The 72,089-nt window shown below is 37.0% G+C and overlaps 1 protein-coding gene across 2 annotated transcripts; it reads right to left on the bottom strand.

The window, feature by feature from the left end:
• Positions 1–9,316: 9,316 nt before the first annotated feature.
• Positions 9,317–54,151, bottom strand: LGSN (lengsin, lens protein with glutamine synthetase domain). Of its 2 annotated transcripts, none has more exons than XM_033219908.1 (4): positions 53,909–54,151; positions 28,282–28,408; positions 18,995–19,161; positions 9,317–14,628 (listed from the first exon to the last, which is right to left on the bottom strand). In XM_033219908.1, the coding sequence occupies exons 1-4, from the start codon at positions 53,936–53,938 to the stop codon at positions 13,429–13,431; spliced, it is 1,524 nt and encodes a 507-aa protein (XP_033075799.1). In that variant the 5' UTR covers positions 53,939–54,151; the 3' UTR covers positions 9,317–13,428. The 2 variants fall into 2 exon arrangements, with proteins under 2 accessions (XP_033075799.1, XP_033075800.1); XM_033219909.1 differs by lacking the exon at positions 53,909–54,151 and having other exon boundaries at positions 13,827–14,008; positions 14,430–14,628; positions 28,282–28,366.
• Between the last annotated feature and the right edge of the window lie 17,938 nt (positions 54,152–72,089).

Below are 72,089 nucleotides of genomic sequence, written 5' to 3' on the forward strand. Positions count from 1 at the left end.
AGTTCTTTATGTACTTGGAAACTTCAGACTTCGAACTGTCTAAAAGATCTACATGTTTGTTTTATAAAGAAAATTGCTTTAAAATTGAATTTGGTACATACATTCCCTCCCCCTTTTAGAAAACTAAAACCACCTGAATTCACCCTACTTCAATTTAGTCTATAGAAAATTAATAATGCTCTACTAAAATGCAGGCATTTTCCATAATGGAGAAAACGTTTCAAGGTAAAACATCTTTATAGAAATTGTTTCCCCTTGAGATTGTGCCACTGCATTTCAGCCTGACAATGGACTGAGACTCTGTCTCAAAAAAAAAAAAAAAATTGTTTCCCATTAATTCTACATCCCACAACTGTTTTAATTAAAGAATACCATGGGGCCAGGTGTGGTGGCTCACACCTGTACTCCCAGCACTTTGGGAGGCCAAAGTGGACAAATCACTTGAGGTCAGGAGTTCAAAACCAGCATGGCCATCATGGTGAAACCCCATCTCTACTAAAGATACAAAAATTACCTGGGCATCGTGGCGGGCACCTGTAATCTCATCTACTCGGGAGGCAGAGGCAGAAGAATTGCTTGAACCCAGGAGGCAGAGGTTGCAGTGAACCAAGATCATGCCACTGCACTCCAGCCTAGGCAACAGAGTGAGACTCCATCTCAAAAAAAAAAAAAGAAAAAAGAAAAAAAAAGACCATGAAGTCAAGTAACTATCTCTGGAAAGAAAATAGATTTTACTATTCATGGATAGGATTTTTCAGTGTTTGACCAGCATACCATCCTCTTCCCTCTTGCAAGTTCCTTTTTCTTGCTGAATCTTTTTTTCCACCATCATCTTAGCTCCCCAAAACAGAAAGACTTCTCTTAGTTTTCAGTTTCTTCATGAGTTTGTGGTTCAGAAGATTTTCTTGTCGTTTTCAGATTTTACTTCTTCCCTCCAAGTGATTCCAACATTTGACATAATAGAGGTAACTACCTTTATTCTTCAGAAACTCATTAGATATTTTGAGGCAAGTCTTGCTAATGGGACTTCATTCTTACCAGAAATGGTCTGCCTTTAGCTTTATTGTCTAATGTGATGGCAACCATCTAGCTTTAAAATGAATAAAGACTCAGGTTTACCATACAATTCATAGAAGCTAAAAGGTGAATCCTATGGTGAATCTCCATTGATTTAAAGTAAAGTACAGAGAAGCTTACCATGTAATTCTGTTGTAAAATGCTATTGATTTACTGTATGATATAGAAGCTCATACTGTAGCTTTACTGTGAGACTCCTATACACTGTGCAGTATTATGAAACCAACTGAGTCACTTCATGGTGAAACTCTGATTTAATATGGATCCCTAAGGATTGTATTATGTCGCTGTATGGTAATAAAACTTGAAATTTTGTTAATTCATTGTGAATTTCTCAGTAGAAGCCCATCTGTAGCCTGAGGCATGGCTTTAGCCATGTCTTGGGCAACAGCAAGCACAGTCTTACTATATGGAAGTCGTTAAAAAGCAACCTCAGAACATCTTCTGGCTGAAGACATGTGCATTACTAATCTTCCTCTTGGTAAGAAAGATGAAAGATTTTACCCTCATCAGGAAATTATTAATAACAAAGTTCATAGCATAAATATGCCCAAACCTGAGGGGAAATAAAAGTGATCATCTTTAGTGTTAATTCACTTTAAGATTAGCTATACTTTATAAATACTTTGAGATGGCTAGTGACTATCTTCATTTGCCCACATTTTATTTTCTATTTAGAAAAGTCTATTATTTGAACTACAAAACTAAATAAGATAGCATAAAATAGATTATTATTTGAGGAGTGATATTTTAAATTTTCAGGAAAAAAAGTGTATTGTGGGAGGATTTTCAAATTTGAAAATTATATAAAAGAAGCCATAAAGTGTATAAAATTTTATTATATTTCTTGGTCTAAATACCATAGTTAATTTATAATATTTTTTCTAAGTTTATAGATTTTTTCATTGGGAAAGAGTTATTATTTATAGGATTATAAATCTGTTACTTATTAGAAAAGGCTTACTTTTCTTGAAATTTAATAAAATAAGCTATTTTCAGAAGAAACTCAGTATCAAACATCATTTTTTGTATATGTTGGGGTTTTGTCCTTTTTATAAATTATTCAAATCTGTCTTTTTCTTAACTCTGCATGTTTCTTCTCTAACTTGTAAATATGTACTTAGTAGTAAGAAAATGAGTGAATAGCCCTGTATTTCAGTCTATTGTTCAAGAAATACATTGTGATTTAGTGTGCTAGAAAGATTCTTTTGAACTTTATAGACAGACACAAATCTGTAAGATGTGTTCCAGAAAGTTTAATTTTTGAATGTTCTCATTTTCTTAAATGTATATAGAATTTAACTGTGAAGAATGATGTTTGAGGGACTGCTTGAATCTGATATATCATTATATTTTCTGTCAGTCAAAAACTAAATACTTCTGCAGTCTATTAAAAGTAATGAAGTAAATTTTTTTTAAAAAATCACACACACACACACAAAGTACTCCTTTAGCCTATCCAAAGCAATGAGAATTATTGAGAATGGAAAGAAGGAAACAAGTCAAGAGGTCAGAATATATCGAGATTAAAATCCTGAAACTAGTCCCACATTTGCTCCCTCCTCTCCCCGCCACCCACACAGCATGTCTGCCCCCAAGGGAACTCCTTCTTTTAAGCTGTAGCTCCCAACTAAAGAGGTCTTAAACCATATGGACATGGTAAGGAGAAATCCATGTCTTCTCTCTTGTCACAAAAGATTAAAAATTCTGAAGGTCTTTGGCAAATACTTAATTCCTGCTTCCTTCTCCAACTGGAATAGTTAAAAAAAAAAAAAGGAAAAAAAAGAAAAGAAAGAAAACAGAAACTTTTTTTAAAAAATTAAATGCATGCTTAACAAATATCAGGCACTATTTTAGTAGTTCTGCATGCAGTAACTGATTGACTCCTCACATTGACTTTCGACGTTTTATTGTGACCCTGATTTTACCAATGCAGAAGCTGAGCACAGAAGGTAAAAAACAAAACAAAACAAAACAAAAACCTACCGAAGACTCAAGAAATAGTAAGTGGTGGAGCTGAGCCTCCAACTCAGATAGTCTAATTCCAGAGACTACACCATGTAAGACTCCACACTCAACTTCCCCAATAAGCAGGGTGACTATACTTTTCCAGGTTGTACAGTTGTGTGTGTTTCTTTGTAGAGATTTCGATCAATTACAGGTAAATACATTATTTCCTTCTATCTCATTATACTCTGTGTGTGTGTGTGTGTGTGTGTGTGTGTGTGTGTGTGTATCTCATGTGAATAATGCATTTCAGAATTCTTTACAGTACTGTGGGCAAAATGCAATCTGTAAAATGTCCTTTCCTGCTGTAAGTACATATCCTGACATAGCTGTTTCTGTCCTATGAAAAACTGTGCTTATTATTAAAGAGAACAAAGGGGTGTTGTATAACTCCAACCAGTATCAAACAAAAAGCATGTGATCTCTTGACATTGCAAGAATTTTCCCTCCTGGGAATATCAGATAGCTCAAAAATGTTAAATGTGCTGCCAAAATTATATTCTTAAAAATATCCCAAACCAAATAAAACAGAAGCCATTCAATCAGCAACTATTCTCTATAGAATCTCTCTCCTTCCTAAAAGAAGTAAGTGATGAAGTGAAATGATATCATTTACACGTCAAGAAGCTTTTAACTGTCTTCGCTGCAAACTTGATTAATAGTCATCACATTGGACCTAACAGCCCAGCAGATAACATACTTTTTTAAGCATGTAAAAACCTTCCTTGAATATTAAGAAATATTCTAGGTGTTAGAACACCTGTTTGGCTTCTGTAGCAGTTTAGAATAGCAAATGTTAGCCCTAAGGGCACACGAAACTATAAGCATGGAAGTGGCATCTTGAAAGCAGCAAAAGGCTCTGTGGAATTTTTTGCCCTCAGATTCAGGGCTTATGGAAACCTCCATGAACTATTGGACAGGTCTTGATCTTGCAGGACAGTGCTCCTCAAACTTAAGCATTCAGAGAATATGCCTAGAGCACTTGTGAAAATACACATTTCTGAGCCTGTCAGTTTGCATTTCTAAAAAGCTTAGCGCTAATGCTCCTGCTACTACGAGGACTCCAGTTTAAGTTGCTTTGAACAATGCTATTTCAGGGCATCCTGAAACCAGTGTGATTCCTGAAACTGCCACACATTTTTCTCTATTCTTTTCTTTTTTCTCATACCAGTGAGACAGAAAAACAGCTCTGGCAACCATAAGGTTACTGTGCAGCACAGGGCTTCTCTAACTGGGAACATGAGTATGAAAATTGAGTATTTCTGAAATGGGGGATCCATTCTATCCCACCTTCTCCATGAGCTTCAACTGAGGCAGGTGACCTTGCCAATTGAATTCTTGGTTGTTGTTTCATTCTATGAAGAGAAGCCATAATGATTTGAAGTACATGTAGCATCCAATTCAAATGCTTTGCAGATTTCAGTCAAGATGTTTCTTTATTCTCCACTTGGCTTTAGGCTTCTGTTATTCCAACCCATAGCATAGTTTTCAGTTGAAGTGTTGAGTAATTAAATCATGCAATCACTCACTTAGTGTCACCTCTTAAGAGGGATGTCCAAAGAAGCTTAATATAATACATTTGTGAAGCTTCTTAGCAACAGGATCTGACTTTGTATGTAGTATTTTTATGTTAAAAAAAAAAAAAAGGAAAACAATTAGTGTAACAGACTTGTTATAGGTAAAAAGAACATCGTCATTTACTAGATGGGGGAATTGTGGCTCTAAAAATCAGATTTTTTTTTTAAGAACATGTGTCAAGAACATTGAGAGACAGACAGCGGGCTTGCTGTGTGCCACAGTATGTGGAATGAGGTGAAGCTGTAGCTGAAGCAAGCTGCCCAGTGGGCCTCCTAGGTCCATCATTGGATGAAGGACACAACTGAGACTAGAGCACCTACAGTGCCAGAAAGAGTTGAAGTAGCACTGAGATGGCAGAAGAGACGGATCTCGAGGATGCCCTCACTATGTGAAGAGAAGAGACTTCATGTCTCACCAGACCTCCTAGTCTGAAACAATAGGCTGCAGCACATGACTAATTACCAGGTGTGACAGGGGACTTTTTGTAGAGGGAGGCCAGTGAAGACTCTAAAAATAGTAAAGAACCAATATGTAGATTTCTAGGCCAACAGAGTGAGGAAGAGGTCATAAATTAAACACTGATGGGTTGACTTTGAAATACTGGTGGGGCATTCCAGTGGATGTACATTTTGAGAAACAAATTTGACAATCATTTGCTTATAAGTAAAAACTGAAAGTATAGGCTTTACCAGCACCATCATTGGGTTTTTATGCCATCCCACCAGGACTCCCTTTTTGCCTGACCCATCCGTATTATAATAGAGAGAACAGCCATATTCACACAATGTGCCATCTCCCTTCCAGGTCATAGTTCACTGGATGAGGAGTGAGTACACTGCCCAAACTGAACTAATGAATTTGGAGTTCAGACTAGAATAGACTAGCTTCAAACAGGTTGCTTGTTCAACATAAAAGACGTAAATTTGGGAAGTTGTTTCAGCAGCCATTTTCCATCATGTAGAGAAAGAAACAGAGAAAGCCAGTCTAAAGCAGAAGTGAAAGGATGATGTTGGCATGAGGAGAAACACAACAGAGGTGAGAACAGATAGAAAAGATGTCCTGGGTTATCTACAGTACTTCTGTTTCAGGTTAGATTCATTCCTAAAACCTAGATGCATTGAAGGTCTTAGGGTCCCTGAGGCATTCTTCTATCTCAACTGAAAAAATTCCTTATTTATTTAATCAAGTTCAATTTGATTTCCATTACTTTTAACCAAGAGTCTTAGCCAGACACAGTGGCTCTTGCCTGTAATCCCAGCACTTTGGGAGGCTGAGGCAGATGGATCACTTGAGGCCAGGAGTTCAAGACCAGACTGGCCAACATGGTGAATCCCTGTTTCTACTAAAAATACAAAAATTATCCAGGCATGGTGGTGCGTTCCCATCATCCCAGCTACTTGGTAGGCTGAGGCAGGAGACTCATTGAACCTGGGAGGCAGAGGTTGCAGTGAGCCAAGATCGTGCTACTGCACTCCAGCCTGGATGACAGAATGAGACTGTCTCAAAAATAAATAAATAAATAAATGTCTTAATCCATAGAAAAGAATATTAATAATAAATAGATGCTGTGGGGACAATTTTTAGAGGGAGGAAAGGACCAAGAATGGAAGGATCTTGAATAATAATCAACATCAAATTTCAGGCAGAAAAGAGGAATTCACAAGACATTGAAAAGCTGAGAAGTGGCCAGAGACAGAACATCTAGAACCTCTAGTGTCTTACAAGTCAACAGAAAACCATTTGACAAAGAGGTAGAGGTCAGCAACTTCAAATTCTGTTTACTAGTCATAAAACATGAATGAGAAATGTCCCCTGTATTTAACAAGAGGGAGGTTACTATTAACCTTGATGAGAACAGGTGGAGTGGATTGGTGGAGGTAGAAACCAAAATATTTAGGGGCAGTGCCAGGAAGCTATGGGGAGTAAATAGTAAGAGGAAGTAGAAAGAGCCAGGACATGTAACCTAGCAAATAAATTTGATTTTAAAGAGAAGGAGAGAAGTGAGAAGGGTACTTGGGGTTAATAGATTTTTTCCTTGTGTGTGTGAGCATGTGTGTGTGTGTGTGTGTGCATTATGCACCTTGCAACCATGTCAACATGTTTAAATTCTGATGGGAAAGAAACAGAGAGGGACATTACTGGAGATACAGTAGAGAGAGGCTATTAGTAGCATTAGTGCATGAGAAGGCTAGAGGGGTGGGATTCTGACAACAGTGAGAGGCACTATTTGCACTGAAAGTAGAGAGAAGGTAGAAAGGTGATAAGTCTGAGATAAGATGCCTGTTCTTTGTCAGGGAATTAAGGAAGTGTTGCCATGAGACATAGCCCTATTAGAGTTAGTTTTATCTGCCATTTCTTTTTTTCATAGTTTATTAAAGATTTCTTCTTTAGTTCTTTTCAGATCTATTTATTTCAAATCCATTGCAGAGTCATCCAAAATTTAAGACATTTAGATTAATTTTTGACATCACAGAATGCAGCTAATGTTTCTGCGGTTTTATATTTCTATGTCTCTTGAATATACCCTTAAATATTGGTAATATCATATCCTGCCAACAATCCTTTCCCCCCTCCCAATCTCTCAATATCAGAGATTGAGCCTGTATTTAATATCTATTAACCTAAATATATTCAAATGCAAGTCATGTGGTTGGGAATGCCTTTCTGCTGTTAGTATTTCTAATACATTTTTTCAATTTTCATTTATTCACAGTAACTAGATTTGAAATCCAGTTACTTTTATGTTTAATATTCAGCTTTGCACTGAATTCTGAGCCACCAACACTGACTGTTTAATGGTACATTGCTGCCCTCTAGCTTATGTTTGAAAAGTTTTCTATAATGTAACCATTTATCCAGTAATCTCTTGGATATGCCCAATAAATTGATATTCATTTGTATTTAATGAATCATATATTAGCAGTTTTATAAACATTAAATTTTTATAGTTATTATTTAAAGTGTTATTTTTCTTTCCAGGTAAAACTGATCTTATTAATCTTAGGGAACATCTTAAAAAGAAAAGAAAAGAAAAAGCTTTGTTATGTCATTGTGTAGCAGGTTCTCAGCCAATTTATTTTTCCCTTAATTTACACATTTCCCCTCCATGTAGGCTGGCTATTTTCAAAAATCAATGTGTTTTCTTATCTTTTATTTCTTAAGCAGCCAGAGAGAAGTATCAAATCCTTTATGCTCTCAATGAATGCTGAGTTCTTATCAAATAATATTTCTAAAAATGAAACAAAATAAATTGACACTATTTCAAATTCTAAGGATGGTCAGAAATTTCAGCCAGGTGTTTTTTGTGTTCAAAAAAATTATGAAACTACTTAAGGCTTGAATTACTATTATCTGACAAAAGTTCTGAAATAATGTTATGGCATCATACTTGTGATAAGATCTTCTGGTCTGGATAGAGATATCAAGCACATATCTACTACCTACTTCTGTTCATTTGAATGCCTAGAAGCCTTAAAATTAAAATGTAATGTTCAGCATAATTTTCAGCATCATACTCAGCTGAGACAGTGTAGTGAAGGGCATTTTGGTGTAGCACAGAGACCATGAGACTGAGAGTAGAAACCTGGATTTGATTCCTAGTTCTTTCAACACAACAATTTTTTAGGGTCTTAAATCTCTTCTTTTTAAAAATAATAAGTATACCTTTCTCATAAAATTGTAGACAGCATGAAATAAGGAAATGAATGAGAAAGTGCCCACATGATGTATGTTATGTACTAGGAGCTTAATAAACCTTTGTTTAATCCATATCTAGTATACACATTCAATTGCTCCTAGTCTTCTGATTAAGGGTAATTCTCTCCCTTCCTTTCTTCTTCTCCCTTATCAAAGTTTTCTTGCTCGTTGCATGTCTTTTTATATACTGTTTTTCAGTCAGGTTTCTTTTTAAAAATTCAAACTACTTTAAGAAAAAAAGAAATTTATTTATTTTTAATTAGATATTTAATAGAATCTGGGAGGTCCAGAAAATCAGGTTCAGAAGCTATGCTTGACTCTTTCAGAGACCTGACAGCCACTGGCATTGGACAATAGCAAAACCAATGCCCACCAACAATGTCACCCCAGGATGGTACCCATGGATGCCTGTCGCTGCTGACTCCTTCAAGCTCAGCAGAGTGGAGTCCCTGAGGGTTTTATGACTGCATCTGATTGGCAGAGTCCTTGTACCATGGCAGCAAGAGAAACTGGGAAGGTGAGGTTCTGACTTCTACTTGGGAGACAAGAGCCTAAAGAAGAGGGATTCCACAAATGTAAGAGAGCCATTGAAATGTTCCCCATGGCTAAAAAACATGACAGCTTCACCTTGCTCTCTCTTTTTCTGTTTTTGTTTTTTTTTGTTATTGTTGTTCTTGTTCTTTTGATCCCCATCAAGCTAATCAAATGGTGTTTACTCAGAAGTTTCTAGAAGCAGAAAACCTGAAGAAGTTCTTCTGATGGCAGAAATTGTAGGATCAATGAAAAAACACAAACTGTTGGTCTTCTCCACTGTCTCTATTCCTCCCTCTCTCAGGGTATATGAATTTGTGTGTTTTATACTGGACAAGCATAGTATTGTATTATGCTAATAACATATGCATTGATTGATTGATTGATTAAACATTAATTGAATTCCAGAAAATATGCAAGAAACAAGAAGTATTAATGCAAATGTAAGTAAGATCTGTTCCTTTTATTCTTAGAATTCACATCCTAATTAGGAAGTATCATGCAAACCCCTAATTTTAGGCAGCATGAGAAGATCTTTAATAGGGAAGGCACTGTGCACATAGGTAATGTTTAAAGATACAAATTCTAACCCCTGTAATAGAAAACCCAGGGTTAAAGGTATTGTCCAGTTATACCTATATCATAAACATATTGATAAGTATATTTTGTCAAACATGACTGGAGATATGTCAATAGACTGTTCTGTTATACTGATAAGCTCAGACTTCACTGTATGCTTTCCATTTTTATTCAGATTAAAGTTTTTTTTATCTTTCATTGCCTTCAAATAATCATTTCAAGCTTTGTTGTTATTCAGACACTGTAAAATGAAATTTTAGATTATAGAATGTCCTTGAAAATAGAAACTTGTTACTACAATACTAATGTTTTAGTTTCTAGTCTTAAAACATTATCACTTTTAATTTACATTTCTTATGTATACTCATTTAATAACCAACTTTAAATTTAGTAATCACATTTTCCCCCTAAGCTTTGATTAGAACAATTATAGTAAATGAAAATAAGAAAGTAATTTTTGTAAAGCTATTCATAAAAAACCCTTTTCGAACCATAAAGAAGCTTTCCAAATAGTTTTTTTCAGCATTAGGCCTCCAAAAAAAATTATTTCTGTTCTGCATAACATACCCAGATCCAAAACTCTTTCATTGTCTGCTCGTCTTTGTTTTGGTCTCCCCTAGTATAATGGCTCCCAGCAAAAGGCCTAGCACACAAACGGTGCTCAATAAGTGCTGCTGAATGAATGTCTGACCCTCTTAACTCAGACCAAGAAGGTAGAAGCATCAGCAGAAAGTCCCTTCAACAATAGAAAGCCTATGAACAGATGAAAGAAAGAAAAATAGGTAACTGATTTTCACATGTACCTACCCCAATTTGTCTTTGGCCCTGAACTCTGTTGGCCAATGCCTCTTTTGGGGTTGCCTTAAAGAACAAGAATATATATCAGCACACACCTGACTGAAGTCTTGGTGGAGACTGCCACACCAACTTACGTTATCAACTGATTTGTAATCTATGGCTGAATATTTTCTGTTGACTCACTACTGTACACTTAATTCTGAAGATAATATATATAATGTCTTCACATGGCATCCTGAGTACTGTGTTTTTAAGTTATGCTATTAATGTGAAAGGGGAAAAAAGGACTTCAAACACTGTGATTAACAGACTTTTTACAGCATCTTTTACTCATTATGGTAAAATGAAGTCAATGCATTAGACATGTTTCATTAAGGCCTATGGACTATAAAGGGATATGCCAGTTTATAGGGATAGGTTAGAGCCAATCCCATTTTTTGCATGTGTGGATCCCTTTGATTAACTCAGATTATCCTCTTTAGAAGTGGGATTATCCTCTTTAGAAGTGGGAATATTGAGGAAGTGGTCTTTCACTGGTTCTTATACCTTTATTCTTTCATCCCCAAATCCCTCAAATTCCCCACTCATATGCACGCATGTGCATACACACACACACACACACATTCAAAACACACATGCAAAAGAGAAAAATTTCACTGCAACTCACAAAGAATCAAAACCATTGTGGCTTAAAGAAGATAGAAGTTTGGTTCTCTCTCAGGTAAATATCTGGATGTAGGCAAGTCAAACTGCTCTACAAAGCAGAGGTTCCACATCATTACTGCACTCTGTGGAGCAAATCTGCCTTCCCAAGGACATTATCCTAGCCACATTATCTGTAGGCCAGTCAGCAGGAAGGGTGAAGGTAGCTAGAGAGAGAAAAGGCAGAGTACACAGCATCCGTCACTTAGAAAAATGTCCTAAGGTGTGGTAGGGCATGATGGCTCATGCTTGTAATCCTAGCACTTTGGGAGGCCAAGGTGGGCTGTTCACCTGAGTTCAGGAGTGCAAGACCAGACTGGCCAACACGGTGAAACCCCATCTCTACTAAAAGGCCAGGCATGGTAGCAGGCACCTGTGATCCCAGCCACTTGGGAGGCTGAGGCAGAAGAATTGCTTGAACCCAGGGGGCAGAGGTTGCAGTGAGCCAAGACCCACCATTGCACTTCAGCCTGGGTGACAAAGCGAGACTCCATCTCAAAAAAAAAAAAAAATACTAGAAAAGAAAAGAAAATGTCCTAAAGAACTTACATACAACACTTCTACTTTCACCTCTTTGCACTGAACCTAATAACATGACCACATCCAACCTTAATGAAGGCTCAGAAATATCATTTCATTTTTCATTGCTTTCAATGAACATAATGAGGTTTTATTACTGAGAACAGAGGGGGAAATGAATATAGGCAGACAACTAGAAAATTGGCATGAGAGTGTTCCTTATCCCTCACATGACGTAATGTGTGGGATTTCATTTTGGAGGTTTCAGGACAGATTCCCTTCCTTCCCCCACCTACCCTACACTATCTTTCTCTCTACCCCATATGCATCCATGAATTTTATTCTTTTCCTTTTTTTAAGACAGTGTCTCACTCTGTCACCCAAGCTGGAGTGCAGTGGTGTGATTGTGGCTCACTGCATCCTCAAACTCTGAGGCTCAAGTGATCCTACCTTCTCAGCCTCCCACGTAGCTGGGACTACAGGCACATGCCACCATGCCAGGGTTTTTTTTGTTTGTTTTTTGTTTTGTTTTGTTTTGTTTTGTTTTGAGAAATGGGTTCTCTATGTGGTCCAGGCTGGACTCAAACTCCTGGCCTCAAGCAATCCTCCCGCCTTGGCCTCCCAAAGTGCTGGGAACTTTCTTCGTATGTATCCAAACACATTTCTTTTGTGTGTGGAGAAAAGAAGGGAGTAATTAGTGAAGGACAGACTGACTTTCACTATTTAAGCTACTGAGTACTAAGAATTTTAATAAGAGGATCTGAGCCAAATTCTAATCCTCTTCTTATGTGTTTGCTATCTAAATTGAAACCACAGTCAGTTTTAATTGAACATAAAATCTGCTGTTTGATCCTAAGCAGTAGAACAACATTTTCATTTGCTAGTAAGTGGATTTTGGACTTCCTCCCAAAAGAAGCTAAATTTTAGTGATAGTTACAATATTATCTCATTCAAACAAAGGCCTGGAACATGTAATATTCTCTGGAGAGGTACCAACCTCTGTGAGCAGCAGATTTAGTACTTTGAATAACAAACTTAAACTCTAAACATAGCCCCGGCTAGCCAGGAAGTTGTTCTCACACTCCACAGAGCGCTAGAGGTTTCAGAGGGACATCTAGTTTCAAAGAATGAAGCAGAGTAGACAGAGCCCACCTACCCTCACACACAAACTTCTTTCTATCTATACTTTATGTATCAAACTTCTATATGAGGCATTGTTTAAAGAAAGGCTTTAACGACTTTTAAAATCTGACCTCGTTGTTCCCAGCTCCAATTCTATTCCTTAGGGATTTGTTTCTTGAGGACATTATAAACTTGAAATTCATAAGCTTTTCAGGAGCTAGTGGAAAAGGGTGAAAAGAGAAGTGACTTAGGGGAAAACTGCCTACCTTTCATTATATTTTGGCAAAAGTTTATTTAACTTGTTTAGAAAGACCATAATGATACACACAACCTAGAATCATAATATTATTTGATTAGCAAGACTATATTAGTATATTTGTCTCCCTGGAAGTCATAACCTATGTGTACCATTAAAATTTTTCCTCCATTTATTTTTTTCTTTTTTAGTCATTTAAATTTGCTTTCTAATGCTTAAGTCTTTTTTTTTTTTAATGTGCAAATATATTTATTGCCCCCCAAAATTGGATATTCCTATCCAGGTCAACATACACATAGGAAATGACTAACTGACAAGATCTGGTAAGTTTGCATATTATAGCTTCACCACGACTTTGTTGTTTGTTTCTGTTATCAGAATCTTCTCAGCAGTCCTACTTCATCTGTCAAATAATTCCATGGGAAAAAAAAAAAAAAAAACGTCAAAAGCATTCGTAGTCTTGTTATCGTTACTGTTGTTAATTACAAAAGTTAAGTCTTTGTTTTGGTAGATTAGCTTTAAGTAACAATTACATCTCTAAAGGAGTAGTTATGAGTTCCATTCTAAATAAAATACTCTAAGAATTTATTTCTCTCTGCAGCTATTTCTTCATTCTCCAACTCATATTTCTTCATGACAACAAAATATCGAATAAAGGTTTCTCCTAGAGCCTGCCTCAGACATTGATCTTCTTCCAGTGCCACAAGGGCATCTTCCAGTTTTAAAGGGATCTCAGAAGTTTCTGCTTGGTAAAAGTCTGTGCTTTCATCTGGACCAGCCAAGACCTCATTACTGCTATGAAGTCCATCTAAGCCAGCAGCAACAGTTGCAGCCAGCACCAAGTAAGGGTTTGCTGTTGCTGAGCCTAGCTTATTTTCTATCCGGGTGCCTTTCTCTCCATGACACTTGATATTAAATATACAGCTGTTGTCATTGTATCCCCACGTTGTAGGCACACTCTCCTTCAGGTCTTTACTGTCCTTAGAATAACGCTTTCGGCAGCTAACAGTAGGCGCCATCAGGCAGCTGAGTGCAGCAGAGTGCTTCAAGAGTCCTGCCAACCATTTTTTCCCAGTGATCGTCAGCTGCTCAGTTCCAGAAGTGCTGCAAAACATGTTCTTCTTCCTGTCGACATCCCAAAGACTATGAGACAAAATCCCTGAATTACAAAATCCAGTCTCAATGAAGAAGCTGGAAATGTAATTATATTTCCTTGCCACTTCTTTGACACCTGTTCTGAGGGTAAATGCATTATCAGCTGAGCTAATGCCAAATTCAGGCAGAAAACAGATTTCCATCTGACCAGGCCTGGTAGAGGAGGAAAAACTCTCGACATTTGCTCCAGTGTGATACAAGCCATCAACAAGTTCCTGCATGAAGGGCTGATCATGGTTATTTAAAAATGTTGAAGCAGGAAATGATATAGTCTTTGAATTTAAAAATTCGGGCACACCAAAAATGCAAAAATCACAGATGAAAGCAGAAAGCAGGGAAAAGCCAGAGGCCTGCAGCTGGCTCAGCTGTCTCTTTGCAATGTACCTTGGGGAAGTCAAAAGAGGCTCACCAGTCACAGTGAAGGTATCACATATCACTCTTGCAGTTCTATCAGCCCATGGCAAAACTCTAAAGGTTGATACTTCTGGCATTAGGACTATGTCACTATTAAAACATGTGGCTCTTATGCGATTCATTTCACTGTCCTTAGGATTCGGTATCACTTCAAGATAACCTCGGGGCATGCAAACTCCATGGCTCACTTTCTCCTAAAGAAGGAAAAAAAATGAAGAAATTAGATTTTGAAAACAAACAAAAGGGTTGGGGGAGAAAAAGTCTTGCAATGAAAAAAAAAAAAAAATATATATATATATACGTTTAACATTTGTTGGTTAACACTAACTTGGTATCAGATAAATGTCAAATATTTTAAAATAAAACCCCCAAACAATGCAATGTTTTAAGGCTTGAAGGCCTTAAATGCTCTTAGATCTCAAAATAGCAGTTATAAATAAAAGGTATAATGATAAAGAAAATCTGTTATAGCAAAAAATAAAGGTAAAGCCTTATGGAATTATTTGAAATTATCATCATCAAAAGTACTTCCTGAAGCACTTTTTATTTTATAGTACAGTTGTTAATTCTTCAGATAAGGCTTTATTTTTGCTTATTTTATTGTAACCCTGAGTTAACTGACCCTCAAAAGTCTACAGTAAACAATTCTCAATCCTTCTCAAATTGCAGACTATGGTCAATACTGTGGCACACAGCACATTTGTCCTAACACCAGGGGAGCCAGGACGCTGACAGCTGCATTCCTGTCTTTATTTACTTTTACAACCCATTTAAGAATTAAAAACCTCACTGTCTCAGAGTCCCAGAACCCTTGTCTGTGAATGTGGACCTGTAACTCCAAAGTTAGAGCTTCCAAAATGTTGTAACCTTCAAGTCAGCGTAAACTGGGTGTCAACAGATCTGCCTTCTCATCCTAGCTCTTTCATTAATTGCTTCTGTGAATTTTGGCAAGTCACTGGATTATGTGCCTCAGCTTCCACATTGGTAAAACACGTATTAGACTAGATGACTGCTAAGGTACTTTCTAGTCATTTATTTCTAGCTTTCAGTGAATTTGGTCATTTATTTAACTTTTGCTCTGTGCCAGGCAACAGGGAAGCGATAAGGTTATTAAGTTGAACAGACGCATAAAACAATTTGTGGAAATTATGTATTAGATATATCAACAAGGTTGAAGGTTACTTTAATAGATGAAGAAAAATCACTGAGTATAAAAGGTTGGTTCCCATGAAGTCAGTGAAGATCATGAGGCTAATAAAACAACCTAGCAATCTGTAAGCCAGATGCTTTCCTTTTCTTTCTTTCTCTTTTTTTCCCCTTATAAACAACAGAAACTTATTCCTCTTTAGTTCTGGAGACTGAGAAGTACAAGATAAAGGCAACAGCTGATATGGCATCTGGTGAGGGCTGCTTTCTGGTTCATATATGGCTTCTTCTTGTGTATCCTCACATAGTGAAAGGAAGCCAGACTACTTCTTATGTTACCTCCAGAACCCAAGAAGCATGGCTATCAAAGAGGGGCTGGTATTAACCAAAATAATTTACTGGTTCACTCTTCTGCATTTGCCCATGAACCACTGCCTCCTTCACTTTCCACCATCTCTACACACATTTTTGAATGCGATTTGACTGAACTGATTCAAGTCTACTTTCACCAATAATAAAGTTGAGTGAGCCAAACACTATTTGGTGCCCACCTAATTTTCCAACTCACTCATAGACCTGTATATGTAAACTTTATACACACACACACGCATACTGTGGGATATTTGAATACTATAGCATGGAATCCTTTAATTCATATTTTCACTATAAGCAATAATGTCATTTCCCTGCTTGTCAGTTTTTTAGTTTGAAATTCCATATATTAGTTCTTTACATAACTAAAATGAGAAATAATATATTTTATTCATGAGACTTCTATGAGTTCCTGCAATTTAAATCTGTATTTGTATTCACTTGGCTGTGAGTAGTAGAGAACAGCTGGTTGCCATTTCACTCCAATAGTCCTTCATGAACTCAAAAAATAGTAAACAGTCGCACTTTATTCTTTAGATTACTTAATCCGTATTTTTTTGAACACTTTTTTCTGGCACTGTAATTTGCTTTATTCTTTTCTTGGACATAGAGAATGCAAACTACTCTCTATTAGTTACAGGAAATATACGAATATACATGAATATATTCATCATAATATATTGTCTGAAGCAGGTTTATAGATATAAAGCACTGGAACAACTTCATCTTCAATATAGATCACTATGGACTCAATAAAATTTTTGCAGAATAACTTAAATCCTTATCACAAATGAAACTTGGACCATAGTAAAGGTTATCTTTTGAAATAAGCCAAGAATTAGCTACGAGTCTACAGCAATGTATTATGCTTTGGCTAGATCAAATATAGAAAGAGCCTACATTATTTGCATATAATTTAAATAAAAATCAACACTTTTGATAGAACAGAGATAATATAAGTTGGTTGTAAGGTTTAAACCTTAAACACCACACACAAATGCAATGTTTAGTTTACTTTGCACAAATGAATCTTTTTTTTTTTTTGAGATGGAATAAGGTACACACATACATACACGATGTTTAGGTTACTTTGCACAGATGAATCCGTTTTTTTCTTTCTTTTTTGGAGACGCAGTTTCACTCTTTTTGCCCAGGCTGGAGTGCAATGGCGTGATCTCGGCTTACTGCAACCTCTGCCTTCCAGGTTCAAGTGATTCTCCTGCCTCAGCCTCCCAAGTAACTGGATTACAGGCCCCTGTCATCAGGCCCAGCTAATTTTTGTATTTTTAGTAGAGACGGGGTTTCACCATGTTGGTCAGGCTGGTCTCAAACTCCTGACCTCAGGTGATCCGCCCACCTCAGCATCCCAAAGTGCTAGGATTACAGGCATGAGTCACCACACCCGGCCTCTTAAACCTATTTTTAATGTCTATTCACAGCAAATTTTCCAAAATAAATTATTTTGTCTTAAATTACAAATATTCATTGTGCTAATACTCGTTATTTATACCTTCACAAGTTTCAAAAATAAATTTAAAGTGGCTTCTTAAAAAAATATCGATACTCTATGATCATTAAATGAGAACAAAATAATAATAATGAGGTAATGAAATAGTGAAGTTAGTTATGAGGTAATGAAATAGTGAAGTTAGTTATTAGGAAACTGGGACTAAGAACAAATATAGCCATATATAATGAGTTATATTAAAATTATAATGTATAATGAGTTACATTAAAATTCTCATGATAGACAAACTTTTTTTCTAGCTAAACTCTAGAAAAAAAAGTGTTTTTTATATGTGGGATATTGAACAAAATAGTGAAAAATATTTTCAGTAACAGTTGGATAAAAAAAGTATGCAGAATTTTTCTCTTTATGTCAATTATATCAATCCTTAGCAAGTATGAGCAGCATACTGTTTTATTTTTGTAAAAGGATTCCACTGAGAAACTAGAGTAATGTCCTATATATGGACTTGTAGGTGCCATTAGTAAAATAAATGATTAAAATTTGATAAAAACTGAATAGCAAACAGTTTTATATTGAGGTCTCTGGCAAGTACTTAAAGTGCCTGTTACTTTTCCTTATGATTGGAAGAGATTCATTTGAATTATATTCTGGGCCTGTCCACAAGAAAATCCACATTTTTTATAAAAATTAACATATATTCTTGCCTGGATGAAGAGGAAACAATATCTGCAAGCAGCTCCAAATAATTCCTTAAGAAACAAGTTTGAATCTGTTAGAATTCTTTAAAAAGTGTTTTTGAAGATGTCCAGTTTTTCCCAACATGAAGCAAATTTAACAATTAGAATCTGATATTAATGTGATAAAAGTATAATATTTTAAAATAGTTAAACCTAGAGGATGCTTAACTTTCACACTTTCTTAAATAGTACCGACCTGATGTCCCTTGCTAAGAAATTTGATATTTAATTAACACAACAACTCAGTCATCAAAATAAACACATGACAAAAACTGATGCAAAAAATGAAGGAAGTCTCAAAACAACAAAAACACAATATTTGTTGATATCATCATTTTTAGGAATTTAATAATATTCATTAAGTCATCCAACAACAATGGACTAATTTATCAGAATTTGGAGCCAAAAAGAATATGTTTTTTATCTAGCAAATTATTTCTATTTAATCATTTTTTCCTTTTTATGTTTGCTCTTGGGTCTTCTGTTGCAATGTTCTTGTGTCAAATAAAATACAATCTTCATAATTGCAGTAAGGGAGAAAAAATAATTCTGTAGAGCAAAATGATTCAAGGCAGAAGGACTAAATTTACCAGTCTTAATTAGTTTTGTATTTCTATTGGGTAAAGAAATTGCTGTTTGAGAGCCTAGAGTACACATTTAGCTCCTTGGGGAGCAATAATATATTTGGGAGGAACAAGGGAAGAAACAAAATAAGTTATTGATTTTCAGCTTGAATTGCTGTATAGATTACAAGAAAATAAGAAACAGTAATAAGAACCATTTGCCTGCTAATGGTCATGAAATTACATTCAGTTACAACTGTGTTAAACTCACTTGAAAAAAGTGTGCAGGGATACTCTTAGACCTGGACACGCCATGGAGGTCTGTTGCTTCAAATCGTACAAACTGGAGGCGATTTTTGGCCATGGCTTGTCTAATGTGTTTCATTCTAGAAGAGAGTTGAGGTGGGGCCAGAATTTGACTGCTGTCCCTCATGCAATCTGCAAAATAAAAAAAAATAGGTTCTAACTCAGGAGATCATGATGGACTGAGAAGCAAAAGGAGACTACAGAGTAGTGAATTAGTCAATATTATTAATAAATATATTAATATTCATCATGTCACTGGCTTAGAGTTGGATATCTTACCTTTCTTATTCTGCCCTTACCATCTTCCCAAAAACATTGTGTCTAAACAACCTGAGATCATTTATCAGTTAGGACGAGGTCAAAATTGACATTATTTGCATAAGGATATAGTGATATCATATGTAGATACTTACTGAAAATCCTTTTGCTTATGGAAATTAGAACATATTTGCATAAGTTCACAGCAAAAAAGGGAGCATAAAAGTCTGTCTGTAGGTGACTATTATTGAACATATTTGGGCTTCTTGAACTAACTGTTAATTTCTAAATTTAAATTTCTATGTGATTAAAAGTGAATTTGGTTTTATTTTCTGGGGTTTTGTCTTATTCTGGGAGTTTTTTACCCAAAAGGCTTTATATATTTTTAATGGCATCTAACTCTAAGAAGTCTACACATTTCTGTCAAATTTAAAACTTGCTTAAATAAGCAAACAAACGTGTCTTTTTTTTTTTTTTTTTTTAAGAATGGGAGTGTAGGAGATGAAAAATCTGGACTGCATACTCAATTTAGAATTAGAAACATAAAAAATGTTCTTTTCAAGACTTTTAAGATAGTTTGCAAATTCCAACTTCAGAGCTAGAAGAGAATTTTGGAGATAAATCATTTAATCTAACCAACTCATTAGCTTGAGTCCCAAAGTGGCACAATGAGTTACTCCAAACCACACTATCAGTTCACTGCGGAACTGAAACTAGAATGAAGAGTTTTGATTCATGCTGGGTGGTTTATTACCACAAATTAAATTATTATGTCTATAGCACATAGAATTGTCAGGCAAATAGTACACATTATAAACGTTAGTTGCTGTCAGAACTTTTAGGAGAGGCAGCAGAGTGTAGTTTGGGTTAGCACAAAACACTGAAGCCCATCCACCTGCATTCCAACCCTACCTTTGCCCTAGCAACAATCTTATCCTCTTTATGCCTTGAATTTCTCATCAGTAACATATGACCTGCTTCACAGGCTTGTTAGGAGGATTAAACAAGTTATTAACAGTTACTGGCAGACAGTAAGCACCATATAAATGCTACTTAAATGCATAAAGTGAGTACAAGTACTCTAGCCCTAGTAAATGGTATCATGATCAAGTCTGCAACCAAACACTCATCAGTCTATCACATCATTGATGTTGAGCAGCTATAATTCTAAAGAGATACCTGAGTATTCTTTTGCAAGATATAATTAGGCTTTAAAAGTAAGCACAAAGATTGACAGTTTAGAAACATAGATAAAGTAGATTTGAAGTACACGAAGCATGGGAAAAACAAATTACTGGTTCCATATATGCAGATACATTAGTGATAATGTGCTATCACTGATACATTTGGCTACTCTGAAACTCTGGAGGCTTTATAACTACCTTCCATTTAAAACAAACTGTAGCAATTAAAGTGTTTCATGCTAAATTAACACTTGCTGTATTCCCAACCTACTCTGAAATATTGGGTATTCAGCCCAAGATGAATAATGCTCCTTAAAGCAAAATTTATAGGCATTTTAAAATATGGAAATTTGGGTCAGGCGTGGTGGCTCACTCCTGTAATACCAGCACTTTGGCAGGTTGAGGTGGGCAGATCACTTGGGGCCAGGAGTTCTAGACCAGCCTAGGCAACATGGCAAAACCCCGTCTTTACTAAAAATACAAAAATGTGCTGGATGTGGTGTCGTGCTCCCGTAGTCCCAGCTACTCAGGAGGCTGAAACACAAGAATTGCTTGAGCCTGGGAGGTGGAGGTTGCAGTGAGCCAAGATCGCACCACTGCACTCCAGCCTGGACGACAAAGAGAGACTGTCTTAAAAAATAATAATATGGAAGTTTTTAGATAATGAGTATTCTAAACATAATAAGCAATTATACATAAGCTATAAAGAAGGCATCCCTTATAAAAGGAGAAAGGTAATTTTATTGCTTCACCAGTAATAGGATAACAGGTAGTCTTACTAGCTTTTTGCTTTATCTGTGTCTCCTAAACTTTCTACAATGAATACATATTATTTTAAAATAAGAATAATATTCGGCTGGGCACGGTGGCTCAAACCTGTAATCCAGCACTTTGGGAGGCCGAGGCGGGTGGATCACGAAGTCAGGAGTTCAAGGCCAGCCTGACCAACATGGTGAAACCACATCTCTATAAAAATAAAAACAATTTTTAAAAAATAGCCAGGCGGTGGCATTCGCCTATAATCCCAGTTACTCAGGAGGCTGAGGCAGGAGAATCTCTTGAGTCCAGGAGGCGGAAGTTGCAATAAGCCGAGATGGCACCATTGTACTCCAGCCTGGGTGACAGAGTGAGACTCCATCTCATAAAACAAAAATAATCAATAAAAATAATAATAATATTCATTCGCTCAACATAGATATTTTTTATCGTCACATACTATTCATACTGAATGTGTATCTAGGAATCAGCCAGAAAGAGCCCTACCCTCATAGAACTTTATATTATAAAGTGGGACAGGTATAGATAATAAACATGCCATCAAATGCAAGGGTGGGATAAGTTCACACAGTAAAAGGGCTGAAAAAAGAACAAAACAAAACTATAATCACCTGAAGTATTAATTGTATGAGACGTGATCACAACATAGACCGCTCTAACCCTTGATTCATTTTGAAGTCTCCAAGTTGCTCTGTGACTGGACAGTGAGTAGGGTACATGTATTAGTTTGCTAAAGCTACTATGACAAATGCCCCAGACAGGCGGCTTAAACAGAAATTTATTTTCTCATAGTTCTGAAGGCTAGAGGTCGGAGACCAAAGGTGTCAGCAGGATTGCTTCTTCTAAGGTCTCCCTCCCCTTGGCTAATAGACAGCCATCTTCTTCCAGCACCTTCACATGTTCTTTTCTCTGTGCATGTCTGTGACCTAATCTCTTTTTCTTAGGAGGACATGAATCATACTGAATTAGGGGTCACCCTGCAGACCTCATTTAACCTTAATTACCCCTTTAAAGAGTGTATCTCCAAATTCAGCCACATTATCAGGTACTGAAGGTTAGGATATCATTTTAACAATTTTGGAGAAACACCATTCAACACATAACAGTGTATCATTCTGTTTCTGTTATCTTCAGTGTCCTTATTGGCACCTGCCACACTGTATACTCACATGTTCCTGTCATCCCCCATTACCTATCAGCTCCTTGAGAGCCAAGGCTTAGTTTTACCTGCTGCTGTTTTCTTGGTACTTGTAGCAGTATAGGCATCTCATAGCCATTCGACAAATATTTTTTAAATAAGTGAGTGAGTGAATGAATGAATACATCCTGTGTGATTTGACCTTGTCTAATTGATAAGTAAAAGTTGTCATCATATATTTTAGTATATATCCTAAGTATCTATTTTTCATTTAAAAGTTTAATTCTTTCACCAAATACGAGAAACCTATCCAATCCCATTTCATTTTCAAGGCATCAACTGATCTTGCTGCATCATTGTCTGAATTTTTCTTCAATAAATCATACTTGTTATTTACAATTAAGCCTTTTGGTCAACCTTTCCCAGTTGCACAAGATGAATAGCTGGCAGATAATTGCCAGTTCAGGAGCTCATTTGTTTTTCCTACATTGTGGTTCCTGGGAGATTTTCTTCTTTTCTATTCCATCAAGGGATTAATAAATTAAATCAATGTGTTTTTATAGAAGATGTTTTAGTGCTGTGAATGTTTAGGGAAAAAATAAGAAAACATTTTTTTAAAAAAAGTCAAAGCTCCATAGCACAATTTGGAGAAATTGTGTCCGTGTTCAGTGACAATGAGGACATATATCAGTTATACAGAACAAGCCATAGTCACTTATAAAAGGGAGATTGAAGAGACGTTTGGGCTTCACAAACACCAATTCAAAGAAAGGGAAAAGTGCATTTGAGAGAAAACCCTGGAATGCATTCAGCTTATTGCACACCTAGTATAATGTACCATGCTGTTTCAAGGTCCAGCCGTCTTTCATCATTGTGGCTATGGTGAGAGTCACCCTGTTTGTGCTACCTTCTGGCCACATCATATTAGCTCAGACATTGTTGGAAAGCCCAGGTGGCAGAATAACCAGGTAAAAAGCGGGGAAAAAAAGCAATACAATAAAAAGTGGGCGGGAAAGGGAGCTTTTCTTTGAAAAAAACAAAGTATTGTTTTTGGAAAAACTCAGAGAAGTTATTCCAAAGAAGAAATACCATATCAAAATTCCTTACACTTATTTTTGGGGTTTATTTTTAAATCTATTTTTTAATTATGTATATGTATTGGTTTGTGTTTTAAATTTTTGGTACTGAGGGCCTATAGAGAACTTAATACACTCTGGGCCAAAAAGGGAGCTTCTGAGCTAAAGAAGTTGAGTTAGTAACGGTACCCATGCCCTAAGTCACAACTGACAGTGCAAAGAGAGCTCACGACACAAGATCTTTCTCCAGATTTCTGGCTTAAGACAAAGAAATAGTAAATCCATCTATCTTTTGCAGCTAAAACTAGAATATATAAAACAATGACCAAAAGCTCTGGAGGAGCCAGCGTGGCCAGCAGATGTTATCTGATTAGTCTTCCCAGTGTTCAGAAACTTTTTTGAAATAGTGGACAGCACTTCATTATTAGAAAATTTTATGTAAAAATCTTGAATTCAAATTTATTTTGAAACTAGATCTGGCAACCCTGGGTAGGTATTTCTTCACAGCAACAACTGGTTGGAACTCTGAGGTAGTCTAGATGGGCAGGCAACCTCTACTTAACGGAGTGGCAAACATTTTCTGTAAAGGAACAGATAGTAAATATTTGAAACCATGTAGACCATATGGTATTCGTTGCAGCTACTCATTTAGCACAATGTCATTTCAACACAAAAGCAGCTATAAACAATTTGTAAACATTACTTAGAAAAACTGACCAGCAAGCTGAATTTGGCCTTTGGGCCATAGTTTGTTGCTCTCCGCGCCAGTTTTGTCATGACCAGAACCACTTCCTATGTTCTTACACCAGCCCATCTTTTGTATTAACTTCTGGCCCCTTTGGCAATTTGTATGTTGATATTGTATGAAACAGCTGCCTGATGTTCAGAGGTTGTTAGTGTTCATGCTCTTCACTTTGGAGAAATTCATAAAGCCAAAGTAGAGAGAAATTCAGTTATGAGAGATGGTGTGGTAGTGAGATGGGAGAGTTCCCTGACCTCCTCGCGGGGCTTGCAACAGGGACATGACTCATTTACTTGGCCATTGCACTCAAATTACTTATGGGAGGGGGGAACGTGCAGGTGAACCAAGGTGAGCACTTGTGGGTTGCGGCCCTATGGCAGTGTTTAGGGGTGTTACCATGCTCTTTTAGCTCTACCATCCACAGACGGCTAAGTGTTAACCAGCTCAGTGGAAAGTCCGGGTAACAGCCTTTTACACCCTATTCTCTTAGGTACCCAGCTCCTTGTCCGGAGTCCAGGAAGAATCACGTCACATGGACTAGAAGGATGGCGAATGTGGCGATTTTATTGAGTGATGGAGGTGGCTCTCAGTGGGATGGTTGGGGAGCAGGAAATGGGATGCAGTAGGAATACGATTTTCCCCTGGAGTTCGGCTGTCCCGTGACGGATCTCCTCTCCGACCGTCACCAGCTGAACTCCTCTTCACCTTCAGATGCTCCTTCTCTGCCATGCTGGTCTGCTGCTCTGTCAGTGGAGCTTGGGGTTTATAAGGGCATAGGATAGGGACATGGTGGGCCAGAGTGGTCTTGGAAAAGGCAACATTTTGGAACAAAAACAGAAATGCCTGTTCCTATTCAGGGCCATGGGCTTCCAGGCTTGAGGGTCGGGCCTTTGCCTGGGAACTGCCCTCTTCTACGCAGTATTTCCCTGCCTCCTCTCGGTATCAGTAGGCAGAATAGCCCTATGAAAATTCCTACCATACCTAATCTCTGGAACACGTGAACATGTTAAATTGCATGGCAAAAGGGACTTTGTAAATGTAATTAAGGTTATGGACTTTAAAATAGGGATATTATCTTGGATTATCCATGTAAGCCCTTGAAATTAGATGGCTTTCTCTAGCTGAAGGCAGAAAAGGGATGTGGAAGAAGGAGAATTCAGGGAAGTTCTAAATATGAGAAGGATTTGAGGCATTGCTATCTCTGAGATAAAAAAATAAAAACAGAGAGAGGCTTCTGGGAGATAAAGGTCACCCCAGCTGACAGCCAGCCAGGACATAAGAACTTCAATTCTACAGTCACAAAGAACTGGATTCTCTCAACAATCTGAATGAACTTGTAAATGTGCTGTTCCCTGGAGTCTCTAGATAAGAACCCAGATGGCAATACCTTGACTTCAGCCTTGGAAAGCCTGAAACAAGGAAACCAGATGAACCAACCTAGACTTCTAACATACAAAACTGTGAGATAGTACACTTGTGTTTTCAAAAAGATAGTAAGTTTGTGGTAATTTGTTATGGTGTCAATAGAAGACTAATACATATAGAATTCTGAGAGTGTTTATTTTTCAGGCTGCAGCTCCTCCTCAGGCCCTGTGTGTACTAAAGGATTTAACCTTGCCCAAAGAGAGCTATGGTCTCTGCCCTTGGTCCCTTCCAAACAGTTAGAATGTCTTGCCTGACAAGAGTGTCTTTGTTTACCAAGAGGTTCTAGGCCACGCCAGTAACTGCTTGATCCCCAAAGGGGCTGGAGAGTGAGGCCAGCCAAATGCCCAGTTAACCATGAAGCCCCAGTAAAGACTCTGGACACCAAGACTCAAGTGAGCTTCCCTGGTTGGCAATATTCCTCACATCATTGCCAAGAGAATAGTGCTGTCTGTCCGTGTCTCCACTAAGAAAGGACAAGTGAACAAAGAACAAGTGAACATTCTGTGCTTAGAACTTGCCTGGACTGCCCATGGCAGATTTTAATCTGTATCCTTGTAGTATAATAAACCATAACCTTGAATATAACAGCTTTCAGTGAGTTCAGTGAGTCCTTCCAGCAAATTATCTAAACTAAGGTTAACTTGGGGAATTCCAAAACTTGTAATTTGTGTCAGAAGTGAGGGTAATGTGGTAGACACTATCCCTCTAACTTCCCACTCTGGTATATTCTCATCTTTTCAAATCTTGTATGTTTAACCCCGTCATTATAGATTTCCTTTTTTCTGAGGCAGGTAGCAGGGTAGGGTCTCTCTCTGTTACCCTGGCTGGAATGCAGTAGCACAATCACAACTCACTGTAGCTTCAACCTCCTGGGCTCAAGTGATCCTCCCACCTCATTCCCCTAAGTAGCTAGGACCACAGGCATGTGCCCCCACACATAGCTAATTTTTTCATTGTGTAGAAACGAGGTCTGCCTACGTTGCCCAGGCTGGTCTCGAATTCCAGTTCTCAAGTGATCTCCCCACCTCAGCCTCCCAAAGTGCTGGGATTACAGGTGTAAGCCACTGTGCCTGGCTTTTAGATTTCCTTTTATAACTAATTTCCAGCATTTTCATTCAAGTGAGTTTTAATCAATACACTCATGTACCAAAATAGTTACATCACTATCAATCAGCCAGAAACTTAGAATAATAGGATTTTACTTTTAGAAAAGGCAAGACATCTTCCATTGCAACCCCGCTATTTTCCAGATGAACAGCCTAAAGGGTAAAGAAAACTACAAAGCATTTTATAAAAGATAGGTATAAAAATCTTTGTAAGTGTTCTGACTTCCAGGCTAGTATTCCTCAACCAACATGACATTCTCTCTAATTCAAATACAAACTTAGGGTTAGTGGCTAGAACCACATACCAGTTTGTTCCAGAATCCTTACCAGAGTTTGGGTTAAATTCACCTCCAGGAACATTGGTTGTTGCTCTGGGGGGCAATGGTGTTATCACTGTTGTCTCATCCTGAGACTCCTTGTCATGATGTGGCAGATGAGACTCATCAGAGCCAGGTCCCATGATGGGTTTGCTTGTATTCCCTAATTTGTGGCAACCCATTTGGTTTCTGATCCTCTCTGTAGTAATAAGGAAAAATATTAAAATATGTTCCCATTGTTTTCAGCTGTCTCTTAATATAATATGGAGAGGAATACTTGAGAAAATAGTATATTCCTATAAGTGACATATTAAATGAAGGGCAATGGGAGTGGTCTACCCTAGTCACTGGCCAAGAAAGTGCATTGCTTGTAGAGAATTTAAAAACAGACCAGGTGCGGTGGCTCATGTCTGTAGCCTGTAATCCCAGCATTTTGGGAGGCTGACGCAGGTGGGTCATTTGAGGTCAGAAGTTCGAGACCAGACCAGCCAACATGGTGAAAACCCATCTCTACTAAAAATACAAAAAATTAGCCTGGCGTGGTGGCACGCCCTGTAATCCCATCTACCCGGGAGACTGAGGCAGGAGGATCGCTTGAGCCCGGGAGACAGAGATTGCAGTGAACCAAGATCATGCCACTGCACTCCAGCCTGGGTGACAGAGTGAGACTCTGTCTTTAGATAGATAGATAGATAGATAGATAGATTCTACTAAAATCTGACTTCTTTTTTATTATAATCATATGCTGGGAATTCCTGGGGACACAGTGATTCCTAGGATTGAGACTGTTGCCCAAATTAACTTCTAGTTTTAGCAGTGTCTCAGATCTGTTGAGATCTAGTTGGAGTTCCAAAATGTGTTATGAAAACACCTTCCATACCATTCTTATGGCCCCTCAAATCCTCTGTAACGATTGTTGTATTCATTTTCAGAGCAGAAAACTGTCTCTCTTCCTACTTATACATTCCTCTGCTTTGTTCTTTTTTTTTTTCTACTACTATCATCCTAATCCTAACCCTCTTTACATTGTAAATATTTTGATTGGTTATTTTTATATATTCATATTGTAAGCTTATATTTGCCATCTTTTATGACACCTATATAGGAATAAATTTTATTTGTCCTTTTGCTTCTCCCAAAAAAGGAATGAAGATGTTTTATGAAAAGAAAGACCAAATGGAGATTGCCATTGACCACACCATTTCTGAGGGCTCAGAGCAGTTAGATACCATTTGAATTGGACATATCCATTTCTCCCACTTCAGTTGAACAAACATGTGGTTTAGTGACTTTCTTCCTTCTTAATTTATTCATGCTGTTGTCTTCAGTCTCATTGCCTTCATCTCTTGTTGAGTCCTGTTGATAATAAATAAACAAAAAGCCAAATAACAGATTATTCAAACAACGATATTTGGATATCAAAAGAGTATATTTGAATAGCTCAATTTTTTAATGAGCATAGAAGACTTTTATAATGATGAAAATTTTGTCACTTCCACACTCACCTGAATAACTCAAAATTTAAAAGCCCAACGTTGTGCTGATAGGCCAGATATTCTCTATCTCCTTTTATATGTGGTACAGAAAATATCGTTAAGTTAATTAAAACCTTGCCTAATTACTCAAGATTTCTATGTTTATTTTTTACTTGGGGAATTTTATATTATTTATTCCTAAATATTTTTGCAAAACCTATTTTAACTAAAAAGTTTACTTTTTATGATTCCTATTTTTTAGGATTTCTAACCTTTTTGTCTGAAGGCATACACATCTGAAGAATTGTGTTCTCTGCTCTCTTTTTCCTTAAGAAAAAGGAAAAATTAATAATGCGATTAAAAATTGCATCAATATTTACTTCACTTCAAAAAAGTCCTTGAGTTCATAAAGTGCTATTTTGTGACTGTGTTTTATATGTGTAAAACAAACATCATGACCAAACCATTTTATAGCTTAAGAAAATCTAAGGAAATGCATTTAAAACAAAATAACCTAGCTTTCACAATCTAGTTACAATCTTTGACATGAGAGGATATGCCCAGTGGGGAGCTGGGCAGTGAGGCAAGGGCTGGTGCTGGGAACTCAGGAATCTCAGCACTAACAGTGCACAGAGTCACCCCTGCAGTCCCAAGACACAAAAGCTGTCACTGAAAAAAATATACAAAAAATTTTGAAAAAGCTGACACTGATATTTTTAAGGTTTTTTACAAACCCCTCATAGTGGTTTGAAGAGAGAGGAAAGTGACAGGGTCAGGGTCAAAAAGCATGTCGTAAATGCTTTGAGCTTAGTATCTTCATGAAAAGCAGCCTCCGAGGGGTTTTACCTCTGTAGGCAAGTTATATAAATATATGTTGAGTAGTTGCTGGGGAGCAACTGTATCAGTTTATCTATAAAACCAGTTCATTTTCCCAAGGCTAAAACAGAAAAAGAAAGATTTTCATTTTTTGCTGTTTGTATATAATTATGATGCATTGCTATTATTGTTATTAACAAAGTTATATTTCCAAGAACAAAGGCTTTTCTGTAATTTTAAAGTTTCACTTATTAGAAAATTGTGGTCTTTTTCACTCCACATAACCTTATATTTGGATAATATGATACTTAATATATGATATAATAAATAATTTTGTAAGTAGTTTAGGATTTAATTTCAATATTTGCATAAATTTTTCCAACACACTTCTGATAGAACCTGGCAGAATATAAAGGTTTATTGTACATGTACACCATGTCTAAAATTGTTTTGCTAGAAATGCATAGTCTATAATTTTACTTTTGTTAAATGCGTATGTATATATTTATTTTTACTTATTTATTTATATAGTCTTTTAAAGAAGTATTGTTTAGAAAATGAAATACTTAGCCAGGTATATAATTATCAATGCAATATGAGCAGACTAAATTTGTCTTAGCTTGACCCTTTCTCATATATAATCTTTTCATATATAAATTGAAGGAATCGGGTGAGATACACTTTAACATCTCTTTGAGTTTCAAACTCTAACCTGCAACTGAATAACAATTAAATAACAATGTGTTAAAATTGAGCACATTGTCAAGCATGTTTTCTCATGGTACCCCTTAAGTTAATAAAATCTCACCATTTTACAAATAAGAAAAATGAGACTCAGAGTAACTTGCCCCAGGCCACAAGAGTGAATGAAAGATGCAATTTCTAAAAATACCTTGTTTTTCAACATACCATTCTGCTTCCTAAAAGCCAGAGATCTAAGACAAAAGAAAGGTATTTTTAAAAACATTCACCTGCCCTCATATAAACCAGATCAAAAGGGAAAGTTTCTTAAGAAAAAAAAAAAAAAATGTTCCTAGTTACTAACTGAGAATTTTACCAATAAGAGCCCCAAAACTGGCCGGGTGTGGTGGCTCACGCCTGTAATCCCAGCACTTTGGGAGGCCAAGGCGGGTGGATCACGAGGTCAGGAGATCGAGACCAGCCTGGTCAACATGGTGAAACTCCATCTCTACTAAAAATACAAAAATTAGCCAGGCGTGGTTGCACGTGCCTGTAATCCCAGCTACTCGGGAGGCTGAGGCAGGAGAATCGCTTGAACCCGGGAGGCGGAGGTTGCAGTGAGCCGAGATGGCGCCATTGCATTCTAGCCTGGGCAAGAAGAGTGAGACTCGGTATCAAAAAAATAAAAAAGCCCAAAAACTAAGTTGTAGTACATACCTTTTACTCCATGAAAATGCTCAAAAAAGGGAGTGGGGGTTTCAAATGAAGAATAAATACATTTCATTCAATCCTTTGGTTTTCTTTTACATACTAGGGTGATTAGCATATAAACATAGCTATAATAAACCAAATTTATTGGATCTCTCATTTATCCCACCTCCAGTAGAGTATTTTTATTCTCCTTAATTCTTAATCTTTTAATTACACTTAGGTGCAATGTGAATGATGCTTCAGTAAAAAACCTACTAGCCCAGATGATTGAGGTTTGGGTTGTAATTCTGACCTTTCCACAAAGTAGCAAGTCCTTCTAGAGCCTTGGCATTCTCATCTGTAAACACTAATATAAATACAATCATATTGTAAAATTTAATTGAGCCTAGAGCTGCCTCCTTACATATTTTAAGCTTGACTTAAACATTTCTAAGCAGACTAGAAACTACTCTTTTACCAATCATAGAGTTTCAGCCAATCACAGGTGGCCAATTGTTCAAAACATATTCAAACACTGTTTCTGTATTTCATTTCCATCTTCTGCACCAAGATGGAAATCTTCTGTATATCACTTTTCTTTTCCTGTCCATAAATATCATCTGACCTTGTGACAGTCTAAGAGTCGCTCTGAATGTATTCTGGTTCTGAGGGCTGCCTGACTCTTGAATTGTTCTTTAACTGAATTTAAAATTTAATTTTTCTAAAGGTTTTCTTTTAACAGATGGCCTCAGAAGTGAGATTTGAAGTAGAGCTTCTAGCAACCCCCAGGAGCACGGAGTGATTAAGCAAGGTACCCACCAGCTCCATTGTATCCATTGCTCTCTCGAATCAACAGGGGATCATGGGTAAGTTGTCTCTCCAATTATGGAGATCCATGTGTTTCTGTTTTGATTATCTGAATTTGGATGTGCACATTTTTTATCTTAACTGGGTTCAGAAGTCATGACAGACACTGGACTGGGTTAGACTCAATAATTAACTGGTTTATATCCAGTTAGAAGTCTTAGATAGCTGACTGGTCAGACAAACTGGCAAGAAATGGCAATACTGTAGAAGGTGTGAACTCTGGTTTTCAGAAATTCACCAGGATTTTGTGTTCTACAATGCATTAGGTAGGGAAAAATCTTTGGCTTAGTTGATCGAGATGTGAGAGCCAAAACCAATATTCAACATAAAAATGGTATCCTTAATTTCTGAAGAATGGAGTGCTTAACTTTTGTCTACCCCATATCTCTACATGTATATTTATTAGGTCCTACCAGCCACAAATACGTACAAAATGGCAAAATCTTATAAAGATAATTTAAAATTATAGTGGAATGGTCAAAATAAACAACACCAACACCACACTTTAAGAAGTGCATTTAAAAATGAAGGCTCCTAAATTAGGCATATCCAAGGATGCCTATTAATGTGCAGAGCCTTCTAAAAAAGTTAATATTTCTATTGCCTCTTTTAAAAGGCTTTCAAAAGGCAAATAGAAAGCTTAAGCAACTAATTGACAAGAAAAAGTGAATCTGCTAATCTTTTGGCTTAGTTACTATCCTGCCCCAAAGATAAAAAGCGAGTTATATAAAGTGTTCATGGAAGGTAGACCCTCAAGTAAAGTAGACTTTTTTCTTTTCAGAGCTATCCATGCTGAGACCACACATAGAGATTTATTTCCTGGCCTTATTAATTCATGAACTCCAACCTGAACTCAGTAATTTTAGCTAAAAAATAGTGGATAACTTAAAAAGACTGCCTATTGAACTAAATTGGTCTCCAAATTCACCTTTCTGGCATTTAACTGGCTATTTTGAAACACATTTTTAAAGGAAATTTACATATGTAAAGGAGACCTCCATTTTTAAGGGTGTCTGCCTCTGTGCAGTAGGAAGAGAGGAAAGACTAAGTTACTAGAGACTCTTATTATTGACTTAGATTTATGTAAGAAGTCTCACCTCTGAAGTACCTTTTCCTATCCATCCTGTCTTAACTGGGCATTTATCCACATCCTCCTTCCTTGATTTGTGCAAAAGATGGTACAACATGTAGGCCTAAAGTCTCAGCTGTATGCATTTGAGAGATAAAATTTCTACATTATTTTACCTAAAAGTCATCCCTTTAGAAGTGAAATTTTAGGATTTTCTAGCTAAGAATTGCTTAGAACAATGAAACAGGTAATTGGAATATTGATAGTCTGAAGTGGGGGAAAGAAAAACTATTTGGAAACTAGCAAAAGAAAAATTTTTCTGAAAACTTTAACTTCTGCTCTTGTCTGTGTGTCTGTCTATATGTATATATGTGTTATGTGTATCAGATGTTTCTTTCTGATCTTATATAATATTTGGCAAATGAAGCAAGCTTTTACATTGTTGGCAAAATAAAATATGAATATCTTCAGAATTGCCAATACTAAATATAACTCAGACTTTGTTTTTCTGGGTCTACTGGTCAGAAAGGTTTATGCTGTTTTTGCTATATGTTTTAAGGTCATAAAATTGCTGCTTCTGTAAAATTTTGATATGTGCTTGACTTGTCTATAAGCTGACACTGAAAAGGCTGACTACTGGGCTCCCCTGAGGCCTTTCACACATCTTACTGTGAACTTGTGTCTTTGATTTTGAGCCTTTGAGTTCTGAGGCATGGAGAGGTGGTCATGGTCAGGTCTGGAGACATGTATGTCCACTGTACCTGGGCCACCAGCTGCAGGGCACAGCCAAGCCCAATATGGCCCTGCCCTCCCTCCTCCAGCTTTGCCTCCTGGCCATGCTGAGAGGGGTTGGATCCTACAGACATCTTTTTCATAGCTCCGTCCTCGGTCCTTGACTCTACACTTGGTGTATAAATTAGGGACCCAGATGGGCCCTGGCCTTCCTAGCCATCCTAGGTGCCACTCAGGACCCATGATGACTGGGAAAGACATTAGGGAGAATACCTATGTTATTTTTTCAAAATTATTTTCAGAAACTTAAAATCTTAAAGCCATGTTAAATTCAGAAATAGGGAAAGGAGCAGTGGCTCACACCTATAAGCCGAGCACATTGGGAGACTGAGGTGGGAGGATCACTAGAGCCCAGGAATTTGAGACCAGTCTAGGCAACATGATGAGACACATCTCTACAAAATATATAAAAATTAGCTAGGCATGGTGGTGTGCATCTGTAGTCCCAGCTACTCAGGAGGCTGAGGTGGGAGAATGACATGAGCCTGGGAGGCGAAAATTGCAGTGAGCCAAGATCATGCCACTGCACTCCAATATGGGTGACAAAGCAAGATCTACCTCAAAAAATAAAAATAAAAAATAAGAATAAATTCAGAAATAAATACTCATTAAATATCTGAGTCATTTCTAAGTAAGTTAAAATATTGAAGTATTAATTATTAACATAAATTTATGTTTTAGTATCTTATTTTTATATGATATTGAAAAGGTAAATATATTTAGATTTATTAAAATAATTGAGGAAACATCTTTCTAAAAAATTATGAAATGGTTTTCATCTGCAGATACTGATATAAAACACTTCAAAATCATTTACTTCCTAGGTTTTACACTGGAAGTTAGAATTATTAAGAGTTAAAATTTAAGTTAATATATGTAACTATAACTACTAAAGTAAATAATTTGGCTGGCCATGGTGTCTCATGCCTGTAATTCTAGCACTTTGGGAGGCTAAGCTGGGAGGATCACTTGAGGTCAGGAGTTAGAGACCAGCCTGGCCAACACAGTGAAACCCTGTCTCTACTAAAAATGCAAAAATTAGCCAGGCATGGTGATGCACACCTGTAACTCCAGCTACTAGGGAAGCTGAGGCAGGAGAATGGCTTGAATCCGGGAGGTGGCGATTGTAATGAGCCAAGACTGCACCACTGCACTTCAGCCTGGGTGACAGAGTGAGACTCTTGTCTTAAAAAAACAAATAAACAAAATAAAATAAATAATTGCATATGCAAAGTGTACAAGAAAAGCAAGATTGTCTTTGATGAGAAAATGAAAATGTGTGTTTGTTGAGAAAATATAATTTTGTCTAGTTTAGAGGTTTTTTAAAGGTTCTTTCAAAATGAAAAAATGACATAGATACAATTTAATGGATATTCAAGGTTGAGGGAAAATAGAAAAAAATGTAAGAGGCTATAAAAAGGATTATGGAAATCCTGTGTGTTCAAAAGCTGATTGAAGGTGAATGTATTTGTTTATAAGGTTTTATTAAAATTAGCTGTAGTATTGATTATACACTAATACAAAAGTCAAATTCATATTTCTCTGCAGAGTTCACAGGGGAGAAAAGTAAAATTCTGTTTTCTCTTTTGAATAAGAATGTATTGTAGTATTAATAAGAGTGAAAGATTTTCATCCACCTTTTGAGTAAAATGCAAAGAAATAGAGGAGAGACAGATTTTGTTTTATGCTGTCTTTATTATGTCTTTTGATTATTTGGAAAACTTAGTCTCCTTTTCATCAAAGAATAAGGATTTTTGCTTTTGAAAAACTTTTAATTATCAGTTAGGCTAAATGAATTACTATTATTTTGCCGTAATCTGCGATTCTATTTTAACAGTGCTTAAAACCTTTGGCATATTTGATAGGCTTCCTAAGATCAAATTTCAAATTCTAAAATTAAGTATTTTTTACTTCAAACTAACTTTAGGATGTTCCAAAAGGTCCCCGAAGCATCCAAAGAAGAGATAATAAATAGGCTTATTTGATATGGTAAATAAAATGGAAAGCATTGTAAAATAAATGATACTTAACATTCTCTGAGTTATATTTTTATGAATATATTACGAATATGTGTTTCAAAATTGTATGCGACTCCTAATATTCTGATATGTCTTAGTATATGTTATCGGTAATAATTATGTCTATTTATGTCAAATTAATATAGGATACAGAAACAGCCAAATGTCCTTGTCATTTGCATCTTTAACCATAACCATTTTAAGTCTTATTGACAGTTTATGAATTCTGATGAACTTTCTGAAAGCCCATTACAATCAAGTAAAATCCTAAAATGTTGTGTCCTCAAGGAGGTTCCCGGAAAGGTTTGAAAGAATGCTCATAAACACTCTTGAATACAGGTTTCTGATAACTCTAGGATTATATCATTTGGATGGAATAGGAATACTAAAAACTCTAATGAAGAAGTTGACCAGTTTATAAAATTGCTAACTTAAGTAGCACAAGAACTAATTGAATACCAAGGAAATACTTTGGCAGCTTACCACGCTAGATCAGCCAGTACTGAAATTGTTAAAATATACCATTTGAATGAGGTTCATGGTTCAAGTTAAGTTGCCTATAATAACCCATTTAACAAACAGTGCTATGCACCTGAATTGAAGAAACAAAACTTGTATTTAAGATAATATAAATTCAATGTCTAGTGTGGACTCATGGAGAGTCTGGAGAGTTGCCTGGTCCTTCTTGTGTGATTAAAACTTCCATCATTGAAAGCTCTACACTCAAGGCCGGGCGCGGTGGCTCAAGCCTGTAATCCCAGCACTTTGGGAGGCCGAGACGGGCGGATCACGAGGTCAGGAGATCGAGACCATCCTGGCTAACACGGCGAAACCCCGTCTCTACTAAAAAATACAAAAAACTCCCGGCGAGGTGGCGGGCGCCTGTAGTCCCAGCTACTTGGGAGGCTGAGGCAGGAGAATGGCGGGAACCCGGGAGGCGGAGCTTGCAGTGAGCTGAGATCCGGCCACTGCACTCCAGCCTGGGCGACAGAGCGAGACTCCGCCTCAAAAAAAAAAAAAAAAGAAAGCTCTACACTCGGCCAGGCATGGTGGCTCTCGCCTGTAATCTCAGCACTTTGGGATGCCAAGGTAGGTGGATCACTCGAGGTCAGGAGTTCAAGACCAGCCTGGCCAATATGGTGATACTCCCGTCTCTACTAAAAATGCAAAAATTATTGAGGCATGGTGGCACACACCTGTAATCCCAGCTACTTGGGAATCACTTGAACCCAGGAGACAGAGGTTGAAGTGAGCCGAGATTGCATCCAAATTATATTTTTAAAATTTAATTGGTGTCATGACTATTCTAAGTTGCCAAAGTGGTTTATTTTGTTTTGTCAAATCCATAATCCCAGGAAGACAATAAAAACTTCAGGACATTTTTGCTACTTGATGGGCCATTTGAACATTTACACATGGCTTCTATTCAATTATTATTTGTAATGCATGTTTTCTAGTTATATACAAGCTTTCTCATGCAAGAAGGCTAATGCAATAACCATAGCTAAAATAGCTTAACAGTTATCAAGAAATGTGCTTCTGTCATGAGACATTCCTAGAGAAATCTCCAACAATAAAGGTACTTGTTTCACTGGACCAGTTGTAAAACATAAGATGTTACAGATATAACAGGATTAGGCAAATCTAACTGAATGGACTGAATTGTCTTGGTCAAAGGTACTGCAGACTGATGACAATCAGTTCCTCTTCCAACCAAAACATGAGTTGACTATTTATGAAACAGTCACTGCAAAGCCTCTAATAATAGAACCTTATGTATCTTCTGCACCTAAATTCTCATATGACTAAATGCTACAATGCAGGCTTTAATGCATTGTGCCAAAGTGTATTTTCATTAGGTAAAAAGAGCTTTTTATGATCCACTGACCGAGTACAGTCAAATCCTTCATGGTCTAAAACTTAGAGATTGGGCCTTCTGGAAACACCATCAGAGAAAGACTTCCCTTGCCACCCACACTGCAATAAAGTGCTGGGACTTTGAACCTTGAGTCTATAATATTACAACTCAGAAGGCCCATCCAGCCTCTTGAAACCAAATACTTGTTAGAGACCTTAAGGTAAAGCTAACCAGAGAAATTTCTGCCTAGAAGCAGTTGGCATCCTATACATAGAAAGCTTTCCCAAGATCATGGAACAAGACTTCTCTCCCATCATAAGATTCCTAACCTTTCTTAATTTTTTCCTTGCTTGTGCCTCTTTGAACAACAGAGCGGGAAAACGGGCCTTGTGTGTACCCATGGAGTATATTTTTATTTGTGTTAGATTTCACAGACAACCTTATACATGAGCAACCTTATCTCTTGACGGATGCAAGATGAAGGGCCAGTGTAGGCTAGGAATTTTAATGACACCTTTGTTACTCCATAATCAGTCAGAAATAGAACATCAGTCCACTTCTCTTAACCTACATTCTAGGTTAAATAAAACATTGCCAGGAGCCTTCACCTTTCTTGATGGGCATCATTTGTTAGGTCCCTTTTTCTATGGCTTGGAGTAAATGAGGTAATGATTAGAAATGTATCCCTTACAGGCCGGGCGCGGTGGCTCAAGCCTGTAATCCCAGCACTTTGGGAGGCCGAGACGGGCGGATCACGAGGTCAGGAGATCAAGACCATCCTGGCTAACACAGTGAAACCCCGTCTCTACTAAAAAATACAAAAAAACTAGCCGGGCGGGCACCTGTAGTCCCAGCTACTCGGGAGGCTGAGGCAGGAGAATGGCGTGAGCCCGGGAAGCGGAGCTTGCAGTGAGCAGAGATCCGGCCACTGCACTCCAGCCTGGGCGGCAGAGCAAGACTCCGTCTCAAAAAAAAAAAAAAAAAAAAAAAAAAAAAAAAAAGAAATTTATCCCTTACAGTAGTCTATAGCAGATTTTAATGCAAAACCTGTGTGCGCAGCACACTTCTTTAAATTCTCTTGCTAAAGTTGTACTAGATAGCTCTAGATTACCTACAGGCTGAACAGGGAGAAATCTGCACAGTGGCTTACACTTCTTATTGTACATGAATAAACAAATTGGATTTTGTAGAGATTCAGCTACAAGAGATTAATGAACAGGATCCTTAATTAAAACATGTAGACTTTTCACCTGGCTTATTCTTTGAGCTATTTAATTTCAGTTGATTATTAGGAACCAATAGGAACTCTGGCTAAGAAGCATACTCTAAATTCTTGGTATGCTCCTGCCAGTCACTACAGTGGTCATTATCATTATTATTCTGACAGTCACAATAGTATTCTCCCTGTTATGCTATATCTCTCCAAAGTTTTAAATGTTTGCAGACAGTCATGTGTAGAATGTCAGATGGTCTCTTTGACGGGAATGACAAAATCTCAAAGAAACGCCTGATCATGAGGACACTATAACCTATCAATAACATGCTAAGACAGAAAACCCAAAATAATAGTAATATGAAGTAGCACCAAAGCCCTAAGTTTTGGTCACACTCTCATCTAGGTGAGAACCTGACCAAAAGAAGAGAATTGTTAAACAAAATTATGGAAGACCATTGTTTTGGACTGAACTCTTGCATTAGGCCCCAACAGAACAGACCAAATCAAAACAAAATCACTCATGCTAATACAACATAATCACAGTGAAACTTTAAGGAAGAAGATAGATTCCAAAGCAGAACAGTTTTTTTTTCTTCTGAAAATAGGAGATACCAGCATAATAGAGAAGTCTCCTCTGCTCTAACCCTTACAAAAAATTAACCTAAAGTAAACAATCAGGTTATTTTTCCCTCATTCTGTTTCCATATTCCCACCTTACAAAATCCACTGTACTGCTATTTCCCAGTGGAATTTGACACCAAATAAGTCCATTTACAATGGTGTGAGAGTGACGTCAATGCCTAAGGTTTCGGTCAACCTCTCAATCTTAAGAGGTTGACCCAAAGGGAGGAATTGTTTACATAAAGCTGCCTCTTTACATATCTTAAGTTTGGCCTAGAACTTTATAAGCAGACTATAACCTACTCCTGTACCAATTAGAATTTCAGATGCCTGCCAATCACAGGCAGCCAACTGTTCAAACCACGTTCAAATAAGGGAAACTCCCAGCTGTAACTAATTCAGCTGTTTCTGTGACTCATTTCTGTCTTCTGCACATCACTTTTCTTGTTCTGTCCATAAATGTTATCCAACAATGTGGCAGCTTCAGAGTCACTCTGAACCTATTTTGGTTCTCAGGGAGGCCCAATTCTCAAATCATTCTTTGGTCAATTAAACTCTGTTAAATTTAATTTGTCTAAAGTCTTTTAAATAATATCCAGCCAAGTGTGGTGGCTCATGCCTGTAATCCCAGAACTTTGGGAGGCTGAGGTAGGAGGATCACTTGAGGCCAGGAGTTCAAGACCAGCCTGGGCAACACGGCAAAACTCCATCTCTACAAAAAATACAAAACTTTAGCCAGATTTGGTGGCACACATCTGTAGTCCCAGCTACTTGGGAGGCTGAAGCATAAGAATCACTTGAACCCAGGAGGTGGAGGTTACAGTGAGCCGAAATTGCACCACTGCACTCCAGCCTGGGTGACAGAGTGAGACTCTGTCTCAACAATAACAACAAAAAAAGTCTTTAAAACAATACCTATAAAAATATTAACATTTTAAAAGCATTGTCATATCCAGACAATATTTTATATTTCATCTAATACCCACAACATACAGGGAGTATTTATTATTACCTACATTTTTTCCAAAGCAGAAATAGGCCCACAGGGGTTAGGTAATTTGTCCAAAGTCATATCTGAGGAAGAATGGGAATTCAAATCCAAGTATTTTGTTTGAGGTTCTTCTTATATCACCATAGCTTGATAATTGACTTAAATGGAATTTTGTTTTTATTATATAATGTTATCTGTGTAACTCATAAAACTTGTTTAACTTCTTCAATTATATATTCTTTTTCAATTGTATTTTTATAACTCTTTTCTATATAAAAGTAAAACCCATTTTAATTCAGATCACCACCAGTTTAAACTTCATTAGTCCCAAGAGTGAGGATGTAACCTACTATGGATAAGGCAAAATCCAAGACATAAAAATAAGTAAAACATAAAACATGATTCACAAAGAATATTACAATCTAGTAGAGGCAATAAAGTGTTGTTGTGGCAGTTAAGGGCCTCCATGTTCTAAAGAAAGAGATATGCTTAGGTTAGCCTAGTTCACGGAGAGCAAACTCAAATACCAGACAGATTACAAAAAAACACAGTGGGCTGGAGGGCAAACACAGCAGTTGATACCCCTTCCCAAGAAGGAGGCAACACAGGAGTCCAGCCAATTGTTGCCATATTAAAACGCGGCCCTCAAGTTGCCAGTTTTACAAATTTTCAAAAAATGCCAGAAATATGGATTTTTATTTGAAATTTTGTGATTGTTAAATACTGTCAATTGATTTAAAATATAAGGTAAGAAGTAAAGAAATAAACTTTCTCAACTACCACACAACTAGGTCTCAAAACTACTGGAGTGCTGTTTAGAATATGGAGCAGCTCTAGAGATATGAGGCACAACTGTATCAGCAGTGACCACCTGTCTTTCCCCAACAGTGGAATCTAGTGTGGCACTGAAGGGTGATAGTGACAACATTTAGCCATCAGTACATCTAATAAAAATAACCAACACTTATATTGTGCCTATTATGTGCTAGATCTCTTCTAAACTTCTAAATGCTTTACATGTCTTAATTTATTTAGTCTGAAAAAGATCCCATGTGATAAATACATTACCATCTTGTTTCAGAGATGAGAAAAATTGAGTCAAAGAAAGACTACTCAACTAACCCAAGCTCACAAGTCTCATAAGTGACAAAGCTAAGATTTGAACCCAGCCAGGTGGCTCCAGAGCACCAAGTACTTGGCACATTCTTGATGAACACTGTCATCAAGATATCCTCTCAACCATTGCTGGGGTGCTGGGAAGCTATAGCAAGGTCCTGGAGGACCTGTGTAGGGCCAGGTACTAGTTCTTTAACTGTTTAACTGATGGGTTGTGGACAAGTCCAAGAGCCCCAGGAAAATGCTAGGACAGGTAGAAAAGTTTGGGTAGAGTAGACCATTAAGAGGCTCTTGTTAGCCACTGTTTACCAATTAGTTTAGAAATATTTGACCATTTATCAAGTACTCAGTGATACAGTTCTCCCTAGTTGCAACATTATGTTGGAAAAGCAATGCCTGATGCATAGTAAGTACTAAATAGAGGTCAGCCAGAATTATTACCCAGGCATCATGCATTACTGAGGATTTCTCATGGAAAGATAACTCATTCTAGATTACCTCACAAGCCCTGGCCAGCCTAGAGGTGATTTTCTTTGGGTCGGGCTCTATTCCCTTATCTAAGAAACTCTAGATTCTAAACACAATAAAATAGGGGAACCTCTCAGGATCCTGAAGGCATATTAAGCAGTCTGAAGATTCTCACAGTGGGGCAGTGTGATCCAAATAGCCTTGTTTGGACTCTACAGTAATGCTATTACTACACAGGCAGAATATTTCAGTCTTCAGATAGGCCAAGCTTAAACAGAAGAGGGAGCATTTGAGCTGAAGACAGGGAGAGAGGTAAACCAGGCTGGAAGAATCATGAGCGTAGGTACAGATATGCAATTTCATTTTGATTGCATGGCATAAATATACAAATTTAATTTACACTTAATTTGGACAATCCCAAATTTCTCCTACAACAGGTTGATTTTCATTCTTTTGATATTTTCACCGGAGCAGCTTTTCACAATTCCAAAATGTTTTCACTATCGTTTCGTCAGATGGCTCCTTTTTGTCTCATATATGGGAATGGCCATAAAGAATGTTTCCTTCTTACATTCAAGTTCATTACAAGATATTTTCATTATTCATGTTTTTCTCACCATGGTGATTCTTTTGAAATGGTGTTTATATGGTTTAATATAAGTTTGTCATTTTGCATTTCAACTCAGTGACTTGATAAAATTAACCAAAAAACACTTAACCTAAAGGAATACTGCCAAGCATTAAACGTAGACCCTAATTTGACCTAATAAATGTATTTCCAATATAATAATGTGTTATTTAGGTTCTAAATATCACTGATTTTATTGATTTACTTTTAATTTTCTCTAAGTTACCTTTTTAATGTCAATACTAAAATAAAAAACAAAAACAAAAACAAAAACAAAACAAACTTTTTTTTGACCCCTGTATAATATAGTCTGAGGTGTAGCCATTAATGCATTTGCCAAACACTCTGATTTTGTTAATGAGAGAGGTGCATGGAAACGCAAACAAGCAAAACAAAATTTCATCAAGTTTTAACCTCTGTTAGAAATAGTGGAAAAAGGGATCAATAATTATCAAACTTAAAAGAATATGTCAAAGATGAAAGACTGTGCCTTCAGTTACCTTGAAGTGTCTTCTTCAAAGAAAAAAGAAAGAAAACGTGCTTAAAATATTTACAGAAGTGTTATTTCAAAGACTACATCACAAACTTGTATTAACTACTTTAAAAATATCCATACCTATTAACCTTGTATTCCTACTCCTAGCAACTTGGTTTAAGAAAATAATCCAAGATATGTCATGTATGTTCAGTGCCACCTTCATTATAATAGTAAAAATGTGAAAGTAGCATACAACAAACTAGAAAGAGTTAAATACACATCGCAATTGTTTTCAATTGATTTAACATTTAAAAATAAACTTTTCTGGCCAGGCACGGTGGCTCACGTGTGTAATCCCATCACTTTGGAGGCCGAGGCAGGTGGATCACCTGAGGTCAGGAGTTTGTGACAAGCCTGGCCAACGTGACGAAATCCCGCCTCTAGTAAAAATACAGAAATTAGCCTGGTGTGGTGGCGAGTGCCTATAATTCCAGCTACTCCAGAGGCTGAAGCAGGAGAATCACTTGAACTCGGGAGGCAGAGTTTCAATGAGCCAAGATCATGCCATTGCACTCCAGCCCGGGCGACAGAGCGAGACTCTGTCTCAAAAAAAAAAAAAAAAAAAAAAAAAAAAAAGAAGCGTTTCCATTTTCCATCTTTTGTCACCTGAATTGACACAACTTTTTAAATATCTTCTTTTTTGAAGTGCCTTTTTAAAACTGTCCATTTTTATAGGCTTGTCTGATGGGTTTTTTTTTTTTTTAGCGTTTTCCTTTAATTTTTTAAAGTGACAGATAAAATTCTACGTATGGTATATACCACATGATGTTTTAAAGTATATATACATTACAGAATAGTTACATCTAGCTAATTAAATATGCATTATCTCACATAGTTATCATTTTGGTGATGAGAATACTTATCATCTGCTTTCTTAGCATTTTCAAGAATGTATATTGTTAGCTATAGCCACAATGATGTGTAATACATGTCTTGAACTTATTCTTCCTATTTAACTATAATTTTGTATTCTTTCAACAACTCCACAATCTCTAACCATTCTCTGTGCATCCAGTGTTACCCTTCTTCTATCCATCCTTCATACTACTGCCATGTTGTTTCTCTATAACACAATTTTGGTTTTGTTATTTCTTTGCTGAAAATACCTCCACAATTCTCCCTTCACCTTCAAGGGAAAACTCAAACTGGTATTCTCTAAGGTTCTGCATAATCCAGCCTGTCAACAATCTCTCCAGCTTTCACAGCTGGGAATTTTCAGGTACAAACCCTATCTCCATCTGTACAAAACTAGTTTTATCATTTCTTGTGGCCACACTGTTTCCTTCTTTCCTAGGCTCCTGTTGATTTTCTAGCCTGTCCTGGTAAGACAGTTACCTACTTTTCTGGCCACAACCAAAAATTAACCTGCAGGGTGGTTTGATGTAGCCATCCATTACAAAATGATTAATTTTCTTATTTGGGGAGAGAAGGGTTGCAAAAAGTGATCTGGATCTCCTTTCCTTTCAAAATGTTTATTAATTTTAATTGACAAGTAAAAAATGTATATATTTGTGGTATACAATATAATCTTTGATATATGTATACATTGTGGAATGGCTAAATCAAGCTATTAGAATATATATTATCTCCCATTTCTTGTGGTGAAAACACTTAAAATCTATTCTCTCAGTAATTTTTACATATACAATATGAGGGTATGTCAAAAAGTTCATGGAAATGGAATTAAAAGATAAAATATAAAATATAAACTTTATTTCTCAACATAAGCTATATCAAGGTTAATACACTTTTGTAAGCAATCATAGCAGCCATTTAGTGCATCCCTTTAAAAATGAGGGTCCTGGAATTTAAACATATTAATGCAGTCTTTTTTACATTATTAACTAAAGAAAAATGAATCCCCTTTACAGATTTTTGTAAGACGAGGAAACCAAAGGAAGACAGAAGGAGCCAAATCAGTGTTGTAAACCGGATGCTTATGATCTCCCATCAAAATGCTCACAAAATTACCCTTGTTCGATGAAAGGCATGAGCAGGAGCATCATTGTGGTGAAGTAAAACTCTCTGGTGAAGCTTTCCTGGGCATTTTTCTGCTAAAGTTTTGGCTAACTTTCTCAAAACACTTTCCTAATAAGTAGGTATCATTCTTCGGCCCTCTAGAAAGTCAACAAGCAAAATGCCTTGAGCATCTCAAAAACAATTGCCATGACTTTTGCTCTTGACTGGTCCACTTTTGCTTTGACTGGACCACTTCCACCTCTTGCTAGCCACTGCTTTGATTAGGCATTATCTTCAGGATCGTCCTGGTAAAGCCATGTTTTTCTCCTGTTACAATTCTGTGAAGAAATGCTTCAGAATCTTGATCACATCAGTTTAAAATTTCCACTGAAAGCTCTGCTCTTATCTCCAGTTGATCTGGGTACATTGGTTTTGGCACACATCAAGTAGAAAGTTTGCCGTACTTTAAGTTTTCAGTCAGAATTGTGTAAATTTAACTAATTGAGATATCTATGGTCTTGGCTATTGTTTCTGCTGTTAAAAGCCAGTCGTCTTCAATCAAGACATGAACAACTAGGGCAAATTGATGTGGATGGTCTGCCACTTCAGGCTTCATCTTCAACATTGTTTAATCTCTTCTCAAAAAGAGTCATCCATTTCAAACTGCTGATTTATTTGGAGCATTGTCCCCACGAACTTTTTATAAAGCATCAAAGATTTCACCATTCTTCCACCCCACCTTCACCATAAATTTGATGTTCATTCTTACTTTGATTTTAGCGGAATTCATGCTGCTCTGATAGACACTCTATTCAAACTGATGTCTTATGCTTAGTGCCTCAAACTATATCCTGTTCAGACATGTTATAACAAATTAGCATGAACTTACTTTGGTTCAAAAAGATTTTAAAATCCATGCACAGTTTTTTTTTTTATATATACGCATTTTCCATGAACTTTTTGAGGTCCCCTTATATATTAACTGTAGTCACTATGTGGTACAGTAGATCTCTCAAAACTACTCCTCTTTCTAAATAAAATGTTTTATTCTTTGACCAACATCTCCCCAATCCTTCCACCACCTGCCCTCTGTTAACCACATTCTACTCTTTGCTTCTCTGAGTTCAACCTTTTTACACATCACATGTAAGTGAGATCATGAAGTATTTGTCTTTCTGTGTCTGGCTTATTTCACTTAACATAATGTCCTCTAAGTTCATTCATGTTTTAACAAACAAAAGAAAATTTTATTTGGTACTTAAGAGATCATAATGCCTGGGCTAAGCTAATTATTGCCTGTTTAAGGCTTCCTTCCTTTTAAAGACTGAATACTATCCCACTGTGTATATATATCACTTTTTCTTTATCCATTCATCTATCGCCAGATGCTTAGGTCAATTCTATATCTTGGCTATTGTGAATAATGCTGTAATACACATGGGAGTGCAGCTATCTCTTCAACATTACTGATTTCACACCCTTTGGATATATATCCAGTAGTGGGATTGCTGAATCATATATAGTAGCTCTATTTTTAATGGATGATTGATGTTCTTAAGTCTCCAATGAAAGTACAATCCTTATTAAACTTTATGTCCTCTTCAAATAACTCATAGTTATGTTGTCTTCATTATAATTGGTAAATTATATAGTCTTCCTTTGGAGATCTCACCTAATGCTTCATTAAATAACTTTCAGTATCATTAAAGTAGAGCTTTTGTCCATCTATAAGTTTTTTTTCTCCAAACTAAAAGGCATTAATTACTTTAGTCTAGGCATTATGATCTCTTAAGTGCCAAGTATACAGTTAAGTGTCCCTTGTGGAATTGAGAAACACTACATCTAGGTCAGGATACTATAAACCAAGGAACTTTTTATATCTCTAATACCCACTTGGGTAATCCAAAGTAGAGATTACATTGATCTGAACTAGGAGAATAGCTCTGGAGTAGGGGGCGGAATGAGCATAGTGCAGACATACTTGGGAAGTAGATTTCGCAGTTTGGTAACTGGCTGTATATAGGAAGTGTCAGAGACAGAGGACTGAAAAATGACAGCCATATTTCTATTAGGAAACCCAAAAAGTAAAGACTTGAGAAGGGAAATTATGAGTTCTGCTTTGAGCATATGGAATCTAAGGTGATTGTGTCACCTGGAAGTGTCCAGCAAGCATTGACCATAAGGGTCAAAATACAAAAGCGAAATGTAAGGAAAAAATAGCCCTGACAGTGGTTAGAATTATTAAGGGAAAGAACAGGGACTGAGAAAATAAGAATTCTAAAACAGAACTGAGATGTTCATTTAAATGGTGTACAGTAAAAATAATAAATAAATAAATAGAACTGAAAACCCACCATATTTAATGAGTAAACATAAAAAGGAAGTACCAATGGACCAAGCTGCTGAAATGATAAATAAGGCTGGTATTAATACTTGCCCATTGTATTTTGCAACCCAAGTTACTGGAGGCCTTGGTAAGGACAGTCACAGTGGAAGCATGTGAGCAGCAGCAAGATCCAGTGAGCTGAAGAGGAATGTGAGTTGTTTAGCCCAGGATCTACACCCAGTAAGCACACAAGAAATATTATCAAATGAAGACATGAAATATAACTCAAAAGTATGAAGAAGACAGAAAAGATATATACCATGGAAGTATATAGAGGCTCAAGAAAAGTTTATGTTGCTTTTAGGTAGAGAAGACTTGCATATATTTAAATGCTAAGACAGCCAGGCGCAGTGGGTCACACTGTAATCCCAGCACTTTGGGAGGCTGAGGCAGGCAAATCACTTGAGGCCAGGAGTTTGAGACCAGCCTGGTCAATATAACGAGACCCCCGTCTCTACTAAAAATATAAACATTAGCCAGACATGGTGGTGCACACCTGTAATCCCAGCTACTTGGGAGGCTGAGGTACAAGAATCGCTTGAATCCGGGAGATGGAGGTTGCAGTGAGCCAAGAGTGCACCACTGCACTCCAGCCTGGGCACAGAGTGAGACCCTGTCTCAAAAATAAATACATACATACATACATACATACATAAATACATGCTTAATGAAAGGAATCAAAAAAGGGGATGTAGTAGAAAGTAGAAAAAAAATAAATGGAAGTCCCTGGGAGGACAGAAAAAATGGAATCTGGGGTTGAAATAACAGAATTAACTTTAATAATTTTCCTCTATCAGAGGAAGAAAAAGCATAGATCGTTAGAAGAAAGAGCAGAGTTAAGAACGGCATGTTTGTGTACCCCACAATCCATACAGTAAACCCTAACACCTAATGCAGTGATATTAGGAGGTGGAGCCTTTGAGAGGTGATTAGGTCATGAGGCTACAGCCTTCATGATACAATTAGTACCCTTATTAGGGGGGAAAAAATAGAAGAGTGCTTACTCCCTCTCTCTCTGCTCTCCACCATATAGGATACAAGAATATGTACATCTATAAGCCAGAAAGTGAGGCCTTACTAGATACTAGATCTGCCAGAGGCTTGACCTTGGACTTACAGCCTCCAGAACTGTGAGAAATAAATGTTTGTAGTTTAAGCCAGCCAACCTATGGCAATTTCTTATAGCAGCCCAAACTGAGACATGGAAGGAAGAGAAAAAATGAGGAGGAGGAAGAGGACTATTAGGAGGAGAAGGAGAGAAAGAAAAGAATTGTTAACATTTCATGAGTGCCTTTCAGATGAGAAAACTGAGGCTCAGGAAGATTTTCACCCAATAAATGGCAGAATTTCAATCTAAAACTGATCTTAAACCTTAATCTATCTTATCCATTCTGGATAACAAAAGGTGGAGAGTTGTGGTGCTTCCAGTTGTCCCTTTAAGGTAAGAAGTGCTCAGATAGAGTAGGAATATGGAAGACTAAAGGCTTAAGGAGAATGGAAATTGTTTGACATAGTTATAGTGGAGACTGAGAAAGAGCCGACTCAGGAAAGAAAAATATCAAGGGCCCAGAAAGAATTGGAGGCTTTAAAGTTGTAGTGACACCAATCTGCACAGGTAATTATCTTCTCTAGCAAAGCTCAGCTGGAAATGTGAAGACACCATGGTTTAAGATTTTATGAGGTCACAAACTCAGAAGGACAATGGCAAAAATAAGTTGAGGATTTGGGCAAGGAAGATGCTAAAATAATAGGATATGGAATCCAAGACAGATGGGACAGGAAGTAAAGTCAGGAAAGGCTGACAATAACAACATGTCAAAGACTGAAGATTCTTAGAAGGTGGCATTTAGATGTATCCTTGTGCCTAATATATTGCCTAGCATAAAGTAGTAATTGAGTAAATAATTTCTAATTAATTAATTATAAACAAGACCTACCATGTTGAAGTATAAGGCCAGAAAGGACATTTGACTCAGACTTCTCCTTTATAAAAGATTCTGAATGAGACTTCTTTGGATGTCAACAAGACCTGATGGTAACCCAGTAGGATGATTCAGTCAAAACAGCTTTCCTAGATAAAATATGGCATGGCCTTCTTCAAAGTTTTCTCTAGAAGGGCTTAGACCTGTGCTTCTTCACTTAGATGGGCTTGTGCTGGTGAAAGTCTGCTCTACAATGCCTCTGTAGCTTTATAAATTTTACCTTTTCTTTAGGGCTTTTTCACCGTAGTTATCCTCAATATCAGCCGTTTTCCCTAGGGTTATGATTACCCCACTTAAGATACTGAGAAAACATTATTTCTCAGGCTTTTCTGAAATAGTTAAAACGTTCTCTCTCTCTTTCTCTGTCTCTGGTGTGTGTGTGTGTGTGTGTGTGTGTGTGTGTGTGTGTGTATCCATGCTTTCATTATATATCTATATAGATACATATATACATATATTTATATAAATATATATGTATATACATTTCAGTGAGGCAGCTGAGGATCTGATAAATACAGCAACTTGCCTGGCTTCATACCTAAAACATAGCAGAATTAAAATATGTGTGGTTTGCAACTCTTATTTCATTTCTTCATGCTACTTAAAAACTTTATATGTGACAAAATACTGAAAACTAAGGAAATCCAAGTCTTCAAAAAAAAAAAAAAACTCTACACTTCGAGTGAGAGTTCAATAGTATCTCTATCTTTTGAAGTAAAACAAAGCATGGAAGGAAAATCCAGATAAATTTCTTGGAATTTGCAAGGAATCAGAATTTTACTTAATATAATGGGCCCAAAATGGAATGGGTTATTTGTCAAAGTGTTGAGTTTCTCATCTCCAAGCACATTTGTGGGGAGATTAGATAGCCAAATGTTAGGGTCAACCTGGTTAATTTCCACTTCTACCATCAAATTTTCACTTTCTAACTTTTTAATCCTCATTATTATTACAAGATAATAACCTAGATCTAAGCTGGTGGATTAGGTGGAACATTCACACGTGACCAAGAATGATAGAGCAACAATCATTATTGAGAGCTCTGTGTGAAAGAAGTATCAGAATGTAAATGGTATAGCTGCTCCCATATGAAATGCTATGAGTCTCGTTTTTATTCCTAACAAATTGGCAAATAGTCAACAGTGGCATCAACCCATAAACAAATCTCACCTCTATGGGCAAGTTATGCAAAATCTACAATAGAAGTTCTACACAAGAAAAATATACCTAACCAAACATTTTCAGAGAAGGAAAAACATAATTTTACAAAGGTCTAACACCATGTGATTTTCATAATATGTAGCTAATTAATAAAGAAGACTAAAATAATAAAGGAAGCAAAAAGTTTTGTTTTATTTAGTATGTTCATAAGTATATCAAAAAAGAATTCTCCATATTTTTTAGAGAAATTAAGATTGTATGGCTAAAAATACATTTATCCATGCAGATGGACAAAAATAATTTGTGAAGGCTTTGTGGGTGAGCAGAAAAGCAACAAAAATGTTTCAAAGGTAAAAAGACATGTGGAAAAAATTTAGATATTCATGTATATGTAATATATATTTAAGATAATGGGCTCTGTAATATAGTATGAAAAAGATCCGAGAACGTTATGGAACTGTTAGTGAAGATATCAGCTAATGGGCTGCTGCAGCATATAAAAATACTGCAAATATGAATATAAAAATACTTTAAATATGAGAGGGGAAGGTGTTCTGTCCTTTTAAAAAATTATAATATGCCTGTAACTAGACTGTTAAAAATAGTTCTAGTCATTGTGCCTTAGGAAAGCCTTTATAGGCTAGAAGTGGATGGATATATGTTTATGTAAAAAGGTACATTATATCTAATTGCTATCATTACTATCATAAGCAAATATATTCCATCATGTAAAGGAAAATGTAAAACTCTTTAAGTAAAAATGAAAACAGGAGAGCTATTAGAGGTCAACATAACAAAATAGAGTATATGTAATGAATGACTCCTTTTTAATGAGTTCTCACTATATTGTAAGCACAGTTCTAAGCATTTTGCATGTGTTAACTTATTTAATCTCCACAAAATCTCTTCCTGTGGGCACTATTAATATCTCAGTGAGGTACAGAGAAGTCCAATAATTTGCCCCATATCACACAGCTAGTAAGTAGCAAAGCCGAGACTAAAATGCAGGCATTCTGATTTCAGGAAGTGCGAGCTTGAACCCACTGCTCTTGAAACTCTCATCTAATTTTTGTCTTGCCTCTCCATTGAGATTTCTTAAATGGAGAGCTAGTTGATACACTGGAAGTAGGTAGGTTTGAGGTAAATAATTATAAAATGAACTATAAACCTTGAAATCTTCAGAAGACAAATCTTCTGAATTCTAAAAGACAAAAAAATGGAAAATATAAAACAAGAATCAGGTGGTCTCTAGAGTCACACAGACAACAGCATAAAGCAGGGAGAGTTGGGGTAGGTAAACCTCTAGCCTCTTGAAGCAAGCCTCTAGAAGGTCAGGCAGAGCCTCCCATGGGGCTGCACTTCATGCCCCCAGCAGATACAGGCTACAGAGCTGGATGAGTCTCTGACTTCACCCCAGATGACATTCATTCCTTCTGTGATATGGAAATGTCAGAACTGTGTCTACTTGTGTCAATGTTCTCTGTTTTGAGTTATAAATATCTGAAGGGCGGAGAACAGATCTTACTCACTTGACATATTACCCTGCTCAGCACCACACACAAGGTTCTTGATAAACAGATTTTAATTGTTATGATATGCTACTCTTTCACTCAATTTCTCAACTTCATACACCCCATAGGGTCTACTATAAGAAATAAGAATGTGTTTTCAATCTATTTTTTGTTTGCTACTGCTAAGAATGTGGCTGAATACATGACTTTACAGCATTGTTTTAAATAGAGAATCTCAGTAAAATATTCTTTAGGGAAGTACCAAATCTAAGATTAATAACTGTTCATTTTACTGAAGATTCTAACAAAGAATTTGTTCAGGTTGGGGAAGTAATTATTCTGAGAGATTTTCTCCATACACACTATCTGCCTTTCGGAATCCATTGAGCTTTTGTTCAGCTGCTGTGTTTTGTAGTTAACTTCATGCTGCTCTTGCTCACGTTCCCAGAGCATCTAGTATGAAACACAATCTTGTCCTTTTCCAGATATCAGTTAGCTGGAAAAGGAATGTCACATGTCATCTCTCTGCCTCCTTCCATATTCTTTCACTTCCTGAGAATGTGACCCTATACAGGAGAGTATAAAAGAGCTTACTCAGTGGAGTTGAGTCAAGTGGACAGCCAACATTCACCTTTATAACGTCTAGTAAATACAATGCTCTATTCCAACTCCAAAGGAACTTTCCTCAAAAGACAGAGAATGTCTCTTGCTGTGAGAATTGTGCAGTTTAAAAATCATATTGTTCATTTTTCTGCCCTCCTAAGAGTAAACAATCAACATTTGGTCTAGACTGGTCTTGAGGAGGGCATGGCTTTTAAGGGCTTTCGTAGGAGCTGCATCACCTGGAATCCTGGGCTAAAATTGTGGGAGCTGAGGAAGAAAGCAAAGTTCTTGCCGTGAGTTCAGAAGTAGTAAGTAAAACCTAGTCCAAGAAGTTACATAGTTAGAAATCGAAATCCCCAAAAGCTAATGATGTACATGCTAATCACCCTTACTTTCTTTCTATAAGCCTTCATTTGCAGCTATGAATTTACTTTTAGCTAAATTCATTATAATCACACAAACCACCATTTGATGCCTACAACAGTGACATGGCAGTACAGGATAAGTGACACCTCCGCCTCAGGGAGTCCCTTCTTCACACAGCCTCGCCCAGTTTCCTTATGGAAAGTGCATTTGTTCTTGTCTCTTTCAAAACAACTGCTTGTATTCACTATACAGATCAGTGAACCCATTCTTAGATGTTAGCGATCTTCTACACTCCATGCATAAGTGGGGACCAGGTTTGTTCTCTATATGCCACTATTTCATACATAATGCACTGGTTTTCCACTGCACTCTTCACATAGTAGGTATGCTCCTTGCAATATATTTTCTTAATTTAATAAAGATAACCCACATCCTCCCAAATTTTACCACAGCTTGCCTCCAAGTCTGTACTTCAGTCTTTCAAAATGGTCGGTCAGAAATACAAGAGTAAAGGTTGGGTACACATACATTAAGAAGTGAGGAGAAATGCTATATGCTGACAACTGATTATTTTAATATATGCTAGACCCAATGAGTGGCTATCACTATTCATGCTGTGCATTTCAAATATAATTTGAAAACAAGTTTCCACCTTTAGTCATTTAATCTCAAAGCATATTTATTAGAATGAGGCCAAAGCTTTGAGAAAAACAAAAGATTATTCTCTCAATAACAACCAAAATAGAAATAAAATTTTTTATAGCATACGTATTCTTCTGAAACTTGGTGCCTATTGAATCTAAATGACTATTCAAACCAAATGAGCTTTCCTAGATGAATATTTTGAACTGTTTAGTTTTTATTATCTTTATAAACTCACTGTGTAGTAGAGAAGGACAATTCTTCATTAACTTCTCCAAAGTGGACATATAACAAGTATAATTATGCTACACTTATTCTTACCGGCACTCAAAAACTTCACATTTTTTAAAAGATTTGCTGTCAATATTTTGGTTAAAAACATTTTAATGATTAGCTTCATACCTTCTGCAGAAAGTCTTCTTCATTATTCATCTCAACACTTTTTATTTAAGTTCAGCTTTAGAAACCACAATATCCTCAACGAATGTGTTCAACATGTATTTATATGTGTACCTACAACAAAGACTGCAGATGATGAATTCCATGGAGGCTTTTCCAGAGAGGTCTGGCAGGTAATAAAAGATAAACATCAGACCCTGATGTGTCATGCCCAAGGCACAGTATGCTGGAAATGCACTAGAAGAATCCAATGACAAATGCTTGTTTATGCCTGAATCCCTGCAAACAAAAGACATAGAAAGCTTAAAATTGTGTTGATTGACTTTTTTTCTCCAGAATACAGAATCTTTGTTACATAACAATTGTATTCTGGAATGATATCTATTGTCAGATTCAGATGATGAAACACTTATTAGACAACTATGCTATCAGAGCCCACAGACAAAAGCACAGATGGAAAAATACAGCTATAAGTGACCCAGATTTTTACCAATGGCAAAGATCCACTCATTTGTAATTCTCATTTTTATTTTCTTTTCTGGGTCCCTCTGGCCTCCAGATTAATTTTGGACCTTCATTATAAAACTGAAATATCTTCCCTTAGCCTTTCCAATTCTCCAATGTCAGTCTATGACAAATCCCAGACCATCCCCACTGTCCACAACGAATATGTAATAATCCACAGGCTGCCCCATAGGGTCCCATAAACAATCCTAACTCAGTAGAGGAAATAGGGAATGCTTTCTATTCACTAGTAAAGGGAGTTTGAAATCACACTTCTGCTGCCATCAACTCAACTTCAAGTATAGTTGATAAAGGAGAATATGGAGTTCTTCTGAACTAAACCAAATTCTCTCTAAGCATTTTCCATGTGGAAGTGTATAGTCTCCATGGCTAATCACTTCTGTCCAGGTCTTCTGGGCCTGAAGAAGGCCAAGCCAATACTATAACCAGTCAATCCTACCTGACTCTCTTGGCCCATTTCAAAAGCCCCATTTCCTAAAGACAGTAATTAACTATTCCTATTTCCATTCTGTTGGTACTGGTTCCATGACTGACTCTAAAGCTTCTGCTCTGTGTAGCCTGATCTACAACCAGATCTTGGATTTGGACCTAGTTCTGATGCTGATACCTGAAACTGCATCCTGAATATGGCTGTTTTGGATTCTTGAACTTCCCCCAAAAAAGGGATTCTATCTCCTATTCTAGTATTTGACTTGCTCTTGGTGCTTTCCCCCAGATCTCTAGTAGGGTGTTTAATTCCTACAATGTCTTATACCAGAGTCTTACCTAAGATTTTCTCAATCCTCTTCTGAAACCACGTTTACTTCCACTTTTGCAACTTTTTCCTGCATGTGCTTGTCTCCGTGCAAAACAGGTGCCATTGAGGTATGGAAAAAAATGTTTTGTGAAAAATTTCATTTTTTTTTCTGAAATGTTCCCTTTCCTATGTCAAAGAAAAGAACTCCAAGCTGGTTTACATATTCAGTTACGTATTGGGACATGTTAAAAAAAATCATTTCTTCATAGTATTACTTACCCAAATTTTCTCCTGGGAATTTTATTGTTATTGAATATGCAATTTGATTCATTTTATCTTCTTTTCCTTACCTTATTTCGACAATCTCTTCTTCTCAATGTGTATCCATGAGTTTTTTATAATATCCTTTCCAGAACCCTTGATTTGCCCATTTTTGTAAAAAGTGTTCTAAAGCTTGGTTGGACATATGGTATATAACCTAATTTATGATATTAGCATAATACATATTTTAAAAGTATATACCATTATTTAGAATCTGTTTTTCCAAAGGAGAAACCAAATGTATTCTGGAATGATATCTATTGTCAGATTCAGATGATGAAACACTTATTAGACAACTATGGGCTTAACAAATAGATTAGAAAACTAAAGGGCTTAACAAATAGATTAGAAAAACAATAAATGGTCAATAAGTCCATATTAAACACTTTCATTCACAAGCACTTGTTCAATACGTACTATATCCAGAAAGCTATCTTTGTCAAAATGAATGTAGCCATTGAGCCATGAATGTAAATGATACAAGCCTTTCCCTTACCACTCTTCTGAGACAACATATGGAAAGACTGTTCAACTCAAGTACTTATCTTGCCAAAAAGTTGTAATCTAATTGAATGGATCCAGAGAAGAGTAACTAAAATGATTAAAGGAATTATGGGATTCATTTCACAAGAACAGATTGCAGAAGCTAAAGCTTACTAAGTACCAACAAGGGGAAACAATATGTTGTTTACCACTAAGTTACTACTGCCTTCTGATGAATTATTGAACAGGATTGGAAGAGCAAAGGATGCAAATTAGGTAAAGGATTAAATCTATTCTTTCATTGTGGGAGAAAATGAAATCACAATGAATTTGTTTTTGTTTCATATTTATGTATATGTTACAGTACAGTGTATAAAATACAAAGTTCTTGTCTTCCCAGCACTAACTGATAAGGAAATTGGGTGAAAACATGCCCAATGAGACCAAGGGAATAGCTGACTTGTGAGAATAATAGACAAGTTCAGTGAAGAAAATAGTCTTTCTTATGACCTTCATCAATCACAAAAATGTGGTTTCAGGTCAGCATAAGAACGTAAGAACCATGACAGAAGGATACTTCCACTCTATCTTTCTCTCAATTTGTTGTTGTTCTAGAAACCGCATGGGTTTGTTCCTCCTTTATATGCATCTAATTATGACATACATAACTGGAAGGCTACACTGACACCCTTTATTGAAGAGAACATCACACAAAAATTATGAGGAGTAATAGTTCAGCTTCCCTAGTGGTTCTAGAACTCCTGTTCACAAAGGCCCCCAAAAGTTCCTTTCATGAATCCAGTCCCCACCTCTTTTCAGTTCTGCCCAGAAATAGCTCATTCTCTAAGAAAATGGTAGATCTATTTATAGAATTAAGATTTAAAACCGATCACTAAAAAAAAATTGGAGTGAAGACAGGTAAAAAATCAGTGAAATCAGGGCTGAGCGGAAACACACATTGGCAGGGAAACTGAAGAATATTTTTGTGTGTCCTTTTCATTTGTTTTAGAAAGGGAATTTCTCCTCTCATCTGCCCCTTCGATAAACCTAAGTAAACAACAAGTAGAAAACAGTATAACTCCCTGAAAAAAATTTTTTTATAAAGATGATACCATTTAAAACTAGTTTAAAATCACTTTAATTTAGCATTTTCAATGATTTCCACATATCCTTAAGCATTTATATATTTAGCATAAGCTTCATAAAGTTAAATGAAGTTAGTTGTGAAAGTGAAAGCATGAAATTCTGAATTCCAAAGCACATAAGGAGCTTGCAATCACATATAATAAGTTAAAAATTATTCCAAAACAGCCCAAGCTATTTTTAGAAGAAGGAGAGTGTCACAGAATACATTTCTTTTTATTTGTAAGATTTATGGAGTCCAAGTGCAGTTTTGTTACATGAATATAGTGCATAGTGGTGAAGTTTGGGCTTTTAGTGTAGCCATCACCAGAATAGTATACATTGTACACATTAAGTAATTTCTCATCACTGACCCCACTCCCCCCTTTTGAGTCTCCACTGTCTATTCACAGAAGACATTTTTATAACACTATTAATTTTTAAAAATTGGTAGCTGGTGTTGTCCTTGTTTCCTTCTTTTAATGACATCATTCTATTTATGGGGATAATACCTACGAATTCTTGAAAGCACCAAAACCTCACATATATATATACACACACACACATATGTATATATATACACACACACTTACATACACACACATACACAGGTTATGTTACTCAATATTACCATATTTAAAAATATAACAATAGGCCAGGCACGGTGGCTCACACCTGTAATCCCCGCACTTTGGGAGGCCAAGGCAGGCGGATCACAAGGTCGGGAGATCGAGACCATCCTGGCTAACATGGTGAAACCCCATCTCTACCAAAAATATAAAAAATTAGCCAGGCTTGGTGGTGGGCACCTGTAGTCCCAGCTACTCAGGAGGCTGAGGCAAGAGAATGGCATGAACCCAGGAGTGGGAGCTTGCAGTGAACTGAGATAGCGCCACTGCACTCCAGCCTGGGCGACAGAGCAAGACTCCATCTCAAAAAAAAATAAAATAAATAATAATAGTAATAATAATAATAACAACAATGGGCATTGTACATATTAACATGAATTGCATTTTTTATAGAAAATTGATGCTATTTCTTAGTTTTGCAAATTGCTCTAATGTCTAGTTTAAGAGGAAAACCACTGGAATCTCATATCTGCTTTTGCATTCTTTTTTTCTTTTTTGAAACAGAGTCTGCTCTGTCGCCCAGACTGGAGTGCAGTGATGCGATCTGGGCTCACCGCAACATCCGCCTCCTGGGTTCAAGCAATTCTGCCTCAGCCTCCCAGATAGCTGGGATTACAGGCGCCTGCCACCATGCCTGAACAATTTTTAGTATTTTTAGTAGAGACGGGATTTTGCTATGTCGGCCAGGCTGGTCTGGAACTCCTGACCTCAGGTGATACACCCGTCTCGGCCTCCCAAAGTGCTGGGATGACAGGCATGAGCTGCTGCTCCCGACATGCGTTCATTCTTTTGATGCAGCCATGTCACGCAACCTCTGGAAAACGTCACTATACACCAAAGCTAGAATGAGAGTGAAAAGGCAAATAGGGTCTTACCATTATTGTGAAAATAATTTTGACCTCACAGTCTCCTCAAAGATTCTTGGAATCCCAAGAGGTCCCTGAATCATATTTTGAGAACTGCTGCTGTAGTGAAACAACCAGCAGATTAAAGACCTGAGTTCTACAGGAAACACTGCTTTTTAAAGGCATATCACATAGTTTTCTTGATAACAGTTTCCTTTTGTGCAAAATGTGGTTAGGGCAAGATGATCTCTCACGTTTCCCTTAACTCTGTTCTGTGATTGTATAAAATATTAAAGGAATTTTATAAAACAACAGCAGAATACACATTGTCTTCCTGAGTACATGGAATGTTCTCCAGGATAGACTATATGCTACGACACAAAACAAGTCTAAACAAATTTTTAAAAATTAAAATTATATCAAATGTTTTATCAGACTCCAATTAAATAAAACTAAAAATCAACATCAAGAGTAACTTTGGAAACTCTACAAATATGTGCAAATTAAACAACATGCTCCTGAATGGCCACTGGGTCAATGAAGAAATTAAGAAGAAAATAAACAAAAATTTGAAACAAATGAAAATAGAAAAACAATGTACCAAAATGTGTGGGGTACAGCAAAAGCTCTCCTAAGAGGGGAGTTGATAACAATAAACACCTACATCAAAAAAAAAAAAAAAAGGGAGGCCAGGCACAGTGGCTCATGCCTGTAATCCCAGCACTTTGGGAGGCCGAGGCGGGCGGATCATGAGGTCAGGGCAACATGGTGAAACCCCATTTCTACCAAAAATACAAAAATTAGCTGGGCGTGGTTGCGTGCACCTGTAGTTCCAGGTACTTGGAGGGCTCAAGCAGGAGAATCACTTGAACCCAGGAGGCAGAGATTTCAGTGAGCCGAGATCACGCTATAGCACTCCAGCCTGGGTGACTGAGCGAAATTCTGTCTCAAAAAAAAAAAAAAAAAAAAAGTGAAAATTTTCACTTATATAATCTAATGATGCCCCTTAAGGAACTTGATTACAAAAACAAAACAAAACAAAAATACCCAAAACATCAACAACAACAAAAAAGAACAAACCAAACCCAAAACTAGTGCAAGGAAAGAAATAATAAATATCAGAGCAGAACTCAATGAGATAGAAACTAACAAAATAATACAAAGTTCAACCAAACACATTGGTTCTTTGAAAAGATAAACAACATTAATAAATCCCTAGCTAGACTAACCAGGAAGAGAGAAGATCCAAATAAGCAAAATTAGACATGGAAAAGGAGACATTATAACTGATATCACAGAAATACAAAAGATCATCAGAGAATGTTATAAACAATTATACACTAACAAACTGGAAAATCTAGAGGAAAAGGAGAAATCCCTCGAAATATAGAACCTATCAAGATTGAATCAGGAATAAATAGAAAACCTGAACAAACCAATAATGAGTAGTAAGGTAGAATCAGTGATAAAAAGTCTCCCAATACAGAAAAAGCTGAGGATTGGATGGATTAACTGCTGAATTCTACCAAATGTACACAGAAGAACTAATAACAAGCCTTACAAAAAGTTGAAAGGAAAGAAATTCTCCCTAAGTCATTCTGCAATGCAAGTATTACCCTGGCACCAAAACCAGGCAGGACAAGAAAAGGAAAGGCAAGGAGAAAGGAGAAAGGAGAAAAGAGAAGAAAAGAAAAGGAAAGAAGTGAGGGGAGGGGGAAGAAAGAGGAAGGAAGGAAGGAAGGAAGGAAGGAAGGAAGGAAGGAAGGAAGAAGGAAGGAAGGAAGGAGAGGAGAGGGAAAAAGAAAAGAGAAAAGAAAGAAAAGAAAGAAGAAAGAGGAGGGAAGGCAGGAAGGCAGGGAGGGAGGGAGGGAGGAAGGAAGGAAAAAAGAAAAGAAAAAGGCAGGGAAGGGGAAGGGAAGAGGAAGGGGAAGTGAAGAGAAAGGGGAAGGAGAAGGGGGAAACTACAGGCCTATATGCCTGATGAACATAAACTCAAAAATCCTCAACAAAATACTGGCAAAATCAATCCAACAGCACATCAAAAAGATAAGACACTATAATCAAGTGGGATTTACACTGTGGGTGCAAGGATGGTTCAACATAGGCATATCAATGAACACGAAACATCACATCAACAGAATGAACAAAAACCATATGATCATCTAAATAGATGCAGAAGCAGCATTTGATAAAATTCAATATGGCTTCATTATTAAAGCTCTCGAAAAACTGGGTGTAGAAAGAGTATACATCACAATCATAAAGGCCATATATAACAAATGCCCAGTTGACATTTTACCAAATAGGAAAAAGTTGAATGCCTTTTTTCTAAGAACTGGAAGAAAATAAGAATGCCCATTTTAACCACTCATATTCAACACAGTACTACTAGAAGTCCTAGCCAGAGCATCAGGCAAAAGAAAGAAATAAAAGGCATCCAAATTGGAAAAGATCAAGGCAAATTGTTCCTCTTTGCAGATGACATGATCTTACATTTAGAAAAGCTAAAGACTACAAAAAAACAAAAATGATGAATTCAGCAAAGTTATAAGATACAAAATTAACATAATAAAAACCAGCAGCATTTCTATACACCAATCACGAAATATCTGAAAAAGAAACCAATAACACAAACTCATTTATAATAGCTACAAAAAAAGAAAGAAAGAAAGAAAGAAATTTAACCTATTAGATGAAAGATCTCTACAAGGAAAACTACAAAACACTAATGAAAGTAATTGAAGAGGACACAAACAAATGGAAAGACTAATTCCATGCTCAAGAATTAGAAAAAATAACATGGTGAAAATGACCATACTGCCCAAAGCAATCTACATATTCAATGCAGTCCCTATCAAAATGTTAATGCCACTTTTACAGAAACAGAAAAAACAATTCCAAAATTTCTATGGAACTGAAAAGAGCCCACATAGCCAAAGTAATTCTTAGCAAAAAGGACGAAGCTGGAGGTATCACACTACCTGACTTCAAAATATATTACAAGTTTGTAGTAACCAAAACAGCATGGTTCTGGTATAAAAATAGACACATAGTCCAATGAAACAGAATAGAAAATCCAGAAACAAATCTGCATATTTAACGGCGAGCTGATCTTCAACAAAGCCATCAGGAAAATACTTTGGGCTGGGCGCAGTGGCTCACATCTGTAATTCCAGCACTTTGGGAGGCCGAGGCAGGTGGATCACAAGGTCAGGCATTGAAGACCAGCCTGACCAACATGGTGAAACCCTGTCTCTACTAAAAATACAAAAAAACTAGCCAAGTGTGGTGGTGGGCGCCTGTAATCCCAGTTATTCAAGAAGCTGAGGCAGGAGAATCGTTTGAACCCCTGGAGGTGGAGGTTGCAGTGAACCAAGATTGCACCACTGCACTCCAGCATGGAGACAGAATGAGACTCCATCTCAAAAAACAAACAAACAAACAAACAAACAAACAAACAAAGATATATTAAAGAAAGGACAGTCTCTTTAATAATTGACACTGGGGAAACTGGATGACTGTATGTAGAAGAATGAAACTAGACCACCTATCTCTCATCACACAAAAATAAACTCAGAATGGATTAAAGACTTACAAGTGAGACCTGAAACTATAAAACTACTTGAAGAAAACATAGGGAAAACTCTTCAAGATATTTGTCTAGGCAAAGATTTTATGACTAAAACCTCAAAAGCAAAGGTAACAAAAACAACTCAGCAGTAAAACATCCAAAGCACAGGCAACAAAAACAGCTCAACAGTAAAAAATACAATAATGCCATTAAAAAGTAGGCAAATGACATGCATAGATGTTTCTCAAAGGAGACATACAAATGGCCAACAGGTGTATGAAAAAATGCTCAACATCTCTAATCATCAGGGAAAAGCCAATCAAAACCACATCAAAATCACATGAGATGTCCTATTACCCCAATTAGAATGGCTATTGTCAAAAAAACAACAAATAACATGTTGAAGATAATGTGGAGAAAAAATAACTGTTACACACTGTTAGTGGAAATGTAAATTAATATAGCCACTACAGAGAAGCGAATGGAAGTTTCTCCAAAAAAAAATTGAAAAATAGAACTACCATACAATTCAGCAATGTATTGGGTTTTTATTCAAAGGAAAGATAATTCAACATATCAAAAGGATAAATGCACTCCTATGTTTATTGCAGTACTATTCATAATAGAAGATATGAAGTCAACCTAAGTATCCATCAACAGATGACTGGATAAAGAAAATGTGCTATACATACACAATGTAATACTATCTAGCCATAAAAAAAATGATGAAATCATGTCATTTGCAGCAACGTGGACGGAACTGGAGGTCTTTCTGGTAAGTGAAATAAGCCAGGCACAGAAAGACAAATATTACATATTCTTACTCATATTGGGAGCTAAAAACGTTGATCACATGGAGGTAAAGATACATACCACAAACCGGTAAGATTGTATGAGTGGGGGAGGATTAGGAGAGGTGGGTTAATGGATACAAACATACAGTTAAATAGAAGGAATAATTTCTAATGTTGATAGTAGAGTAAGGTGACTATACAAGGTATTGTATTTTTTTAAAGTTAACAACAATGTTTTGTATTTTTTTAAAGAGCTAGAAGGGAGGACTTGAAATGTACTAAACACACAGAAATTATAAATACTTGGATAACTGATACCTCAAATACCTTGATTTGATCATTACACATCCTATACATGTAACAGATTCATGTGTAGCCTATAAATATGTACACATGTAGAGCATAAAAGTAAAAGAAAGAGACCCATCTGCAGTCCCCTGCACTTACTTATGCTTCCGATGGTGTTACTAGTTTTAAATATGACTTCACTCCCATGCTGTAATTGTAATACAATTTATAAAGTCATTTTCCTTATAGAATGTGTATATATGTATACATGTATAAAATTATAAAGTTTCTATGTATAGATTACATGGAATAATAAAAAATAATGATTTTTTTTTTTTTTGAGACGGACTCTCATTCTGTCACCCAGGCTGGAGTGCAGTGGCACGATCTCAGCTCACTGCAACCTCTGCCTCTTGAATTTAAGCAATTCCCCCACCTCAGTGTCCCGCGTAGTAGCTGGGATTACAGGCGTGCATTACCACGCTCAGCTAATTTTTGTATTTTAAGTAGGGACAGGTTTTCACCATGTTGGCCAGACTGGTCTCAAATTCCCAACCTCAGGCGATAGTACCGCCTCAGCCTCCCAAAGTGCTAGGATTACAGGTGTGAGCCACCACACACGGCCCCAAAAATGATGACATATCTTTTTTTTCTTTCTTTCTTTTTTTTTTTTGAGACAGAGTCTTGCCCTGTCACCCAGGCTGGAGTGCAATGGTTGGATCTCGGCTCACAGCAACTTCCGCCTCCTGAGTTCAAGCAATTCTCCTGCCTCAGCCTCCCAAGCAGCTGGGATTACTGGCGTGCACCACCATGCCTGGCTAATTTTTTGCATCTTTAGTAAAGATGGGGTTTCACCATGTTGGCCAGGCTGGTCTCAAACCCCTGACCTCTTGATCCACCTGCCTCGGCCTCCCAAAGTGCTGGGATTACAGGCATGAGCCACTGCACCTGGCCTGACATTTCTAAATATAATGCAGTTTCCTAAAATACAAAAAGCCAGCCTGGCCAACATGGCAAAACCCTGTCTCTACTGAAAATACAAAAATTAGCCAGGCATGGTGGCATATGCCTGTAATCCCAGCTACTCATGTGACTGAGGCATGAGAATCACTTGAACCTGAGAGGCAGAGGTTGCAAGGTAGAGGTTACAGTGAACCAAGATAGGGCCACTGCACTCCAGCTGGGAGACAAAAGCGAGACTCTGTCTCAATTTTAAAATAAATAAATAAATAAATACAAAAAAGACTTTGGGCCAGGTGAGGTGTTTCTCACCTGTAATCCAGCACTTTAGGAGGCCGAGGCAGGCAGATTGCTTGAGCTCAGGAGTTCAAGATCAGCCGGGGTAACAATGGCCAAACTGCAACTCTACACAAAATAGAAAAAATTTAGCCAGGCATGGTGACACATGCCTGTGGTCCTAGCTACTCAGGAGGCTCAGATGGGAGGATCACTCGAGCCCAGGAAGTTGAGCCTGCAGTGAGCCATGATTGCACCACTGCACTCCAGCCTGGATAACAGAGTGAGATACTGTCTCAAAAACAAACAATAAAAATATATAACATAAGAGAAGGCTTGGCGATGATTATATAAGAACTCTGTACTGTTTTATTTATGTATTTATTTTTCTTTTGAGACAGAGTCTTGCTCTGTTGCCCAGGCTGGAGTACAGTGGTGCAATCTTGGCTCACTGCAACCTCCACCTCCCAGGTTCAAGCAATTATCCCGCCTCAGCCTCCCAAGTAGCTGGTATTACAGGTAGGCACCAACATGCCTGGCTAATTTTTGTATTTTTAGTAGAGACAAGGTTTCACCATCTAGGCCAGGCTGCTCTCAAACTCCCAAACTCAGGTATCCACTGGCCTTGACCTCCCAAATTTCTGGGATTACAAGTGTGAGCCACCGTGCCCAGCCAGAACTCTGTAATATTTTGACAACTCTTCCGTAAGTTCAAAATTATCTCAAAAATAAATAAATAAATAAATAAATAAATAAGATGTCATTATAGGCACTCTAACATCACCATGATTGAGACCATAGGAGTAGGGTTTGGGGTGGGGGGTAGAGCTACACTTCAGATCCCTCTGTAGCACCTGTCTACTCTTCAGGTCCGCACTGAAGCTCTGAACCTCAGAGATTTTATTTCTTCCTAGTTCAATCTTAGTAGGTTATATGTGTCCAGGAATTCACCCATTTCTTTTTTTTTTTTTTTTGAATTCACCCATTTCTTAATAGGTTTTCCAATTTTTTAGCATATGGTTGTTCATAACAGTCTCTGATGATCTTTTGTATTTCTATAGTATCAGTCGTAATGGCTCCTTTTTCGTTTCTAATTTTACTTATTTGGATCTTCTCTCTTGTTTTCTTGGTTAGTTTAGCTAACAGTTTATTGATTTTATTTCAGAAAACAAACTTTTCATTCTATTGATCCTATTGAAATGAAATGAAATAGAACCTTTCATTCTATTGATCTCTATTTTGTTTCATTCTGCTCTGATATGTATTATTTTTCTTTCTTTCTACTAATTGGGGGTTTGGTTTGTTCTTGCTTTTCTACTTCCTTAGGTTGTCTATTTGAAATCTTTCTCTTGTAATGTAAGCATTTATTGCTACAAATTTCCCTGTTAGAACTTCTTTTGCTGTATTTCATAGGTTTTTTTGTGTTGTGTCTCCATTTTAATTTGTTTTGATCTTTTTATATTTCCTTCTTAATTTCTTCATAGACCCAATAATCATTAAGAAGCATGCTGTTTAATTTCCATACATTTGAAAACTGTACATTTTCAAAGTTCCTCTTGTTATTCATTTCTAGTTTTATTCTATTTTTATCTGAGTAGCCACTTGATAAGATACTGACTTTGTTGTAATTTGCTGAGACTTGTTTTGTGGCCTAACATATAGTCTATCCTGGAGAATGTTCCATGTGCTGATGAGAAGAATGTGTATTCTGTAACTGTTAGATGAAATGTTCTATAAATGTCTGTTAGGTACGTTTGGTCTATAGCGCAGATTAAGTCTGATGTTTCTTTGCTGATTTTCTATCTGGATGATTTCGTCAAAGTTGAGAATGGGATATTGAAGTTCCTAACTGTAATTGTATTGGGGTCTGCTCTCTCTTTAGTGCTAATAATATTTGCTTTACATATCTGTGTGCTCCTATGTTGAGTGCATATATATTTATAATTGATATAGGCTTTTGCTGAATTGATCCTTTTATCACTATATAATGGTCTTTGTCTTTTCATTGTTATTGTTTTTATGTGGAATCTAATTTGTCTGACATAAGTATAGCTACTCCTGCATGCTTTGTCTTCCATTTATCTTCCATTTGCATGGAACATTCTCTTTTTTTTGAGACGGAGTCTCGCTCTGTCGCCCAGGCTGGAGTGCAGTAGCGTGATCTCGGCTCACTGCAAGCTCTACCTTCTGGGTCTACGCCATTCTCCTGTCTCAGCCTCCCGAGTAGCTGGGACTGCAAGTGTCTGCCACCACGCCCAGTTAAGTTTTTGTATTTTTACTAGAGATGGGGTTTCACCATGTTAGCCAGGATGGTCTCGATCTCTTGACCCAGTGATCTGCCTGCCTCAGCCTCCCAAAGTGCTGGGATTACAGGCATGAGCCATCACGCCTGCCCTGCATGGAATATTCTTTTCCTTCCTTCACTTTCAGTGTATGTGTGTCTTCACAGGCGAAGTGAGTTTCTTGTAGGTAGCATATAGTTCAGCCTTGGTTTTTTTCCATCTATTCAGCCAGTCTGTATCTTTTTATTGGGGAATCTAAACCATTTATATTCAAGATTGTTATCAATAGGTGAGGATTTGCTCCTGTCATCATGTTAATTGCTTTATGATTATTTTGTATATTTTTTGTTCCTTTCTTCCTCTTTTATTGTTTACCTTTATGATTTGGTGGTTTTCTGTAATAACTTGATTTGTTTCTCTCTTTCATTTGTGTATCTGCTCTACCAGTGACTTTTATACTCTCATGTGTTTTCATGATGTTACATAGGGTTCATTTGCTTCCAGATGTATGACGTATGACTCCCGTAAGCTTTTTTGTAGATCCCCTCTAACAGTGATGAATTCCCTCAGTTTTTGCTTTTTTAGAAAGACTTTACTTCTCCTTATTTTCTGGAAAAAAAAAAAAAAAAAAAAAAGCTGTACTGGTTATATTTTTCTTCTTAACTAGTAGGGTGGTATTTTTTTCTTTCAACACTTTGAATATATCATCTCATTTCCTCCTGGCCCATAAGATATCTACTAAGAAATATGCTATTAGTCTGATGAGAATTCCCTTATATATGACTTGGAGCTTTTCTCTTGCAGTCCTTAGAATTTTTCTTTGCGTTTTGATAGTTTGACTATAACATGCCTTGGAGAAGACCTTTTGGGATTAAATCTATTTGGGAATCTTTGAGCTTCCTGTACCTAGATGTCTATATCTCTCTGGAGATTTGGGAAGTTTTCAGCTACTATATTAAAAAGATTTTCTACATGTTTCCCCATCTCCTCTCCTTCTGAAACTCCCAAAATTAAATATTTGTTCACCTTTTGGTGCCCTACATGTAACATAGGCTTTCTTCATGCTTTTTTATTCTGTTGATGTTTTGTCTGATGGGGTTACTTCAGACCTGTCTTCAAGTTTCAGAAGTTCTTTTTTCTGCTTGATCTAGTCTATTGTTGAAGCTCTCCCTTGTGTTTTTTTTTTTTTTTTTCCTTTTATTGAATTCTTCATTTCCAGGATTTCTGTTTTTTTTTTTTTTTTTTTTTAATGATATCTACCTCTTTGTTGAATTTCTCATTCATATTATGAATTGTTTTTCTGATTTCCTTGTATGGTTTATCTTTTATGTCTCACTGAGTTTCCTTAAGATCATTATTTTGAATTTCTTAGACATTTCATAATTTTCCTTTACTTAGGATCTGTTATTACAGAATTATTATTTTCCTTTGGAAAGTCACATTCCCTTGCTTTTTTATGGTATTGTGTGTGTGTGTGTGTGTGTGTGTGTGTGTGTGTCTTTACATTGTTATCTGCATACCTGGGGTAACAGTCACTTATTCCAAATTTATGGATTGGTTTTTATGGTGAAAGACTTTTTTCCTGTCAAAGTATCTATAGTGTTGGTTGGGTAGGTGCTTTGGCTTTAATTATGGGTAGATGCAGTAGCGTAGTCTCCATATGATTTCTTCAGCTATAATCAACACATCAGCAGTGTCTCTGAGTTCCTCAGTGACTTAGGCTGCACTTGTTAGTGTTGGCTTTGGTGAGGCTCTGCTGGAAACTGGAACACCAGGCAGGCCAGTCCTCAAGCTCCTGGGTAGTGCATATAGGTACCAGCAGAAGCAAGCTGATCCTCAGGCCCCTAGATGGCACACATGGATTCCAGCAGTGGCAGTGGACAGGGCCGGCCGATCCTCAGGCTCCCACACAGCATGCATGGGCATCACTGGTTGTAGGTGGTATCGACTGATCCTCAAGCCTCCAAACAACATGTATAGGCACTGGCAGTGGTGGGCTAGGCAGGCCTGTCCTTAGACTCCCAAACAATGTGTGTAAGTGGATCGGTCTTCAGGATCCCTGAAAGCATGCTCAGGTGCTTGTCCGCCCTGTCTCTGGAGTGGATGGGGTTGCTGTCAGTAGCAGCAGCCCCAGGAAAGTAGCTCCCAAGGCTCTGGAGATTACGCATTATGGCTCCCTTCGTCCTGGGGGAAGACTTACTGGTGTGCTAGTCCACCTGTTCCCTGGGATATAGGACACTGCATTGGCTAGTGTGATGGAACCCCCTACAATACTAGAAAGGAAGGGTCCAGTTAGCATTGTGGCACTGCAAACCCTAAACTGACATTTGAGAATGTCAGTGGGGCTAAAGGGATATTTACTTTGCCTTTTGGTTTCTGCCTAGCATCTATAATCCTTCCTATATTGGGGAAAAACCCTAACTTGAGAGTCTTTGTGCAAGCTATACACTGATTATCACAACAGAAGCAGAAAATATCAGATTCTCAAATGTCTAACAATGCAGCCAACCTGTGTACCTTATCTAAGCACAGACATGTGTCCTCTCTTTAACCACTTAGAGCTACCAGGATTCTGAGTTAAAGGAGCAAGGATACAAAGCAGCAGGGATGGTGAAGATTTCATTTTAGAGCTGGTAGCAGTGACTGAAAGTTCTAGTTTCCAGGGGTAAAAGTAGTGATGGTACAAGTCACAAGACATGGTGTCCTATGGGTGATATCAGTGGGTCAAGCTACATCACCCAGTGTACAATGGCAGAGGCATCTTTGTAAGGCCAATTCTGTGTCATGCTTTTAGTTGTAGTTCAGTCTGTTACTCTTCATTTCCAAGTTCCTTGATGACTCTGCAAGCTGTTCAATGTCTTTATAATTTTTCTGTTTAAATCAACTAATTTGATTTCTGTCACTGAGAACTCCAATTGATACATATTGTTTATGCAATTATAGAATTAGTTCAGTTGAAACGATTTAAGCAATAGTATTTTTTTAACTTGAAATGTTATTATTTATGTATTGGCATGTAATAGATGATTTAAAACTGTTAAAATTATTTAAAATAGTTAAAAAAGGGTTGGAAATAGTCATGACACGTGCCATGATTCAATAAACATAATGAACATAGCAAGTAGTACACAGAAAATAGTTGTACTTTATGTCTATAAAGAAAATATTAGAACCATATATTTTAAATTCAGTCAACAAAATGAACTTGAATGTCAGTTTCCAAGAACTACCAAATAGAAAACTGCTCAATAATTTCATTATAGTGTGATTCATATGATCTCACTAAAAGCACTGAAATGTATTCTATATAGGAAGGTTTGGTGATCAGCTTTTTAAATTTTACTTGCAAAATAATAGGAATTAATACTGTCCCTTTTTGCATCGATCAGAACCATGCATTGAGATTCAGATATAACACCAGGCTTTCAAATTCTGGCTCTAGCCTATGTCAGCTTGTGTCAATTAGCCTTAATCCTTTATTCACCAATCATGTTTCCTACCGTGATGTCACACTAACCATTAATCATGTGGGAGTCAATCTCCTCTCTCCCCTACATTTACTTATTCAGCCTGCTTTTGAGTTGAAAGTTTTTCCTAGTTGGATCAAAATATTGCTTCCTCTCAAACATGTGAGACCTTTTCAGATTCACTTCTGGGTTTTAATGACATTATAAAATGTATTTAATATAAAAGTCTTCAAGTTCCTTATGCTTTAATTGCAATCATGACTTGCCTACTCATATCAGAGTTATAAATATAATAGTTTGAATAATGTTAATTATGATTTTATACCGACAAAACAGTTGAAAGAAAACAGTCTGTAAACTAACTCATTATGTAGGCTTGCATAATTTTTTAATTAAGTCCTACTCACATTTTAACCTGAATCTCCATGAAAGATTAGGCATTCAATTACATATTTATTATTTCCTAGTTACTTCATCAGTCTGAGATATGATCTGCCATTTAAGAGTTCCTATCACTTTGAATTATATGTTTATAAAACAGAACAGTCAAAAAATGTAACTTAAATAAATGTGTGTGTTTAAAAAGGAATTACCCAGTTCACAATTTTTTCAGCTTATAAATAAGCAGTCCTGCTCTGCCCTTAGTTGCTTCCCTGTCACTCTCCATGTGATCTATAGTGGAAACCTAGGCTCTGGCTGATGACAATGAGTAGGGTATGGGGTACATTCCTACTCAAGCAGCAAGGAAGAGTATCAGAACTTCCCAGGAAAGGGAATGCTTTTTGCAAAATATGAATGGTTACTGTGGTAGGCAGAATTCTAAACAGAGATCCCCCAAGATTTCCTTTCTTTGGTTATTCAATTAAACTACTCTAGGTACTGCTATGAAGGGATTCTGCTAATGCAGCTAAAATCCCAAATCACTGATTTTAAAATACTAAGATTATCCAGGTGGGCCTAATCATATCCTATGGGGCTTTTAAAAGCAGTTTTCTCTGACTGGCAGAAGGGAAATTCAGAGAGGCAGGAAGCCATTAGGATTCAGTGCACCACTGCAGGCTTGAAGACAGAGGAGGCCACATGACAAACAATGAGAATGGCCTCTAGAAGCTGAGGGCTGCCCCCAGAGAACCACCAGCAAGGAAACGGGGACCTGAGTCCTACAGATGGAAAACATATTTGGTCAAAAATCTGAAAGAGCTTGGAAATACATTCTTCCCCTTAACCTCCATATGAGAGCCCAGCCCAAAATCAAAACATTGGTTTTGGCCTTGTGAGACCCTAAAACAAGAAAACTCACCCTGACTTCCAAGTTATAGAACTATGAGATAATAAATAGGTGTTGTCCCCAAATTAGTGGTAACTCATTACACAGTAGTGGAAAATGAATACAGTGATAAAGGGCTAGAAATAAGCGTGGCTTGGACTTCTCAGGAGCGAAGCTGTAATTTAGAAGAAAATGTAAGTTGCTTTTGAAATTCTGAGGAAAAGTAATTTCAAATCCAAAACTATCTATCCAGTCAAACTATCAAGCAAATGTGAGGATATACCAAGATATGCTGAAGACACAGTATTGTCATTATGAAGTCTTTTAGAAGGTTACTAGAAGATGTGCTCCACTACAAAGAAAGTCAAATAAAAAAGAAGAAATCATGCAGTTCAAGAAACAACAGATCCTACTTACAGAAGAAGTGGAAAGAGTTCCCATGTTGATGGCTATACACAGGGCCCACAGGGAAACCATCCCAGATGAAAGCAGTTCTGCAGGCCTGGGAGAGATTCTTCAGAATGAGGGACATTGTAAGAATGCCTGGTGGGTCTGAGTGTATGAAGAGGAGATTTAGACAACTGGCTGAGAGTTTACGGCCAAATTGATTATTATTAT

Source organism: Trachypithecus francoisi, unplaced genomic scaffold (genome assembly GCF_009764315.1).
Source record: "Trachypithecus francoisi isolate TF-2019V2 unplaced genomic scaffold, Tfra_2.0 Lachesis_group10, whole genome shotgun sequence".
In the NCBI taxonomy this organism is placed as follows: Eukaryota; Metazoa; Chordata; class Mammalia; order Primates; family Cercopithecidae; genus Trachypithecus; species Trachypithecus francoisi.

What these genes read in the sequence shown, in the direction of transcription:
- LGSN (XM_033219908.1), bottom strand. Translation starts at nt 53,938, where the DNA reads ATGAATAATGAAGAAGACTTTCTGCAGAAG. An exon ending in AAGAAGACTTTCTGCAGAAG is followed by an intron (nt 28,409 to 53,908) that starts GTATGAAGCTAA and finishes TATTATCAACAG; the next exon opens with GACTCAACAAGAGATGAAGG. An exon ending in GGATATGTCCAATTCAAATG is followed by an intron (nt 19,162 to 28,281) that starts GTATCTAACTGC and finishes TTTATTTTGCAG; the next exon opens with ATTGCATGAGGGACAGCAGT.